Here is a 72,089-nt window from a genome sequence, read left to right as displayed (position 1 = left end):
TAATACGAGCACTTCGTTCTTGATCGTCCACTCTTATTATTCCCTCTTGGTGATTGTACATATTGTATATGACCCGTCTCTCCCTATAGCTTACCCCAACTTTTTTTTGAATTTCGAACAGCTTGCACCATTTTATACTGTCGAACGCTTTTTCCAGGTCGACAAATCCTATGAACGTGTCTTGATTTTTCTTTAGCCTTGCTTCCATTATTAGCCGTAACGTCAGAATTGCCTCTCTCATCCCTTTACTTTTTCTAAAGCCAAACTGATCGTCACCTAGCGCATTCTCAATTTTCTTTTCCATTCTTCTGTATATTATTCTTGTAAGCAGCTTCGATGCATGAGCTGTTAAGCTGATTGTGCGATAATTCTGGCACATGTCAGCTCTTGCCGTCTTCGGAACAGTGTGGATGATGCTTTTCCGAAAGTCAGATGGTAAGTCGCCAGACTCATATATTCTACACACCAACGTGAATAGTCGTTTTGTTGCCACTTCCCCCAATGATTTTAGAAATTCTGATGGAATGTTATCTATCCCTTCTGCCTTATTTGACCGTAAGTCCTCCAAAACTCTTAAATTCCGATTCTAATACTGGATCCCCTATCTCTTCTAAATCGACTCCTGTTTCTTCTTCTATCACATCAGACAAATATTCACCCTCATAGAGGCTTTCAATGTATTCTTTCCGCCTATCTGCTCTCTCCTCTGCATTTAACAGTGGAATTCCCGTTGCGCTCTTAATGTTACCACCGTTGCTTTTAATGTCACCAAAGGTTGTTTTGACTTTCCTGTATGCTGAGTCTGTCCTTCCGACAATCATATCTTTTTCGAAGTCTTCACATTTTTCCTGCAGCCATTTCGTCTTAGCTTCCCTGCACTTCCTATTTATGTCATTCCTCAGCGACTTGTGTTTCTGTATTCCTGATTTTCCCGGAACATGTTTGTACTTCCTCCTTTCATCAATCAACTGAAGTATTTCTTCTGTTACCCATGGTTTCTTCGCAGCTACCTTCTTTCTACCTATGTTTTCCTTCCCAACTTCTGTGATGGCCCTTTTTAAAGATGTCCATTCCTCTTCAACTGTACTGCCTACTGCGCTATTCCTTATTGCTGTATCTATAGCGTTAGAGAACTTCAAACGTATCTCGTCATTCCTTAGTACTTCCGTATCCCACTTCTTTGCGTATTGATTTTTCCTGGCTAATGTCTTGAACTTCAGCCTACTCTTCATCACTACGATATTGTGATCTGAGTCTATATCTGATCCTGGGTACACCTTACAATCCAGTATCTGATTTCGGAATCTCTGTCTGACAATGATGTAATCTAATTGAAATCTTCCCGTACCTCCCGGCCTTTTCCAAGTATACCTCCTCCTCTTGTGATTCTTGAACAGGGTATTCGCTATTACTAGCTGAAACTTGTTACAGAACTCAATTAGTTTTTCTCCTCTTTCATTCCTTGTCCCAAGCCCATATTCTTTTGTAACCTTTTCTTCTACTCCTTCCCTACAACTGCATACCAGTCGCCCATGTCTATTATATTTTCGTCCCCCTTTACATACTGCATTACCCTTTCAATATCCTCATACACTTTCTCTATCTGTTCATCTTCAGTTTGCGACGTCGGCTTGTATACCTGAACTATCTTTGTCGGTGTTGGTCTGCTGTCGATTCTGATTAGAACAACCCGGTCACTGAACTGTTCACAGAAACACACCCTCTGCCCTACCTTCCTATTAATAACGAATCCTACACCTGTTATACCATTTTCTGCTGCTGTTGATATTACCCGATACTCATCTGATCAGAAATCCTTGTCTTCCTTCCACTTCACTTCACTGACCCCTAATATATCTAAATTGATCCTTTGCATTTCCCTTTTCAGATTTTCTAGTTTCCCTACCACCTTCGAGCTTCTGACATTCCACGCCCCGACTCGTAGAACATTATCCTTTCGTTGATTATTCTATCTTTTTCTCATGGTAACCTCCCCCTTGGCAGTCCCCTCTCGGAGATCCGAATGGGGGACTATTACGGAATCTTTTGCCAATGGAGAGATCATCATGACACTTCTTCAATTACAGGCCACATGTCCTGTGGATACACGTTACGTGTCTTTAATGCAGTGGTTTCCACTGCCTTCTGCATCCTCATGTCGTTGATCATTGCTGATTCTCCCGCCTGTAGGGGAAATATTAGAGTCCTTAAAATGTTTTGTTCTGTCTTCTGAAAACAGTCTCCTTATCTCTCGGTCTTAAGATAAAACGAACTGTGGAACACATCTAAGTAAGCAATACTTTGCAAGCATTTCACGCTTATATTTTGGACTTCTCCACTTCTATCCATTACCAGATCCCACCCTCCTTCCTGTTACCCGTCCCTTCTTGACATCTGCATCTACATCTAAATGAATACTCTGAAATTCATAATTATGTGCTTGGCAGGGGGTTCTGTGGTCTGGTGGATTAATCATGTATTGATGTGCAAAATGTGTTGGTTCACATCTCACGTCAGGCGTAGATTTTTAACACACACAAGTAACTCTCCTTCACCCCTAGTAACGTCAAGTACGGAACGCCAGTAAGCTCCGTAGTTCAATATCCACAGTAAAGATAACATCCCGTCGCTGCGACTGGGGCGGAGCGGCATTCGTTTGAGCTGTGACAGATGGAGAAACCCCGGAAGGCAGAGACTCTGTCTCCAGCAAGCCGTCGTAAACTAGATAACGTATTTTGTTTAATGGGCCAATGGCCATGTAAGTTTTAAAATGGTTCAAATGGCTCTGAGCACTATGCGACTTAACTTCTGAGGTCATCAGTCGCCTAGAACTTAGAACTAATTAAACCTAACTAACCTAAGGACATCACACACATCCATTCCCGAGGCAGGATTTGATCCTGCAACCGTAGCGGTCGCTCGGGTCCAGACTCTAGCGCCTAGAACCGCGCGGCCACTCCGGCCGGCGCCATGTAAGTTCACAATGGTCTTACTTTATTTGAAACTGAGATGTTGAATATTATGGTGCTGGACAGGGATTCGAATTCGATTTCACTGAGTTCCCCAAGATTGCAAATTCTTCTAGGCCTCCTCGAAAGGCACCTATGTGGTTTCGAATCCTGATCAGATAAAAATATTCATTATTTCATTTCAAGCCCTAGCATGTGCACTCCGAACTACTGGTGAAAAATAGTTGCATTTTCAACGTCTCTTCGTGCGTTGTCAGCTGTAACGTGTTCGTTTCAACTCACAGCCACACGATGATCTTTTTATCACAACATTACAAGATCAAACGTTTCTTTACATATTTTCAAGATCAAACATTCCTCTCTATCGTACTGGCGAATACGGATTTGGGTTGGCGTTGTGTTCGTTGTGATCACCAACGGCGATATGTTGTGGATTCAACTTCTAGCCAGCAGAGTATTTTCCATCACATCATTGAAAGTACAAACATGCCACTCCTAGCTATTATTAGAAAAGAATTTGATAGTTAAAGTGTCTTCATGACCACGTGTGCTGGTTTTGAATTCCATTCAGCACAGAACTTTTCGTCGCCTGATGTCTAGCTAAATATGCGCACATCTCGCTACTGGTGAACCAACAATAGCTATTTATCGTCTGTTCCTGGCTAGAAAACGACGGCGCTAGGTGCTGGGTTCGAATACCAGTCAGGCAAAAACAATTCTATCGTCATTTAAGGTTCCAACATCTCGCTAGTGGTGAAAACATGTGATATTTAACTTCGGATTTTACATAATTCGATAACAATCCGATTAGGTGCTGGGTTCGCATCCCTGTCACAAGCTTTACATAATGGCATTTCAATTTTAAACGTGAGTGTACCTTGTTCCTTGTGAATGACACCATATTAAACGTCGTTGGGGGTAGTTCCCAGGAAGGTAACTGTTATGACAGGATTCCCAGTTCAGTACAAACATTTTCGTCATTTATTTTCAGGATCTGAATTGATGACTGACACTGGTGCAAACGTCTATACTTCACGTCTCTTTATGTCTAGTGATCGGGTCTCAATAAGGCACAAACAAAGCTTAGCTTAGTTATCAGTGGGTTTGAATCCAGGTCCAGAACGACGACGTTGGTCATGTCATTTAAAGTTCAAATTTGTGTACACGTAGCTGTTGATGTGTTACGAGAACAATGAAATTACTGGTGATTCGCTGTTAATACTGAGATTTCTGTGGAGTGCTTGTTGCCGTTAATGGCGTTTTTTTTACTGGCTCGTCCACTATCCAGTTTCCAGTGCCACTCGCCGTTGAGCAACGTTCAGCACGTGGATGGAAAACCTATTCGAGAGCGAAAAACTTTTTTTCCAATTGCCGTACAGCTTTGTACCTCCGTATATTGTCTCAGGAATTTAATTCTGACTTAGGATTACTGTACGATGTATGTAAAATAATTCGTTTTCTCAGTTCTTTTGGAATTTCACTTGTTGTAATTTAGGTTAGTTTATGAGTGTTATGGGGTGTCTCATCGCTAAGAACGTGTTTTCTGATATGTTTTGTTTGACGTTATTAGTTGACGCTTAGACTGACTGCCATGAAGATCTTTGGTCTCTATTAGTCTCCTGCAGAACCCATTGTGTGTAGTCAAACTACTGTACCCCACGGGGTTTTGGTGTTTAGAGGACCTGCAACATAGCTACGTTATGTTGGTTGTATTCAGCAGTGACCCACTTTTTTTCCTATCAAGTGTACATTTTTTGAGGGTTGCGTTGGGCCTGACTTCCTTTTTATGGATGACAACGGGCGACCTCACTGGACAGTCCAAGAGGAGCAGCTCGCGGAACAAGATGGTATTCGGCGGATGGGCAGGGCTGCCCGTTTCCCACAATTAAATCCTACGGAACACGTGTGGGATGCGTTATGGACACATATTCCACAATGTCCACATGCACCAGCGACCATCCGGCGGCTGTCAATGGCACAGGTGGAAGAGTAGAACTGTTTATCGAAAGAACTCCTTACCAACCAGATGACCAGGATGGGAGCACCAAACATTGCGGTCCGTGGTCATCATACACCCTATTACAAACCATTCTCAGCCTTTTGTAATGACCAGGGAGTCATCATAAATCGCAGTGATTTCAGTGTAATTACTGTCCTTGAATAAAAGTGCTATTTCTGTTCGTCTCATTGCGTATTTTTTTGAGATAGCCTCCGTACTGTATTGCAGCAATTCTTTCTATCTACGGTCAAGGTTTGATAGAGCTACAGGTTATGTTACTTGCCAGTGATACGCCATACGAACGATACTTTCATACGAAACATAGTTTCTCTAAGTTTTATGCTCCAACGTAGTTGTCAACCAACATGATAAGGGCAAAATCTGTGAATCAATTATCGTTTTGTTCATGGAATCTTGCTGACGTATGGATACGACCTACCTTGGGCAGCTCAAGAAATAGTTTTCCTAGTGTTATATAGTGTTGAATGAATTCTGAATTTTATGCTACAATCAAGTGCTTAGTTTCTGCTATAAAGGTAGAGAGCCAAGAAATTAACGTAATCAACAAAAGAGAATGTGTTCTGTAGAGCCTCACTAGAATGTACCATCAGGTTTTTAGATCAACGTTGAATTGTTTATTTGCACTCATATAGACTTTGGTTTTTTGACGACAGTGTTTTGTGAATGAAGTGTTGATTATGGCGAGAGAGTATGACGTGGTGGAACAGGTAAAATGCGATAACGGCAAGTAGTCAGTTCCTCTCGAATAATTACAAGCAGATGGCGAGTTTCATAATCCGAGGACGATCGTTTCGCAACAAAAACTTCAAGAGGCTATCTTTAGGCTGAGTGCCCTCTTATCATTGCTAAACAGAGATGTTGATCACAAAATCAGGCACATCGGATTGGTAGACTCAAGGCTGAAGCAAAGCAATCAAAAGTTACTAAACGTCGTTATTAGTGCTGCTGTGACAAGAGATAATATCTATTAGAGGGAACTGTAACTTCAAAACTTGCCCTACCGTGTTTTCAGACTGCAAAATGGTTCAAATGGCGCTGAGCACTATGTGAATTAACTTCTGAGATCATCGGTCCCCTAGAACATAAAACTACTTAAACCTAACTAACCTAAGGACATCACACACATCCATGCCCGAGGCAGGATTCTAACCTGCGACCGTAGTGGTCGCTCGGTTCCAGACTGTATCGCCTAGAACCGCTCGGCCACCCAGGCTGGCAGACTGCATAATGACAATGTACCAATAGCTCTTACTGTTTCGGTATTGCGATTAATGTAACATAAGGCAATAAAATAATACTTCCGTAATGTGGTTGTATGGGGAGATTCCACTAGTCTTTCAACAGCCTGCGTGTAAGGATACAGTTTACACTCAAAACAGAAAAGCTCGCATGTTGCCATTTCTCACCATAGAAGTGTATTGATCGTTAGATGCTGCTAGCATCGATAGATATCCTCAAGGTACGTTCCACCACCACCAAGAATAACAACAAAAGGATTCGACTTTATACAGGGTGGTCCATTGATCGTGACCAGGCCAAATATCTCACGAAATAAGCGTCAAACAAAAAACTACAGAGAACGAACCTTGTCTAGCTTGTGCCCAGTGGCAGAACTGTACACGACGTTCAAAGTCGTCGCCATGCAATTCCTGGTGCATTGAAATATGGTACGGGTGCAATCGATGTTGATGTAGCATTCTCAACACCGACGTTTTTGAGATCCCCGATTCTCGCGTAATTTATCTACTACTGATGCGCGGATTAGCCGCGACAGCAGCTAAAACACATACTTGGGCATCATCATTGTTGCAGGTCGTGGTTGAAGTTTCACATGTTTCCTTAAATAACGTAACTGTCCGACGAACGGTCCGGACACTTGGATGATGTCCAGGATACCGAGCAGCACACATAGCATACGCCCGTTGGGCATTTTGATCACAATAGCCATACGTCAACACGATATCGACATTTTACGCAGTTGGTAAACGGTCCATTTTAACACGGGTAATGTATCACGAAGCAAATACCGTCCGCACTGGAGGAATGTTACGTGATACCGCGTACTTAAACGTTTGTGACTATTACAGCGCCATCTATCACAAAGCGAAAAAAGTGGTCCAACTACAACATTCATATTTCATGAATATGTAATAAAAATGGGGATTCATATTTCTAAAAAAACGCAGTTGATATCCGTTTGACCTATGGCAGCGCCATCTAGCGGGCCAACCATAGCGCCATCTGGTTTGCCCCTTCAAGCTAGACGAGTTTCGTTCTTTGTAGTTTTTTCGTTTGATGCTTATTTCGTGAGATATTTGGCCCGGTCACTATCAATGGACCGCCCTGTATACACTGACCAAGAGGGCCCACCGAATTTATGATGCAGACAACATAATTTCCTGTCAGATAGGCGACAGTAACTGACGGGAAGTGATCTAGTGAAACAGAAGTGAAATCTGGAGTCCACCAAGGATGTGTTACGAGACCTTTTGCTGTACTTAATCTACACACCCTTTATAAATTTGTCATGCGAAAGGAAACTTTAATTTGGAAAATCATAAACAACTTACAGAAAAGTTTAATACGACACTGAATACAGTACACGTTTAAATTTTATTTCCGCCTAACATTATTAGTTCCCGTCGATAGCGCTTGGTGGCTGTTCGAAGAAAATTCAAGACTAAATATCGCAAGCCACTTCCTCAAAACCAAGCTGTTATGAATTATGTAAGTTGTTGTGACTTGGCCAGACAGCCAAGTCACAATGAGAGGAAGCCGAAAGGCACGCGTTTAAGCTCACGCAGGCTGGCGTGAGGTCTGGAACATTACAAGGAAATGAGAACTTAGAAAAACGGACGCAGTTGCTGTAATACTTAACTTTAATCCATAATTGTAGAACATCGCTCTTGGTTGTACATGCTTCATAAAATAATATCAAACGCTATGGCGCCTTGCTAGGTCGTAGCAAATGACGTAGCTGAAGGCTATGCTAACTATCGTATCGGCAAATGAGAGCGTATTTGTCAGAGTAGCATCGCTAGCAAGTCGACTGTACAACTGGGGCGAGTGCTAGTAAGTCTCTCTAGACCTGCCGTGTGGTGGCGCTCGGTCTGCAATCACTGACAGTGGCGACACGCGGGTCAGACGTATACTAACGGACCGCGGACGATTTAAAGGCTACCACCTAGCAAGTGTGGTGTCTGGCGGTGACACCACATAAGTATCCTGTTTCTATGTTGGCAGCGCTACAGACTGTGTTAATATCGCTGACAGCGCTCTGCGCCATCAGCAAGAGATTCTGTGGTTGGACGGACTAGTAGTTAGCGAGTGGATAGAGAAGTGTATGGACATGATATTCTTAAGTGAGACTCTGTGTTGGTGGGACATACATTGTAATGTGAGATGAAATTGTATGTTTATAAGGAAATACTCAAGGAAATGTATGATGACGCATGTTTGATTGGTAGTGTTTGGGCAGTGGAAATACTGGCAAATGGTTTAAACGTATGTTGCGGCCACATGTAGTAAGCGTTGCTTCACGCAGTGGAGAATGGCAAAACAGAGGCACGCCGGTGACTGAGGAGTTGCGAATTAGGCAGGCACAGATAGCCTTGCTAACAGAAGCAGTCTACCAACAGACTGACGCAAGGACGCACACAGACCGAGCGCCGAGCGAAGCCTGGAGAGTGGTGAGTAAGGAGAAGTGAGGCCAGCACGATAAGCTACGCTGCAATATACTGAGGGGTTAATAATAACAAAAAGCTACCACCGAGGGTAAAAAACGTCCTCCCGCCGGATATAAATAGTGGAGTGCAGGCAGCAATAGACAGAAGCCATTAGGAAGCAGTTCGGATCTGAGGACGGACGTGGTCCGTATCCGAATGTTCAATCTTCGTAGGTGACGATTCTGGAAGTCTGTTCCAGCTCGCAGGAGTCATTCGTTCGTCACCAGATGTCAGCGTCAGCTCTGGAGAGCGAGAGCTTCCAGCAGGACCGGCCGCAGCGCGGTCTTGGTCACAGGCGCCGCCTGGGACTGACGCCCGGACCTCACGGCAACCCGGCCCCACGGTGCGTGGTCCGTCCATGACGGCACCTCGCGGACATCGCGACTGACGGCTTCCCAGCCGCCGGTGCAGCAGGCGTCGGCAGCTGACCTCACGGCGACGAGATCATCTCAGCCACAGGGCATCCTGGCTTCAGCGGAGCACTGGTGGCCTGAGGCTCCCGAGTACGATCAGCGGTGCGCGTTGTCGGAGAATCTACACAGCAGCAGCCTGGCGGAGGGATCCGCATGGCTGGGCAGCGACGACGAGGTAGAAATTGTAAAGAAAGTTCAATAAATAATTGTAAAACTCCACGCCGTCTCAGTCTTTGGCGCAGCCACTGTGTCTGCTGCTAACAAGTGGTACAGAAGCCGTAACACCTAACTAGCCTAAGGACACCACACACATTCATGCCCGAGGCAGGATTAGAACCTGTGACTTTAGCGGTCGTGCGGTTCCAGACTGAATGTCCTAGAAGCTCTCGGCCACTGCGGCCGGCTAATTATTGACAACTACATAATTTTTGGAACTGGATGTCGCATGAATAAGGTTAACTTTTCTAAATACACTGTTTGCTCTTCAACAAAATCTTTCTTTTTGCTAACTATATGCATCCTAGTAGTTAGTCTATAGTAGTTAGAATCTTTTTATTTCCAGAATAAGATTATTTAACTGGCAGTTGTTGCTATTTGCTGTAATTGCTGTAGTTCGTGTTACGAAGATTTTGTGTGAGGTAAGTGACTTATGAAAAAAGAATGGAGTTTCCACCATCGGAATCCGTGACTAAAATGAGTTTAGGCAGTTATCAGAGTTGGAGGTAGTTTCATACTTCTTTAATTTCAAATTTTTTGGATTTGTATTATTGTTAGGATTTCTTGAATTTCAGGGCCATTTTTTGTGTTAATTATTGCAAGTCATGTTGTCAATGAATAGCAGTCAGATTGCGTTGGGCTTGTATATTACAGGTAATAAATGAATAGGTTAAGTTTGAGTTGTCTTTGTCACGGAAAATTCTGTAGGTCACTGTTTAATTTAAAAAAATAATGAAAGAGGTAGTTTTAGTTGTTACAATCATTTCACCGAAACTGACTTCGCATCACTTAGGACGCTGGTTCAGGGTCGACCAGCATTCTCTAACATGGCAACTGAACAAGTTCGGCAGTCTACATTTGTAGTCTGGGTAAATAAATGAGACGTGCCAGCTTGGAATTGAATACACTTCGTGTCGCGGTGTGGGAGGTATTACGGAAACACCTGTCACAGTAATCCTTCAAACTGCAACTGCTACAAGCTTCATGAGAAAGTCACAAACAAAAACGAACTGAATTTTATGCATAAATGTTTGTCAAACTGCAGGCTTAAGATGATTTTGTTGTAAAATTGCGTACAGTGATGAAGCCACCTTTCACATCTACGGCAATGTCAATTGTCATTTTGTTCGCATATGGGGCGAGAAAATATCTCGTCACGCAATCTAACGTCTACAGGATTCGCCTAAGGTGAATGTTTATTGCACTGTTAGCTGTAACAAGATTTACGGTTCTTTCATTTTTGCCTAGTTAACTGTAACCGGCCAATCGTAGCTGGACGTGTTTGAAAATTACCTAATGCCTCAATTACAACAGGATATGGGCACAAAATTTATTTCCCAGCAAGACTGCGCGCCACCACATCATAATTGTGAAATTTTCGCATATCCCCTTTGGAATGTACCGACTTGGAATGGACGTAGAAGAATAATACCCTGGCCAGCACAATCACCACACTTAACCCCAGTGGACTTTTGTGTGCGGGGTTCCATTAAAGACAGAGTTTTCTGGGAAACGTCGACGAGCTGCGACGAAGGATAACAGGAGCAGCTGCCACCGTACATCAAGACGTCCTTCATAGGATTCGGCAGGAAACTGTTTACATTCGGGACATCTGTCTTGGCACAAAAGGTAGGCTCACTGTGCATTTGGAAATGAAATTTAAATGTAAACTGCATTCAGTTCCGTATCAAACGGATCTGTAAGTTATTTACCTTCTTCCCAATTAGAAGGTACATTCGGATAACTATTTTGCAAACATCCTGTATAGAAATGATTTAGGAGGCATTTGGAACATCCCTGATAGATCGTCTCTTACTGTCAAGTAAAGTTATAAGAAGATCAATACGAATTACAAAGGACTTGGACAAGGTATCTGTATGGTGCGAAAGTGCCAATTGACACTAAATAATAATAAGTGTGAGCCCCTCCCCCCCGCCCCCCCCCCCCACACACACAGACAAACATAAGTATTAAAACAATCCGTGAAATTTCGGTTACACCATAAATCACACGTTTTAAAGCTGGTCGATTCAATAAAACACCTAGGGATTACAATTACGATTAACTTAAATTGGTACTATGGCATAGGAAATGTAGTGGGGAAGGCGAACCAAATACTGTAATTTGTAGGCAGAGAGCGTAAAAGTCGCAAGATCTACTAATAATACCATCCCCGATCCTCTGATCTACGATATTTCAGAACCGGGCCTAAAATTTTATAGTGACACCGTCCCCTCCCACTCGAGAGTTTGAGATAGGACGTAAAAAATTAAAAAACGATTTTTCAAAAATATGTTCGTTTTGATTGCACATATTTCTGAGAAGAGTTTCATGTATAAAACATGCATGTCCCACGTATGTAAGACATGTTATTTGGGTTTAAGCGTGCCAAAGTGTAGTGCCACGTCTCTTCTCAGAGCATTCTTCTATCGCACGTCAATGTATTTCGCTTTGTGGATTTCAAACGTGTATATTTTGTAATGGAAGCCATAAAACCTATATTCAGAACAGTGGAAATTGAAATGTCCTGTGGTGCCTCTCCTGCTCCCAGTCGGCCAGTTTGACATTCTACCCTCTTTAAAAAAAAAAAAAAAACCTCACAATTAAAACTGGGTGGGACTATTTGTGACCAAGAGAATAAGAACTCTTCAGCAAATTTGCACTCTTTATTGTCTATTAACTTATAACTTTCTCTCTAGCGTGACATGAAATTAAATAAAGGAAACATCAAACCAGTAAGACAACAGAAAAGCAAGACAGTACACATTTCTTCAGTCTTAGGTCGCAGCATTTTTCTTCTCTCTAATCTTGCCACAGCTTTACACGGCTTGCTTTCATTTCTGCGAAAGAATCTATTACCTCATCAAAGTACGTCAAACGTTTTTCTACATTGCCTAATACTAAAAAAACTGTTAATACGAATGGTACCCAAGACTGGTGTGGTTTCTCAATTTGGTTACGTCTATTTCGTCACTTTCTGCTAGATAAAGCGAAATAGGCCTTCCTAATATAGCAGCAATTGTAACACACGCCAAGTAAGCGAGATTATTTTGGCACAAATGATCATTTTGTGTACCCCACTTACATAAATAACACGACAGAATATAATCCACTAAGTACCAAGATCAATTGCCTATTAGGCCTACTACAAGCAAAAAGTTGTATGTTAGGAAAATAGTTTCACATTTGATTCATATACTCAAGTTTCTCAAGCATGAGATCGAAAAGTAGTAGTATTATGAAATTTTTAAGTGAATTTGGAATCGTCATATTCTTCCATATAATTTGTGTGATGTCCCCGTTTCTTCTCCTTCCTCGTTCTCTGGTTAACATCGATAACCCTGCCAGAATCACCAGGTCAGTTATACGGCGTTTATTCTCCGGTTAGGCATTGTTAAGTTCTCGTACGAGCATTTCCGCGCTATTTCGAGAACAGAACTTACGCGGCTGCTAACCGGCTACTATACAAACGGCCCTTAGTAGTGCATCGATCTGACAAAAATTTTAGGTCAAAATATCATTTTCTTGGATACAACGAGGAGAAAGTATGTAATCTTTCTTTCTTGTTATTCCTATTATTTCCACTCTGCTAGTCTGAATCTATGGATTTCGCTAGTAATAACAATAACGCTTATCATTTGCACACCCAATGAACCACGTAAACAAACAGCGGTTGGCATTCACCCTTTCTGGTTCATTCGACTCAGCCCATAATAGGCCGATCCCCTTCTGTCTACGGAAAAGTCTTTTATTTATAGATGCGAAGGGGATTCACCCGGCAGAGACACTACAAAGGCATTGAAAAATCAACTTATGATTCGGTCAGAAATCAACATTGGATGTGTTCAAAAATTTCGAAAACCAACAGGGATGCGTTTCAAACTCATATGAATAATCGATCGACCAACATGCGCTTGATGCTTGGCGCTTTGTGAAACCACGTTTTTTTCTTCAAGAGTATGAATATGGTGCTTCCCGAAATAGCTGCCCGGTTTGCCCCCCCTAGATCCGGGCCTAATGACACAGTAATCAACAATAATAAACAATCCAGATATTAATCAGAAGGAAAGTGATGAAGAGGAAGGTGGAAAATGGAGGAGGAGAATAAAAGAAAGGGAAGATTAGTTTATTCAATACCACTAATGGACAAAATATACAAATAACAACTCATGCCAGCAATGACTATGGAAAGAAGAGATCATGTTTGTTCAGTGTTAAGAAATGTGAGGCGCTGTGGATGTACCTCAGGCTGAATGTGCCGCATTTCCAAAAGAAACTAGTACAAGAAGTTTCGAAATTTGCAAAAAAATCAACTTGTGTCATGTTAGTAGGCAAAAACGAAAGAAAATTTATTTTTCCCATTCTGTCAATTAGTGTCGCCACCAGTCTGATGTATCATATATAATACACGGCTTGCAACAATGTGTAAGGAGACAAAAAAGTTGTGAGCTTATTACCTGTCACTGTAGACATATCTTTCTGATAGTATTTGTTATGTTAAAATTGTTATTAATTAGGTTACTGGGATGTAAAAATGGTACTGTAAGTGTGTGAAATCCTTGTCTGACGTAACATAGGGCCTGATGGCTCTTATCATACCTGGTTAAATAAAGAAATAATTAAAAATGAAATAAATAAATTAAAAATCATAAAATTATGGCCTAATATAGAAAATAAAATTTCATAGAGTCTGAAATTAGTTCTAAATGTAAACTTCACTATCATCTACCGACCTCAGCAAATCTCGAATCACGGTTCAGCGATCGGGGTCCCTCCAGGTTTCTTTGTGGTATATTCTATTTTATTAAAGATACCCAGTGGTTTTGTAGGGTTCAATGGAACTTTAGCCAAGTGTGCTCACTTATTTAGTTTCCTGATAATTAGTATAAGTGTACAGTATGATGTACAAGAACCTTCTATCTACAAACTCAGTCAACCCACAGAAACAATAAATAGGACTGTAATTTCAGTTACAAACAACAGTACAAAAATAGGGGTTTGTTGCAATTTTTATACAAGGGTATTCAATATAGTTACGTGACAATAATTTTATGTAACGCCAAGGAACCAACCTTAGAACAACATGAAAGTGTAGGTGTGGTAACATGTGATGTGTTTGACGCTTTATTCATTTTCAGCCTTTGTACTCTGAATCCCTTTGTAATATTTGTTTGGCAACGTCATTTATAGTGGCTCAGGAATCAGGTTTTCCGAATGCTAAGTGGAAGTCTATATCTACATCATCGTTGCCTCTAATAACACTATTCGGAGGATATTATAATACAACCTGAACTGTCCACATCCACGTTATTTGCATTTGGCGATTGCACATACAGAGGCTGTAACGCATGTCCCGTTACAAAATGGATCGTGCTCTTTGTGGTAAGATCTTAAGGGACCAAACTGCTTAGGTTATCTCTCAGTTTACACATTACTTAATGTAACTTAAAGTAACCTACGCTATGGACAACACACACATCCATGCCTGAGGGAGGATTCGAACCTCCAACCGCGGGAGCCGCGAGGACCGGGACGAGACACCTCAAACCGTTAGGCTACCCCGCGGATCATGCCTCTACTTGGCTTAAAATTTTGCAGTTCCAGTTCTGTCATGGATGACTAGCATCAGTTAGTAAACACTACCGGAAGTGTCCTTATTGTCCGAGTTCTCTTTTCAACGTACCAACTATGTGGGACTTCTAATGGACTTCATTTTTTGGATTGGATTAGATTTACTTTCATTCCAATTGATCCGTAGTGAGGAGGTCCTCCAGGATGTGGAACATGTCAGAAAAACAACAATACATGACAAATATTTAAAACTAAAACAAATAAGCTAATGTACCATTCCACAGGTCCCAAGTGGAGTGATCGTCATTTTTTAATGAACACTGAGTCATTTTACAAATACTAATGCACTGAATTTAAAATAAAAAAGTTTTTTATTTATTTATAAGGTAATAAACATGTAATACAACTACTGTAATACTTCTTTACAATGAACACATTACTGCACTGAAATGGTGCAGAAGTTAGATTATACTTACACACACACACACACACACACACACACACACACACACACAAACACACACACACAGACACACATACACACAAATTTTCAATGAACGCATTACTGCACTGAAATTGTGCAGAAGTTATGTTGTACTTATATACAAATCAGTTGGTTTTACTAAGAAATTCATCAATGGAGTAGAAGGAGTTGGCCACCAATAAATCCTTTAGGTTTCTCTCAAACTGAATTTCATTGGTTGTTAAACTTTTTATGGCTGCTGGCAAGTTATTGAAAATGTGTGTTCCTGAATAATGCACACCTTTTTGTACAAGACTAAGTGACTTTAAATCCTTGTGAAGACTATTCTTATTTCTAGTATTGATTCCATGAATTGAGCTGTTGGTTTGAAAAAGTGATATATTTTTAATGACAAACTTCATTAAGGAATAAATATATTTGGAAGCAGTAGTTAGTATCCCTAGTTCCCTAAACAGGCTTCTGCAGGATGTTCTTGAGTTCACACCACATATAACTCTTACTGCACGTTTTTGTGCCTGGAAAACTTTAGCTTGGCTTGATGAATTACCCCAAAAAATAATCCCATATGACATTATGGAATGGAAGTAAGCATAGTATGCCAGCTTTTTCATTTTTATATCCCCTATGTCTGACAAAATTCGCATTGCAAACAGAGATTTGTTGAGACGCTTCAGCAGTTCTGTGATGTGTTCCTCCCAGTTGAATTTATTATCAAGCTGTAATCCCAAGAATTTAACACTGTCCACTTTTTCTATCTTCTTGTCATCGTATGTTAGACATATACTCTTGGGACACCCCTTACAAGTTCTGAACTGCATGTAGTGTGTTTTTTCACAGTTTAGTGACAAAGAATTGGCTATGAACCAGTGATTAATGTCCACAAATATTTTATTGGCTGATCTTTCTAAGACTACACTTGATTTGCTATTTATTGCAATGTTTGTATCATTGGCAAACAAAACAAATCTGGCATCTGGTAATGTTACTGATGAAAGGTCATTGATATACACAAGAAAAAGTAAGGGCCCCAAAATGGAACCTTGTGGGACCCCACATGTATTTAGTTCCCACTTGGATGATGCCTGATAGCTTGATACATGTCTCTTTCCTAATAACACCCTTTGTTTCCTGCCAGAGATATAAGATTTGAGCCATTTTGCAGCATTTCCTGTTACACTATAATATTCTAGTTTACTTAAAAGGATATTGTGATTTACACAGTCAAATGCCTTTGACAGATCGCAAAATATACCAGTTGCCTGCAATTTTTTGTCTAATGAATTAAGCACATTTTCACTGTAAGTGTAGATAGCCTTCTCAATATCAGAACCTTTTAGAAATCCAAACTGTGACTTTGACAGCATATTATTTGAGATAAGATAGTTATAAAGACGACTGTACATTACTTTTTCGAAAATTTTTGAGAATGCTGGCAACAGTGAAATTGGACGGAAATTTGATGCTATTTCTTTATCTCCCTTCTTAAACAGTGGCTTAACTTCAGCATATTTCAGCCATTCAGGAAATATTCCACTGATAAACGAATGGTTACACAGATAGCTTAATATGTTACTTAGCTCAGAATCACATTCTTTAATTAACTTTGTTGATATTTCATCATACACACTAGATGTTTTTGATTTTAAAGATTTTATGATGGGCATTATTTCTGTTTGGGTAGTGAGGGTGAAATTCATATTATGGAAGTTACTTGAAATGTCTGGTCTAAGGTAATCCATAGCAGCATCTACCGAACCTGACAACCCCATCTTTTCAGTAACAGTTATAAAATGTTTGTTAAAAAGTTCTGCAACACTATACATATCTGTCACCAATATATCATTTACTCTTAATGCTATTTGTTCCTCTTCATGTCTGGTTCTACCGGTCTCCTCCTTCACTATATCCCATATTGTCTTTATTTTGTTATCTGATATGACTATCTTTTCCTTGTAATATATTTGCTCTGACATCCGTATTACAGTCTTTAATATTTTGCAGTATTTCTTATAATGTGCTATAGCATCAACATTGGAAATGTTTTGGATTGACAGATACAGTTTTCTTTTTGTTTTACAAGATACCCCTATTCCTCGAGTAATCCATGGCTTCTCTGTAGACTGTGCTCTAACCTTGGTAAGTTTTGGGGGACAGCAGTGTTCGAATAAGGTAAGCACTTTATTAGCAAAAATGTTATATTTTTCATTCATGCCATGAGCACTGTAAACATCAGCCCAGTGAATGTCTCTGAGGAGTGTCCTAAAATAATCAGTTTTTGGCTTACTGATTACCCTCTTGAGCTCAGATTTAACAGATTTTATATCCTGTTCAGTATTAACATTTAACGGAAGGAACTGCATGTCATGGTCTGAGAGGCCATTGACTATTGGTTTTGTAATATAATTTTGTTCATTTGACTTTTCTATAAAGATATTATCAATGGCTGTTTGTGAGCAAGTGGCTAGCCTAGTGGGGAACTTTACAGTGGGAATTAAGTTGAATGATTGTGTTACTAACTCAAATAAGTTCTTATTGGGAGAGTCTTTAAGGAAATCTACATTGAAATCGCCAGCAACCACTATTTCTTTGTTTTTGGTTGTTAAATGGGCCAGTACAGCTTCAAGGAGGTTTACAAACAGATTAAAGTTACCTGCAGGCGCTCGATATACACTAAATATTACGAAGGATTTTTTGTGAAATTCTAATTCTGTTGCACATGCTTCCATATGCTGTTCTAGGCAAAATTTATGAATGTCTACGTTCTTAAATTTATGACAGTTCCTGATGAATGTGGCAACTCCTCCTTTCTCCATAATTCATAATTTGTTCCGCAGCAGTCGGCTTCATTTCGAAGTCGCCTTCCCCCAACCACTGGCGTACATCTCTTTAGCTGACAGTTTTTTCGACAGGACGTATTCTCAGAACCAGGAACACAGTTTTTACAGATGAGTTCCAAATGCTCCTGTTAATTTCAGGACGCCTCGTCTAATTCGTTTAGCTGTGCCTTAGCTCTTTCATGGTGCAGCTGCTGAACTCCCACATTGATAGTAAGAATCCTAAATGGTAGTAAAGATGGTAATAAGGTACAAGTTCACTGCTGCTAATGGTGTAAGGGACAGTCTGAACTTGACGTAGCTTGTGCAATACCTTGTACACGTTCTGCGGAAGATGAGGTGAAAAATTTATATTTTCTTCCCAACACAAACCCAAAAAATTACCCGACCGGTTTCTGCGATAGAAATTTCTCCTAATGTGAGAGTAAGATGTGTCTCTAGAGACAATGTAATTTCCAGCAGTTGAAGCAGGTGGAGCTACTGCTGTTTTTGTACCATTTTGTCATTGATCTTTCCTCGAGTTCTCTAAGCCGATTACGGGAGTGTTGTCCGCTTATGCAAAGATTCCACCTACATCAGCCTCGCTTCCTTGATACCTATCAGTGGTGTGGCTATAATATCCAAAAAGATTAGATCACAGATGTAATATTGGCTTTCGTAATGCATAAGATTATGCTTAAGTACCCAGTTCGTCCGCTACATCAGTCCGACAAGCTATTGTACACGTATTTTGGTGTTTGGAGATCTCCTAATTTTGATTACATTGTAGGCCACCAGTGACTGTAAATACGTCTGTGATACACACCGTTAAAGTCAATATGAACCTTGCAAACCCTCGTATTCTGTCCACCACACTTGATTGATATTATCGCCAATAGATTTTTAATTGTGAATCCAAACAGACTACGGTGAAGACCTTGTAGACTCTTGCGTGCATCCAGGTGACCATACACAGGTCTACCCTAGATGTGGTCAGTCTTGGATGCTTTTGGCTCTATAGATATTTGAAACTGAAGCATTTTGGTCTCAGCTATTTTTAGTGAATAATGCTGTTAATGTTTTCCAGATTTCGAGACTGATCCATAGTATGAGTAATTCGCTAAGAGACATCATCTTCAGATCTATGTTTCGGCAGACCTCTGAATAAATGTTGACAGGACTTGTGTGTTTCTTCAATTTAGAGATGAATTCGGCAAACTGTTCCACCAGAAAAGAAATATAATCGCACTTTTATCCTATTCAGTATGCGTCAATTCTGGAAGGCAAGTTTAACTGTCAATATTTGGAAACTGTTCGGAGAAAGGATTCCTCTGGCGCCCCACAACCTCTAGTCGTTCCCTAGTTGTCTGGTCATAAAGCTGATATAACTGAAAGTGTTTCTCTTTCCTCACACGCCCTTTAGTATAGCTGCTTCTTGATATTGAACGATAAAGCACTACGCTGGTAGAACTCGTTTGAGGTTAATAATTGTTTGTTTGATATCCGACTTCAACCTATAGTTATTCTCTAAGCCTAGCTGACATTATTATCGTCTCAATAATGGTTAGCTAACTTCCGCATGCTACATACGGTTCCTCTAAAATTGAACACTTTTTCATTCCATAATCGTTACGATATGTTTGATGAATACATGATAGGTATGTTATGCGGGTATTATACAATTTCTGTTGTAGAGACTGTCATCATCACATTGCAATGGAAATGGCTACATTACTTGATCTACAAGGTACCGTCCTGCACCTTACAAGTCTACAGCGGCTGCAGCAGAAGTCCGTTCAGTCCGGTCACACTTTCTAAGTATAGTTGTTTACGTTGATCAACCAATATTCTGTGAATTTGCGGTATTCTAATCAGCAAAGTTTAATCTTGAGATTCGTTAAGCGATGACATCCTGAGCACGATAAAGCAGCAACATTGCATCACTGAGACGATCTTGATACCAGCGTGGACGTTGCGCGCACTAAATAAAAGTCCCAGAATACACCACGCACACATCCGCGGCCAGAAGATGCTACGACACACGCTGCTAGTTCTCGCCCTTGTCGGTTGCGTGCTGGGTGAGTTTGTTTCGTATACTGTTCCATGTTTGCCGTAGTTGCTCCTATGGAACTTAAGGACTGATGGAACACACATATGTACATCCATTATACAGGGTGATTCAACAAGAATACCACAACTTTAGGAATTTAAAACTCTGCAACAACAAAAGGCAGAGATAAGCACTATCTGTCGGCAAATTAAGGGAGCTATAAAGTTTCATTTAGTTGTACATTTGTTCGCCATTTCAGCCAATAAAGTTTTTGGTCCCTTTTTCTTCGAAGGTGCTACTGTAACTGGACTACAGTATCTGGAGATGTTAGAGAATTGGCTGTTCCCTCAGCTCGAACAAGAAGCACAACAATTCATATTTCAACAGGATGGAGCGCCACCACATTGGCACTTATCTGTCCGTAACTACCTGAACGTCAACTACCCGAGGCGATGGATCGGCCGCCAGGCAGCCCGTGACAGAGCACTTCATCACTGGCCTCCAAGAAGCCCTGATCTTACCCCCTGCGATTTTTTCTTATGGGGGTATGTCAAGGATATGGTGTTTCGACCACCTCTCCCAGCCACCATTGATGATTTGAAACGAGAAATAACAGCAGCTATCCAAACTGTTACGCCTGATATGCTACAGAGAGTGTGGAACGAGTTGGAGTATCGGGTTGATATTGCTCGTGTGTCTGGAGGGGGCCATATTGAACATCTCTGAACTTGTTTTTGAGTGAAAAAAAAACCTTTTTAAATACTCTTTGTAATGATGTATAACAGAAGGTTATATTATGTTTCTTTCATTAAATACACATTTTTAAAGTTGTGGTATTCTTTTTGAATCACCCTGTACCTTACATGCTGTATCGGCACAAAAAAATGAGCGTTAATAAGGAACTGCGTGTCGTGACGTGTTAGTGAACGATAATTTTTGGAATGTGCCCCTAGGATACGACAAATTTAATCAAAGTTCATCAAGATAGGTGACCAATTTATTTCAGACATTATCTCGCGCACCTCCGGGTGTCAAAAACGGCGTTTCTCCTAGAAAACTAAAAGAAAAAAGTCCGAAAAACATTATCAGGTATTAATAGAAGTACTCCATAAAGGATGTCAGTTAGTCAAAAAGTCATGCTTTAAAAATAGAATGACTTCATTTCTCGTAATGCAACGTAGCCATCTTCAGCTAAGTCCAAAATGCGTCACATTACGAGAAATATAGTCATCTACTTTTGAAGCATGACTTTTTGCCTAGCGACTAGCAACAGATCTACCCATTACGCAATACTACTGTTAATTATCAACATGGTCACCTGCCTCATACCCGACTTTATGTTGCAACTGTTTATAAACAGGAATATTGGGAGAGCGTTCGAACACGTGTCAACTCAAATGGGCTCTACCTTCAAGTTTACACACAACAATTCATGGTAGGTATACAAGGTTGCTCCGAGAGTCCTCTTTTGTCTTCGTCGCCTTACATGCACGACGTTTTCCGGTCGGTACAAAAACACGTCTGCAGTAAACAGCATGTAAAATACCGCGGAGTTGGTCGATTTTAATTGAAATTTTGTAGGTTAAGAACTTACATCAAGGCTGAAGTCCACATGTTCACCAGTAAATAACGATAAATAGATGCACAGTAACGCAAACAAATTTGCTTTCTTCGTACCGTGGTAACGTTTCCAAACTAAATTAATTTCTCAAAAATTTCATTATTAAAGTACTTTTGGAGAAATGTTTATCAATCATTTCACTTGCTTACATTGGTACCCATTTTACACACACACACACACACACACATACACACACACACACACACACACACACACACACACACACACACATATATATATATATATATATATATATATATATATATATATATATATATATACATATGGCTTATTTCATAGTGGTACGAGTCCATTTTTGTTCATATTGAGATAAGAGTCCTAAAGTTAAGTAAGCGCTGAAAAATCTGCAGTTGAGATACCACAAATACTCAACCATATGGCTTCTTGCTAGAGATGAATCTTTCTTTCTATTTGTTTGGCTCATTAATTCCGGAAGCATTATAGGCAGAAAAGTGGAGGTAAGTGATAATTAGAGCCGACCGTGGTGGCCGTGCGGTTCTAGGCGCTTCAGTCCGGAACCGCGAGACATCTTCGGTCGCAGGTTCGAATCCTGCCTCGGGCATGGATGTGTGTGATGTCCTTAGGTTAGTTAGGTTTAGGTTGTTCTAAGTTCTAGGGGACTAATGACAGATGTTAAGTCCCATAGAGCTCAGAGCCATTTGAACCATTTTTTTTGAAAATTAGAACTTTACTACTACTCCTCATACACGCGCTGAAGTTTCCCCTTGGGACTACTTAAATAGACTCTACACTGAGGTTAGGAAAATCATGGGATACCTCCTTATATTGTGACGGGCCTCCGTCCGCCCACTGTAGTGGAGCAATTTGCCTTGGCGTGGACCATGGACTCAAAAAAGCAGTCGGAAGGCCCCCGCAGAAATATTGAGCCATGCAATGCTGCTCTATAGCCATGCTCTGAATACTGTTGAATTCTTCCCAAATGCTTGCCAGCCAAGCTTGATGCGTCGATAGATTTCTGGCCTTATGTCTCCCTTCATATGTATAATCTGGCCAAGGTAGATATATTCACTGACCTCTTCTAGTAGACTGTCTTTGACTTCACGTCTCCAGCTGGGACCCATTTGTTGCACATTACTTTTGTTTTGGAAAGGTTCATGTTCAAGCCAACCAGCTGACATTCCGCTGCAAGATCCGTAACTAAGTTTTGGATCTCTGCGAATTCTTTGCCCAGTAAGGCAACATCATCAGCAAATCTCAAGTTAGTAAGCCTTCTTCCATTAATTCTAATTCCCTTACCTTCCCAGCTCAACTTTGACATAGCCATTTCCAATACAGCGGAGAACAGTTTTGGGGAGATGGGATCGCCTTGCTTGACACCCCTCATGATGCGGAATTCTTTAGTTGATTCGCCGATGTTAACATAAGCTGCAGAATTCTCATAGATTTTCCTGAACACTTCAATGTATGCTGCTCCCACTCCTTGCTCACTCAACGCTTGGAGGACAGCTACATGGCTAACGGAGTCAAATGCCTTTTCAAAGTCAACAAAGGCAATGCAGAGAGACAGTTGGTATTCATACTGAAATTTCCAGTAAGAAGATGTGAGTTTTTTTGGTGTGGTTGCTATTTAGATTTATATAAACCGCTGTATAGTTCCGTAGTTGTAATCAGCTGATGTTCCACCACTTGACAGGAGCGAGACTGCCCGTGCGTCGCCTGGTGAACAGCGGACGTGGGAGGAGGCTGGGCGCAGCAGCAGGCCGCATTGTGGGGGGCCAGGAAGCCATCAGCGGTGAGTACTGGAGCAGATGGTGATGATCATCATCGCCAGGGATTAAACCACCACAAGGTAGTGTCAGCCGCAAGTGTGGTTCATCCATTTTTTTCTGTGGCACACCAATTTTCCTTCTTTTGGCTTCTAGCTCAATACTGGCTTTGGTGTTCTAGTTTATTTCTTTCTTTTTAATTGCCATATCTCATGCGTCCCTGTAATTCACTACATAAAAATTCAAATTAAATATTTTTACTTCTTTGATGACATCCGCATTTGTCATCCCACCAGGTAATGTGTCGCTAGATAACGCTCACAGGAAACTCAACTCAAACATTTTATCTATCACTTAGTTAAGTGTCGTAACATTCTCGCTCAACTGTTTTCTTTCTTGTGTCCTAAGAATCACAGCTGGATCACAGTTATTATGAAATTTCTGTATCTGTACTAATCAGTATGAACTGAAGGTGGCGATTGTGCGCAAGACTATTAAAGGTTGCTACTTGAATGGTGAGTCCAACTTTATCATCGAAAAGCAGTTTTATTACACAACAAACTTTAGTAACATTAATATTTTTGCCAAAAACAACATAAATGAGAGTTCAAAATGTTCAAATGTGTGTGAAATCTTATGTGACTTAACTGCTAAGGTCATCAGTCCCTAAACTTACACACTACTTAACCTAAATTATCCTAAGGACAAACACACACACCCACGCCCGAGGGAGGACTCGAAACTCTGCCAGGGCCCCGAGCGGTCTAAGACGCTGCAGTCATGGACTCTGTGGCTGATCCCGGCGGAGGTTCGAGTCCTCCCTTGGGTGTGTGTGTTTGTCCTTAGGACAATTTAGGTTAAGTAGTGTGTAAGCTTAGGGACTGATGACCTTAGCAGTTAAGTCCCATAAGATTTCACACACATTTGAACATTTGAATTTTTTTCTGCCAGGACCAGCCACACAGTCCATGACTGCCGCGCCTGAGACCGCTCGGCTAATCCCACGCGGCTAAATGAGAGTAATATTTGTCATATTAAAATTGAATATTTTCTCAGACTAATATACTGAATGAAATCATATTTTAGTTTGTTTAACGAAATGCTTTCCTAATTGTGAGAGTGATCCTAAGCTGAAGACTATCTTTCACCTCGAGCTGTGCTAGCGCCCATCCCGCGCAAGCAACGTGGTTAGTATGAAGATAGGTCGTATTGTTACCATTGGTTACTGGTTTCCTTGGTTCGCTGATTTTGTGGGAACATTCTCGCTGCGCAACAGTGACAAACGTGCATTAATAATTAAATGAAGAAAGTTAGAATTACTGTAGCTTTGTACTCACATTAACATTTTATATATAATACCAGACCCAAGATAAAGAAACCTAGGCAACTTTTGGTTGGTAATGTCTGTTTTCGTCCTCACTATTTCACACTCTCTAAATTCGACAGTTTTGATTTAGACATGGAGATATTTAAGTTACACTAATTTGTAGCTTGTACAGGCAAGTACAGCGCACGTGGTAGAACACCTTCTGTTACACGTAAAATCACATGGACGTTGTGACCAGAGCAGCGTTATGTATTTTGAAGTATTTTTCTAATTATTTTGCAATTCATTTCTGACATCGTCAACGTATTAATTAACGAAGCTAGGGGACAGCACGTTTGTATAAGTCTTTGTATTGTAATCTTACACAGTTCTGTTTAAAATATTATACACGCTCATGGAAAAAAATTACGACAGCAAGAAGGAGTTGCGCGACATACACGAAAGCGGTAAGAGTGTCTCCACATCTCAAACATAGTATCTATTCAGATTTTCCGCCAGTCGCATGAGGCTAAGGCTAGTTGTGCCACTATGGGGATGCACATCAAGCTTGCTTTAAATACAAGCTGTAACGATCGTGACCGTTAGTTACCTTTGAGATTGGACATGGTGAGTTGATCTTCGCCAAGAACGCTTTTAAGGAAACGAAGAGGCTGTTGTCAACACCTCACTGAACTAGATCGAGTAAAAGGACCTCGAGATGGTGGCAGTTCCTTCTGCGATACTGCAAAAAGACTTGGCAGGAACATAGCCACTGTACATGACTGCTGCCAGTGGTGGTCAAGAGAATGTTCGGGCCCGGGAAGAGCGGGCTGCTGACGGCCACGTGACACTACGGCGTATGGCCCTTGCGCATCGTACTGCATCTGCAGCAGCAATTTGAACAGCAGTTTGCCCACAGTGACACAACGTATTCTTACAAATCTGTTAATTCGAGGAAATCTCCGATCCAGAGGCCCTTTAGCGTGCATTTCACTGTTCTCAAACCACCGCCATCTCCTTCTTCAGTGGTATCAAGCGAGGGCTTATTACGCTCATTAAAGGGGCAAACACAAATCAACCACGGCCACGCAACACGAGGGACGTTGTAGTACTCCGCCGCCGGTGAAGACTGGTGCGGTACAACCTGTCACGTCGTAGCGTCGTCCCCGATATCTGAATCGATGTCGGATAGAGAAAGGGACTTTTACTTTACTCCTTTTAGTCACAATAACGACCTAAAATAGCATATAAATAATGCATATCCAACCGTAAGAGTCTTTTCTGGCTGGTGTGACGGTGTTACCAAGGTTTTAGTCATGGAGGATCCTTGTAATATCTCTCGCGATGTCGCAGCATCAGTCTACCAGCACTTCTTTTTAGAAGGTCTTTCGTAAGCTTTCCAATTTGACATATGTCCAGTATCCGTGCGGTTCCTAGAGGCGGCAGTTGTGGATGATATCAACAAGAAATGGTAAAACTTGCATTAATTACCTGAAATACTTTTAATGTTCATCTTTGGTGAATGACCAGTAACCATTCCAACAAAGTTTCATTATAGACTCGAACTCCAATATATAAAACAGTTTCAAACATGTTAAATTTCTTACAATAAGGGTGTACCACTTTTGTGGCTGAAGGCACAAAACTGTAGTATGCTGGAATTGTTAGTTTCGCATTGGTAACCGAAGAAAAGTGATCACCCCTCTGCATGTTATGTAAGCTTGTTAGGAGTCGCTAAGTGTCAATACAGTCTGGGCAATTTGTGTGTGGTGAGTAGCACTGCCTAGACGTACCTAAAAAGTTTCTAACATTAATAGTTGACTTATTGTATTAAAGCTTTAACTTAAGATTATACACATTAATGAGTTCATTATGACATCATTTTAAATTTTTGTCGAATATTTGTTGATCCAGGTAGGCTTTAGGTAGGCCCCAGACAATTATGATCAGAAGTATCTGGACACCCCTACGTAACAGGTAATTATCAAGCAAGTCACATCCACCTGTTTAAAAGGGGGCGGGGAATATTGCGTTGTCAATAGACGAACAGCAACAGTAGAATGACTCGGTCAGAAGGGACCAGTGATTTAGAACGTGGACTATTCATTAGATTTCATTTTGTTAACTGATCCACAATTCAATCAGAGACATTTCAACGCCTATAAAGGCGCGGAGGAACAACCAAAGCTAACCCAAGTCCAGGTACAGCTCATGTACTGCTGGACAGAGAGTGTCGAGCGCTGTTGACGATGATTGTAAGAAATAACACGAAATCAGCGGAAAGAATCACTCAAGTGCACCCAAGAGCTACCAGCAGTCTGCCTAGGGCAATGACTGAGTTAAAAAGAATGTGGTACAACGATCGAGCAGCTCCTTATACGTCAACGAGTCATTTGGAGTGATGAATCGTGCTATACTTTGTGGAAATACAGTCGTAGAGTTTAGGTTTGGCGAATGCCAGGAGAAAATTACCTGCCTTCATGTGGCAACATTGAAGCCTCTAAAATTTTGAGTAGTGAATCACGCTATAACCTGTGGCAATCCGATGGAAGGGTCTGGGTTTGGGCAATTCCTGGAGAAACATACCCGCCATAATGTGTAGCGCCAAAAGTCAAGTACAGAGGAAATATTGTTCATATGTGGGTCCAGAGCCTTTAAACATTAGAGTATGACTCACGCTTCACCCTCTGGCGATCTGATGCAAGGCTTTGGGTTTGGGGGATGCCTGGAGAAAGTTACTTGCCATAATGCGAAGCGCCAACCGTGAAGTACAGAGGAAATTTTGTTCATACGTGGGTCCATGGCCTCTAAAATTTCGAACAATGACTCACGCTACACCCTGTGGCAATGTGATGGAAGGCTTTGGGTTTGGGCAATCCCTGGAGAAAAATACCTGCCATAATGTGCAGTGCCACCAGTGAAGTGCGGAATAAATTTTGTTCATATGTGGGTCCACGGCCTCTTAAAACATTGTGAAAGGAAGCACTGTACGTAGTAGGCTACGTAAGTATAACCCTTATTCTTTATAAAAAGTAAAGTGTAGAACTGTGTAGCCTACACAGTTTCTTCCACAAGAAAAAAGCGCAGAGTATGTGGTGTTTAGGTATGGAAGTATTTTTCGTGGTTACATTACGGTCCCCTTATTTTGCTTAGTAGAACGCTAAATACGGAAGGATTTGACCACATTTTACAGCATTGTGTAGTGCGTGCAGTAGAAGAACAGTCTGGAGACTATGACCGCTTCTGTCACCATGACAATGCACCCTGCCACAAAGAAGCACCTGCCAGGCAGTGGTTTATGGAGAGTAACATTCCTGAAATGAGTACAGAAAATATTATTCACTAGCTGTTGAAAATGTTCGATTTATTTACCACAACATGTTTCAGAACTCTTGTATTCCATTATCAAGCTCTTCAACTTACAAAGTGAAAAGTAGAAAGTTCCGATCGCAACACAAAGGAACGCCCATAGAACGTCGACTTCGCTCCGTACCACAGAGTGCACCGTAACTGCCTTGTCTGGTATCGGATCTTCATCAAGAACGAACTGCCGTTCCTCCACAGAGATTCAGACGCCTCACTGAATGCGCCACCAGCAGAGGTCAAGCCGTCACAAAGGTGATGGGTGCGGACGCCCCATATTAACAGCCACTAGTAAATATCTGGAATATTTTTATCAGAGAGCGCAAATTAACGAATAATGGTAGGGAATGGAGTTCCTTCCCCAGAACGGATGGAGCTGCTGTCGTCGTACAGTATCTGTCGTAGTATATACATTTCAGCGACGTCGGGAAACTTTAGATTAAGGAAGTTTCAGTATTCTTTTGAACAGGATCCACAACTCAATATGCATAGAAGGATTTCATTATATGACACCTTATCATTTATCCAGTAGGATGCTAAGAGTCAATTACTTGTGTGTATAGTCAGTGATAAGTAACTTGATACTGGACTTGCAGGGCAGTTCCCGTACCAAGTGTCACTGCAGTATACTGAACTGTTCACCCGATCACATATGTGTGGAGGCTCCATCATATCCACCACGAGGGTGCTCACCGCTGCTCACTGTATCATGGACACCGGCACCTACTATGTAAGTACAGGAAAAATAGCCTCATATTAAGTATTTTACTCTAAAAGAACCTCCGTATTCTCGACTGCGAAAGATGAACAATTTCCTACACGACATGAGCATTCAATTCTCTGTTGCTCTCGATGAAAAAGAACAAAACTATATTTTTTATATATGACGGTAGTATCTGTTCCCGAAAGAACACTTACCGTGGATGACCATGCAGCTTTGCTAGAAATGAAATGATAATTAAATGGACACCCTAGCTGCAAACAGGCGTTGATGTACTTCATTGGGGACATGTGGATCTCACGGGGAGCGTGCAAGGGATAAGTCCCTGCAGACGCACTATCCTCTGTGCCCGTGGTGGCTCAGATGGATAGCCGACACGGTAGCTCAGCGTGTTCGGTCAGAGGGGTAGCTGCCCTCTGTAATAAAAAAACTGAGTTAATCGATCAACAACGAACTTAAACGGGGTCTTACGACGTCCGCCCCGAGCAGACACAACGAACAAAAGGGAACAAAATGAGATTAAAAAAAAAAAAAGATGGATAGAGCGTCTGCCATGTAAGCAGGAGATCCCGGGTTCGAGTCCCGGTCGGGGCACACATTTTCAACATGTCCCCAATGAAGTACATCAACGCCTGTTTGCAGCTAGGGTGTCCATTTAATTATCATTTCAACTATATTTTTTTCCTTGTAGTGAAAATATGAAAATTCATGACGCATGAAAATCAGCGAACTTCCAGTACGTGAATAGAATGTATGAGGAATCGACAGTTGTAAAACCAAAAACCACGTTAACTGCCACTCCAGAAAATAATAATGGTTCTTCAGAATAAAATTCAGTCGCCTGTTGCAAATGTATTTTTATTATGCTTTACCGGTTTCGACAAATTAATTTCTCATCTTCAGAAGTTTAGTACTGGTTTAGCAGATGTCAACGTCTTCCTCATAGAAGAGTAATGCCTTGGAGTGTCCAGAAATGTAAATCTTGTAAGTGATTATTGTAAGTACAGGTTGACAGCTAAAACAATTAAAATTGTCAATCTGTGTTTACACTGACCACATACAATATGTACATATCCGGACACATCGTGGCGTTTTGCTTCTATGAAGAAGATATTGTCATCTGCTAGACCAATATTAAGCTTCTGAAGATACACACTAATTTGTCGAAACCGGTAAAACACAATAAAAATATATTTGCAATTGACAACTGAATTTTATTCTGAAAAATATAGCCTACATTTGGTGAAGATTACAACTATGAATAAAATAACAAATAATTATGAGTATTCATGCAATGAAGTAGTTGATGGTATAGGTATTCTAAAGTAAAGCAAAATACTACATCGTCGCATGTGACTTACATATGTACGTACTCTCATAAATTACAGTAAGCAACGACCTTATGTCTAAGGTATTATGTGGGTTATCACTAGGTAAAATATGATAATAACAATTGTTTTACAATTATATCTTTTACAGACATTAATAAGCATTTACATTCAAGGCATTCAAAAATAAAATCCATTAACCGTCTTTAATAAAGAATAATTAAAATTAACTTTTATGCGGTTCAGTGACATTCTCTGTAGAAGTCACTCTGTTAAATCAGTCATTATAAGGGGTGTTTGGAGGAATAGAAACTATTTTATGTCTTAGTTGGGAAGATTAACTCGAATAACACGGGGAGGGTACATTAAGTAGTTCAACACTTTCTTTCTGACCATATTATTCTCCACCGTTATGGTTGCAAAATCCTATTTTTCAACATAATCTCCGTTGAATGCGACTACCTTACGCCAACTTACTGCCTCTTTGCCCCCATGGTAGCACGCAACTGGCCGACGTCGAAGCCAACGTCTTGCTTCATCAGTAACCTCCACATCATCTACATACTGCTTCCACAGAGCGCGTCCTTCATTGAACCAAACGTATGGAACGCGCAGATCCAGATTGTGTGGTCTATAATCAAGGACAGTCAAATGAAGTTTTGTCAGATCCTGTTGTGTGAGGCTTAGCGTTCTCTTGGAGAAGGTGAAAGTGGTTGGCACTTTTGTGGCAATGAACACGGCAAAGTCGTTCATTCAGTTTGCTGGGGGTACCCACAATACACTTCAAAGATTATCGCCGCCCCATGATGGAGGACGTCAAATCGACTAACTCCTTCAGAGTCACAGAAGATGGTTCAAATGGCTCTAAGCACTATTGGACTTAACATCTGAGGTCATCAGTCCCCTAGACTAACCTAAGGACATCCATGCCCGAGGCAGGATTCGAACCTGCGACCATCGCAGCAGCGCGGTTCCGGACTGGAGGGCCTAGAACCACTCGGCCACAGCGGCCGGCGCCACAGAAGACCGTCGCTATGACTTTGCCGGCTGATCGTCCGGCTTTGAACCTTTTTCTTTGAGGGAGAGGTGGTGTGCGTCATGGACTGCGGCATGGATTACCGATTTATTTTCGGTTTGATGTGATGAACCCATGTTTCATCGTATGTGACGATGTTCAGCAAAAATTGTCGCTATCAGCCTCGTAACGCGCAAACAATTCCGCGTAGAAGATCCTTCGTTACTCTTTATGGTCTCCTGTTAGGCGGCGAGGAACATAGGGGGAAAACCCGCAACTGGTGGACGACTGTGTCAGCACTACCAAAAGAGAGGTCCAGTTGAACAGCAAAGTGTGTGAGTGATCCTTCGATCACTAAAACGAGTGTTCACATTTCCCAACATTGCAGGAGTCACAGCTGTGTGCGGACGGCCGGCACACGGGACATGGGACAGCTTTGCTTGACCTTGATACGATGATGACACGCGCCACGCCCAACGACTCACCGTGGTTGTTTTCACTCTCAGGTCTTTACAGACTCTCTGCAAGCGCCTATGAATAGCTGCTATGCTTTTGGTTTACCGTCAAAATAAATTCAATGATAGCTCTCTGCTTGGAACGCAGGTCCGTAATAGACACTACTTTGAAGACTACGTGTATCGGAACTTGACGAAACTGTAGAGGGTGAAGCGCGAATATTTCACAATATCCCACAACAAATTCCGAATTTTTTCAATGGAAATTGGCCGAGGAAAAGACTGTGTTGCATTACATATTGAACGCTCCCCCCACCCCCCCACCCCCCCAGTATTTTTTATTGGTTAGAGATACAGGTAGCTCCAGAGATAAGGTACACTTCGCGTGTTGGTACTCCAGTTGCCATGAGTTTATTTATCCACTGTCATTTCTGTTTTGAAGTTCTGTAGTTGAGCTTGAGGTCCAAAACAGAATTTCTCGATCGTCACTGCGATTTGTTGACAACTGTATTTTATCACTTATGAATGCCGCACGCCTTTAGAAGTGCACTGCACGCCGGTATGGTATCTTGTGTATGGAGTTCATAATGGAAACGCAGGTGCCCCTCGTAGTGAATGTCGTAGACGTATTTTAACCGCAGAATATCCGATTCAGGGGTGTTTCCTCTTTTTGTCACCAAATTGGATGACAGTGGTGCAGTACCCAGCAGTCAAACTCCAAATAGAGTGTGAATTCATGAGAAGACTTCATTCAGTTGCCAGAAAGAAGTCATTCAACAATCGTACACTTCGGCTAAAATATGGAAACACCACTAGAAATGCATGGTTCAGATAAATGCATATGCTAGTCAAGCGTTCAGATCGCACTGTTTTATTTGAGCAAGAACGGACCTGTGCAATATTCTCAATACGTTTCAGTTCGAGTGGTGGTCACAATAGGGTTCTGTGTAGTTCTGTGTACATTATGCATATGAGAATGAAGTGAACTTGAAGTTGGGCCGATTGTAGGTCCTCATATTGTTGGTGCTTCCGTAACCAATGGAACCGAGGTGTTTGGTGTTTTGAGAGCGCCATATCGAAGATTTACACCGCAGGCGGGGTAAGCGGGAAAACATCATCCGCTAAGCGTATGTACAATGACCGTGACGGGGGGGGGGGGGGTGATTCAAAATGGTTCAAATGGCTCTGAGCACTATGGGACTTAACATCTGTGGTCATCAGTCCCCTAGAACTTTGGCGTGTTCATTTCCACAAAAGTGCCAACCACTACCTTAGGTTAGTTGATCACACAACACCCAGACATCACGAGGCAGAGAAAATCACTGACCCCGCCGGGAATTGAACCCGGGAACCCGGGGGGGAGGGGGGTGTTTGAAGAAGATTGTGACGAGATATAAGAGGATGGCAGCTGCAAAAGTCACTGCAGAGTTGAACGTCGCACTTGCCAATCCGGTTATCACCAAAACATCGCGAAGGGGAGCTCCATAAGCAGAGAATGCGCGGAATAGCGAAACCATCAACCAGCGATGCAAAAGTCAGTACCAAGAAAAAGTGGTGCAAAAGCCGTAAAACTGTACTACGGAGCAATTGGAAAGAGGTTATTTGGAGGAGTATACAAGAGTGAACCATGGCGTGGGTTCAGTGACGATCTGAGCAGCCTTTATGTGGCTTTCCATGGGCCCCACGGCTACTCTGCAAGGTCGTGTTACAGCCAAGGATTATGTAACAATTTTGGCTGATCAGGTACAATGTTCGTTCGCCAATGGCTATGGTGTGTTCCAAGGCGACAGGGGGCTGTTCACACAGCCCTCATCGTCCAGAACGAGTTTTGTGAACACGAGGATGAGTTGTCACATCTGCCCTCGTTATCACCAGAACTCAGTATTACTGGGCTTTTGTGGCTTACTTTGCAGAGAACGTTACGTGAGCGCTATCCAACTCCATCATCGTTAGCTAAACTTGTTACTATTTTTTTAGGAAGGATGGTACAAGATTCTATTGGAAACCACATAGCCGGCCGCTGTGGCCGGGCGGTTGTAGACGCCTCAATCCGGAACCGCGCTGCTGCTACGGTCGCAGGTTCGAATCCTGCCTCGGGTATGGATGTGTGTGATGTCCTTAGGGTAGTTAGGTTTAAAGTAGTTCTAAGTTCTATGGGACTGATGACCTCAGATGTTAAGTCCCATAGTGCTTAGAGCCATTTGAACCAAAACCACATAGGACCTGCTTTTGTCCATTCCGAGACGACTGGAATCTGTTCAGAATGGCAGCGGGTTTCCTACGCTGATTAGGCATGGTAATATGTGTTCAGAATATCCATATTTCCTTTTCAAACCTCTGTACAACGATGTGACGGATTTTACAAATGCAAACACCCTGTCCTTACCATTTGCTGCGGGAGGACAAGAAGGTAAGCTTTTGGAAATTTGTCATTGGCTATTCGAACATCACCGCGGAATCTCATTAATATTGCTCATTGATGAAACCACTTGCATCTGAGACGAAATCAATATCACTCTAACTGTCGTTGGCGGTACGACGGAAATACCACGTCCCTTAGTGGAGATACGTTTCAAAAACATTTCTCTGTCAATGTGTGGTGTCGTATGATAGACAGTTAGTCATCTGGGCCTATTGTGTCACTACATCGTCTTACTGGGCTCCGTTATCCAGACTTCACTGAAAACGAGCTCCAGAATTTTTAGTAGAGGCTCGTTTGGCTACATGAATAGGTTATGTTCTTCGAAAGAAGCATTCTAGTCGTCTTGTGATACATCATCTAAATCTAAAAGTGTCCGGAAGACGGATTGGGAGAAATGATGACCTTTCTTGGCCATCAAGCTTTCCAGATTTTAGCTGTGAACTTGGCTGAAGGTTGCACCCTACAAAGAGAAAGTAAAAACGAGAGGCATTCGGATTACTAATAGCGCTGCGAGCATAGAACAACTCCAAGATGATGTCAGAAGAGCTACACGTATTGTTGCTAAGAGAATTAGAAAGTGCGTTAAATTCGTCGGTCAAATTTACGAAAGTTGACTTTTAACCTGTGTTTGCTTAGTACCTTCTGTGAGTACGCGTGTGGGTTACATTCTAGCCTCTGTATCTCTGTAGCCAAAACAAGCTGGCACAATTTTTATGGGATGTTTTACTCGCATTTGTTTGTCATATACTCTCCTGAAGCATTTACTATTTTTTGTAAAACATCCGGTGTTAGATAGATTTATATTCGACAATATTCTTTCTAATGTTGGGCTCCACTGCCACATTGAACTTTTTGAAAGACATTACTTACTTGCAGAAGGATGTTTTATGTGTGAAATGTTCATTTCATTAGCGATTAGCATCAGTGATGAGCTAATTCTATCACTTGAGCACTACCAAGCCTCAACTGGTGTATCAATTTTATTATTTTATGTTTATTTGGAATGACTGTACAACATATCGTTGTTACAACAATCAGGCTACTGCTAAACGTCAAGAAGGGTAAATCTTATTGACGGTTAAATGATGGATTTGTCTTAAATAAAAATGTAGGACACTTCTATACATTTGTGGCTTTTTGAGCTTGAACGTTTCAAATGTGTAAGAATAGAGGAATAATTTATTTGTGTTCAGTTTAACTAAGGCGGGAAGATGCGAAATTTGCGCATACCAGAGTCTTTTAAGGATTTACTTCTAAAGCCCAATTCATATTGCCATTATCACTGCAGCGTTTTGACGCTGCTGAACCATAAGATAGCAGTATTGTTATTGGAACCAATTGTTCTAATAATCCCAGTTCTAGTCAAATTATTTTAGGTCACAATACGTCTCCTTCAAGAACTTGTTTTGAAAATATCTAACATGAATGCCAGAAAGCATTTCATTAGAGAAGGATGAGAAAAGTTAATCACTTATAATTGTTCATTTTTGTCACTCTTCACTTGCAATCAAATGTCTGCCAAGAAACAGCACGTAGCAGTGTTTTAAAAACTAGTATCATAGTGTAGATAGCATATTACGTTGTTCCCAAAATCACAGTCAATGATGTTACACTATTTGCGTACAAAATAATTCATTATCATACTCGCTTCGTGTAAAACTCCAAACGTAAGAATAAAACTGTACGTCTTGCCTGGCATTAGCAATAGTTACACTTTTAATAATCGTAGTGAATGACTGACCAAATGAATATATGAATAGTAGTAAATATAAAATTTACTTCTTCGTAAATATGTTTGCTAACATAACGCTGTTGAAGGTTTCGCAGAGATCCGTGAGCACTGAGGTTTGTAGAACAGGTTTCCGTTGTTTAGTGGAGCTCAGGTAGCCTTGTAAGTTGATAGCTTTATCATTTACAACAGCTATTTATACTTTTATTTGAAAGACGGAGAATAACAAGTACCTCTCACATTGTTTGCTAAACGAACTGTCGTACTGACTACTTTCAGTCCACGAACCGGTGACATATGATTGCACATCGAAAGAGAAAATAATACTGCACTTAAAAAACTTACCCCTAAAATACCTACAAATGAGTAACATGATTAACCATATTTTTGTTAAGTACTGAATACATGTAGAGAACCAAACACTGTATAACAATATTACTCGTGTTGTATAAAATGAAATAAGTTTCAGTTTAAAATCTGATGACTTAAAAGCAAGATTATCGGAAATACGTAATATTGTCCGCAAAATTTGATCGTATTGAACAGGAAATTCTGTTACAGTAAGGATGTCGCAGGGATATCACTTGTTGGTCTGAGGCAATAATGTCAATGCTGAAATGTCGTCTACGAGTACTGGAGTTAGAAAAAATACTCTTTTGTCGTCAGGCGGTGGCTGGAGAAGTGGACTTCTCCTCTGAAGACGGCACCGAGCAGGAGCCGCAGGTACTTCAGCAGATCCCGCACCCCGACTTCCCAGGGTGAGTAGGACCAGTCAGTAAGATCTTCTTTGTAGACCGCACCAAGGGCTACATTTTCGTCTTAAGCTGTCGATTCGTCGTTGTTCGGATATTTGAGTCTGGTATAGAAGACTTCGTTACAGCTAACGTAATATTTAAGTCTAGATCCCTATCTTCCGAGACGCGATTTGTATCTCATGCAGTAGGTAGTGCAGAAACGTTTTATAGGTGTTTGCCAACGCCCTTCTAGCTGAAAATTCGTTCATTCATTCTGAGATCGTGTTCCATAAACACATTTACGGAAAGTTCTCAAAACGTGATAAAAACCAAATTGTGCATCAATTGCCACAATCTGCAAGTGAAAATTATTTCTGTAAATTATACAATTATACTAACCACCAGTTGCCACTAGTTACCCATCTAATTACATTGATAAGTATGCAGTTTACTTTTAGTTTACTTCGTTATTTACTAGGTGAACTCTAAATCCAGTAACAACTTCTTGGTGGTTGAGACCTTTCTCAAACATGTGTGGACTAGGCTGATACACTGCCCAGTTCGCCACCATGGCACAGTGGGTTTGCACAACTGCACGGACTATCCTAGCACGCTTCCCTCCTCGATCAAAATTCTTATTCATGCCTCAGCCCACTTGGTATTCCCCCTGAATTCGAACAGCTTTGCAAAGGCTCTCCAACTATATTTGAATAGCACCGAATGAAACGTGGGATCCTGAGTGAAACACAGGCTGAGGTGCTTTAATCAGATGAAACTATGTGGTTTCAGGGACCCTTTCAAGTCTCAAGCGTCTCTTATGTATATGCGCATACTGAAGCGATGAATGAAAATTTGTGCCATGGCTAGGATTCGAGCGTGGGTCTCCTGCTCGCTTGGCAGATGCGCTTACCACTACATCACCCTGGCACAGGGTATACAAACCGGCTTGAGTCATGAATGGGAATTTGGACTGAGGAGTGAGGCATGCTAGGGTAGTCTGTGCAGTTGTACAAACCCGGTGTGCCAGGGTGGCGTAGTGGTTTGCGTATCTACCTAGTGAGCGGGAGACCAGAGTTCAAATACCAGCCATTTCATTAGGTGCTTCGGTCTGCATGTATACATCATATTTCTGAGGCTGTTCAATAGTGTATTCTGAGTATTTAGATATGTGGCATCCATGATGTCCGATGGTTCGTTGCAAAATAATAAAGTAATTATTATCATGCTGGTCAGGTGTGGTTCGTAACCATAGATTCGCAATTATTTCACAGACGACTCGTTTCAGATCCACATTTACTGTAATATTCCAGCATCTGTTACTATACACTTTCGTTCACGTATTTTAGGACGACTGGTAGGCGTGTGTATAGCCAAGTGAAAGTCGGGCTGCGACAGCGCCTGGATGACCCAGCCAAGGGAATGTTGCAATTCATTACTGGAAATGGTCCATACTCAGTCCACCTACACAAAACAGGGGTAAGGCAAGAGCTCACAGCACGTTAAAAATATGACACCAGAACATGTGGTACTTCATTGTAATTTTTGGTCAGTTTGGTCAAGTTATCGAAGGATGGGAGTTATTTAACACTGATGTCAATAGAAATTCACGACCACTGTAGTATGATTTTCACAACAGAGAACATACTACTCGAATACTGGATTGTATATCTGGTAACCAAGTGGGTCAGGATCAAATAGGTTTGGAGCGTATGTGTACAAAGAGAACAGTAGCACAACTACCTCGAGAAGGAGTAACGATAAGCAGGGAAGCTCACCAAATAGAGATGGAGATGAGTCGAAACGGGACATTTATGAGTAGGCCTATTATTGATGTAATGTGTTCATCAAGAATACATAAAAAAGTTCCGTCCGAACAGGCCAGGAAGGCCTAATAGTACCGACCGGCCGCCGTATCATCCTCAGCCACAGGCGTCACGGGATGCGGATACGAAGGGGCATGTGGTCAGTACACCGCTCTCCCGGCGGTTTGTCTGTTTACGAGACCGGAGTAGCTATTTCTCAACCAAATAGCACAAGGGCTGAGCGAAGCCTACTTGCCAACAGCGCTCGTCAGAGCCGATGGTCACCCATCCATGCGCTAGCCCAGCCCGGCAGCGCTTGACTGGTGTTACTACTGCGGCAAGACGGACTCACAATACATAGTTGCTTCAGTTTCACGCCATACAAGAACGGACACAGAAACACAAATGCTAATGCGAAGGCCCAGTTATTGTTGGGCCACGCAGGATTAGCTGCCGGTAGTTTAGTGCAGGTGAAAAAATAGCTATAAAGGACTACGTAGTCAGCGGTCTTCAGTAGATTCAAGACAGGTACAGAGAGTACCGTGACAGTAGGCTTTTCTTTCACTTCTGCTTCATTCTTCTAGCTTTCTGTCACTTCTAAATTTTTCTGTTAACGAAGCTGTAACATTAGGTTCTAGAGACTTCAAGTTATATCACCATCAGTTTTCTGCTATTTTAGCATGCACTTTGCTATCCATCGCTTCCTTCTTAATACTGCTGTATGTGCTGCCGTTCGTCACACCGTCCGGTATATGAATTCTATTCCTCCCTCGTCTCCTCTTTCTTTCCTCATACGCTTCTGTTTTCATAAACTCCTCAGTCTTTCCTAATCTAATTCCAATACATTCTCGTTTTCTTCCTTTTATTACTGCCACTTATTCTCAGTACCTCTTCATTTTTCACTTTATTCAATCAACTCTCCATTCTCTGCCATGCCCCCATTTCAAACGCCTCGAGCCTTGCTCTACTTTTCTTCCTCAGTGTCCACGTTTCACCACTGCATGGTTGGTTGGTTTCTTGATTCGGGGGAGGTTACCAAACAGGGAGGTCATCGATCCCACCGGATTAGGGAAGGATGGGGAAGGAAGTCGGCCGTGCCCTTCCAAAGGAACCATCCCGACGGTTGCCGGAAGCGATTTAAGGAAATCACGGAAAATCTAAATCAGGATGGCCGGACGCGAGTCCAGTGTTCTAACCACTGCGCGACCCCGCTCTGTACCACGAAGGAGGGCGCTCCACGCAAAATATTTTATTAGCCTTTTCCTCAAACCTTTGACCATATTACTGCAGAAAATTCTGTTTCCCTTATAAAATGCCTCTTCCGCCACCTCTATTCTGATTTAAATTCCTGTGATGCTGTTCCAGTCATTTACTACCCTGCTTCCGAAGTATTTAAAGCCTTACTCCTATATTCAAAATTATCTTTACCTTTTTATTTCCTTTATCATTACTTTTGCTTTCTATATGTTGATTTTCTTCCACAAATATTTCCTCTAGCTTTGGTGATATCCACTATGTACTATAATTCTCTTTCAACTGTTGCTAGAAGGACCACGTCGAATGCAAACCTCAAACACCATATTATTCTCCCTCCAATTCTTACCCACTTGTCACCCAGTGGGCAACGGTCAATCGTATTTTCTAAGTATAGATTGAAAAGAGGAGGAGACAGACAGCAGCTGTGTCTTACTCCTTTTTCCAAGATCTATCCAGTCGGTACATGTTCCATAAGATTTCAGGCAACTGCCGGATGCCTGTAACCTGCTGCCACCATATTTCGGCGCAGAGTCTTCTGGTCATCTTCAGGTGAATACTGACAGGAAAGACAAAGCGCTCACTTATTTAAGACCCCGCCGGCACATGTTTGGGGTGCCCAGTTGGCGTTGTGCCTGCGCTGTTTGTCTGTGCGCTGTCTCGCGAGCCCTCCTTGGTGAAAGCTGGTGCGATGGGTATCAGATCCATTGTCTTCGAAAGGCAAGCGACACCGGCTACGCTGAACACGAAGTTTTGATATGATGGGATTCCATGCAGAATTTAACTGGACACTCCCGTCTCGATTAATAAGGGACTAAGGCACTCGTATTTCCGCTGATTCAGTGGTTATGGAGCTCCGAAAGCTTAATATATGAGCCGAAATTTTCGTTTGATAGGGTACTTTCTCCTGCCACTTTCACACTGACGCTTTTTTAATTTAAATTTAATGAATTTGCAAGTCGTCTGGCTTTTCACTCGCTTTATTTTGCCTCATTATAGCTCAACGGCGGTGTCAATGATAATAACAATAAATGAATAAACACACCATGTTACCCCTCTCATGTGTGTGCGTGTGTGTGTGTGTGTGTGTGTGTGTGTGTGTGTGTGTGTGTGTGTGTGTTTGTGTGTGGGTGTGCGAGAGAGAGAGAGAGAGAGAGAGAGAGAGAGAGAGAGAGAGAAATACTCTTACTCTTCAGAGGTCTTCAGATACACCCAAACGACATCGCTATCTTCACGCTGAGCTCCACTTTCTCCCTCAACTCTTACGTGCAGACTATTCCTCTGGCCAGCGCTGGATCCATTCCGACAGGTGAGTAACGAACATGTCAACTCTCACGCATGCTCCTGGCAGTCCAGAACTATAAGACAGTTTGGTCTCCTAAGTTATGCGATTACAGAAACTTGCGAAGAGTACCTAATATACATCTGTCACGGAGCAGAGGATGTTCCTTAATTTACATTTCAGGTACGCTATACTAACAGAACTAAATTAAGTGGAAGTAATTTTGACGTAACGTCAACACTTCCAGAATGAATCTTGATATACAGATAGCTCCGGAATACAGCAAAGTAAGTTCGGTTAGGAATAAATGAGAAGTGCAGGTAATCCAAGGTGACAAGGCACAAAAAAAAAGTTAGGAAATCGAATAAGAAATCAAGTCACTTTGAAATTAATGACACTGAGCTGGTAGTGGACATATATTTACAACTATGGGGAAAGTAAAAAAAATTTATGCTGTACCAGCATTTGAAACTGGATCTCCTGCGTGCTAGACAGGTGTTCTGATCACTAATGGCTGCTGGTTGAAAATGGTGTTTGTTCTACAGACACCACATATACGAAAAAGAAATGTTAGATGAAAAGACTTATTCGGTAAGGTAGTGGGAAGTCAAAACGAACTGCAGTGATATTGAAAGCAAGGGCTGCAACATAGTGAGTGCAATGTGAATTACACAGCTCAACGCAGAGGAGAGAGAAGATTGTAGGAAGGAGTACATTAAAGGCATCTTCTTGAGAGAAGAATTGTCTGATGTCATGACAGAACTAGAAATGGAGGTCGGTATAGAAGACATAAGTTTAGTTTAAGTGAGCTCTGGTAAACGATGAAATAAGACAGAATGAATAGATAACATTCCTTCTGAATTTCTTCAGTTATTGGGCAGAAGCAGGAACGGAGCCACTGTCCAGCTTAGTGTCTAGAAACTATGAGACTGGAGACTTACTACAGACTTTCGGAAAAAACTCATCTGCAGAATCCCCCAGAGAGCAAGGGGAGATACGTAAGAGAACAACTGCACAATCAGCTTAATAGCTCGTGCATCGTAGTTACTGACTAGTAGAATGTACGGAATAAAATGGCTCAAATGGCTGTGAGCACTATGGGACTTAACTTCTAAGGTCATCAGTCCCTTAGAACTTGGAACTACTTAAACCTAACTAACCTAAGGACATCACACACATTCATGCCCGAGGCAGGATTCGAACCTGCGACAGTAGCGGTCACGCGGTTCCAGACTGTAGCGCCCACAGCCGCTCGGCCACCCCGGCCGGGAGTACGGAATAATTAAAAAAATAATTGCGATCTGTTTCATTAGAATCAGTTTGACTTTAGTTAACATAAATGGACCAGAGAGGCAGCTCTGATGTTACGATTGGTAATGGAAGCATGACTTAGAAACAATCAAGACGCCTTCATAGTATCGGTCGCCAAAGAAAAAGCGTTCGACATTGTAAAATGATGTTCGAAATTATATAATTTTGAGAAACAAGAAGTAATGTCTAGAAAAAGACTGGTAATACACAATACGTAGAAGGGACAATTAAAGAGGGAGACCAAGAACGAAGTGCTCAGGTTAAAAAGGGTTGAGGCAAGGCTGCAGTTTTTCGTTCCTAGCGTTCAGTCTTTACATCGAAGAAACAATGACGGAAATGAAAGAAAGGTTCAAGAGTGGGATTAAAATTCAAGCTGAAGGGATATCAATCATAAGATTCGCTGATTGCTATGCTCAGGGACACTGAAGAACTATTACAGGACCTGTTGAATAGAATGAACGGTCTCATGAGTACAGAGTATGTATTTAGAGTAAACCGAAGATAGACGGAAGTAATGAGGAGCAGCAGAAATGAGAACAATGAGAAACTTAACATCACAACTGATGAACGCGGAGTAAACTGTCAAAGAACTCTGCTGCCTTGGAAGGAATACAACGCTTGACAGAACAAACAGAGTATCATACGCAAAGAGGGCGTTGTTGGTCAAAACAATTCTGGATGGTATCAAACAATTTGGGGAGGGAATATCTAGAGTGTACGCTTGGAACATAGTATTGTATGGTAGTGAAACACCGGCTGTGGAAAATCTGGAACAGGACCAAACTGGCGCGTTTGACGTTTGGTCCGTAGAATACTGCTGGGTATTAGGTGAACTGATAAATAAAGACATGGGGAAATTCTGTGCAGAATTGGAGAAGAAAGGATGATACGGAAAACACTGACAAGTAGAAAGCAAAGGATGATAGTACAAGTGCTAAGACATCAGGTAAAAACTCCCTTGGTTCTAGAGGGAGCTGTAGGTGGTAAACACTGTACGGGAAGACAGAAATTGGGATTTACCCTAAAATCAGTTCCGGATGTTGATTTTAAATCCTACTCTGAGATGAAGAGGATGGCATCAGAGAGTTATTCGTGGCAGGCCGCATCGAACCAGTCAGACGACTGATGACTTAAAGAAAGAAAGAAAACGCGTGGTTTTATCTTAGCAGATACATGAATGCTGAAGACACAAATATTTTCTCACCCGAAATATGCACAGCTTTCATGAAACAACTAGCACTGAAATTGTGCTGTGCTGTATCGAGTTGAAGAATAATGAGATCTGTTTTCTTTGAAACTACAGTGAACAGTGGTGTGTACCAAGACATCATTCCACAGTTTATTAGTTGCTTGGGGCTGGTGTGCGCGACTTTTCCATCATTCTGCAATCAATTGTTTTTGTACTCGTTTTATATATAACCTTGATCACAATAACGCTATTGTCGGGTTAAAATGACTTAGGTAAACGTCACCATAGAAGCCCTTGGAGAAGTATCGCTACAAACTATTTATTCGTAGGTCGTTGTTCTTTGTTATTGTAAACAATTACGTTAACAGTCCTCCATGGAATAAGCAATAATTTAAACTAAACCTAAGTGAAAAGTAGCGAACCCTTTCTATGAACGCGTCAACGACCTGAACGTTATTGTATTGATCACATTCCATTTAATTTCTCCTTGAAAAGCTATCGAAATTTAGTCCTACTCTCTGATATGTCGTTACACGACGTGATGCTGTCGTGCACTGCATTTTCGACGGAACAATGTAGCAGTTCTCACGTTGTTCTAGCTGGTTCGACTGGGATTGCTTCCGGTTGGGGCGCCGCCGATTACACTGTGGCACCTGATATCCTGCAGTGAGTGGAGGTGACTATCGTTGACTTCCCGACTTGCCGCCAGCTGATCGACGACTTGGGCATAGAGGACAACCCCGTGGTGGACGCCACGGTGTGCACCGGCCCCGTCACCGGTGGCATCGGCCTCTGCGGCGTGAGTTGCTCTCCTCCTAAAACTCAATTTCTTTATGAGTAAATATCGTTGAGTGTAATGACTAACCGCGACGCGCCTATTTTGATCATCAATGTTCTACTTTAAGGCGACCAGCCACAATTTCCTCTCTTGTGTAACTCCAGACATAATACTACACAAACTTAACGCCCTCAATTTTTTGATATACAGTCTAATCTCTATGTTCCGCTGCAGTTTTTTCCTATCTACTTCCTTTCATAGCATACACGTTGCTTTTTGATATCCAAAATATTCCTACCGTCCGGTTCAATCTTCTGTTTGGTATTTTCCGCTTATTACTTCCCATCCCAATTCTAGAGATAACCTCACTTCTTATGAGTCCAATTATGTGTTCTTCTGGAACACCACATGTCGAACGCTTTGGTTCTCTTCTTTTCCAACTTTCCCACAGCCCATGTCCATGTTTCACTATCATAACATGTCGTACTCCAGAACGAGATTTTCACTTTGCAGCGGAATGTGCGCTGATATGAAACTTCCTGACAAATTAAAACTGTGTGCCGGACCGAGACTCGAGCTCGGGACCTTCGCCTTTCGCAGGCAAATGCTCTACCATGTCAGCTACCCAAGCAGACTCACGCCCCCTCTCGCAGCTTTACGTCTGCTAGTACGTCGTCTTCTACCTTCCAAACTTTACAGAAGCTCTCCTGCGAACCTTGCAGAACTAGCACTCCTGAAAGAAAGGATATTGCGGAGACATGGCTTAGCCACAACCTGGGGGATGTTTCCAGACAGATTTTCACTCTGCAGCGGTCCGGCACACAGTTTTAATTTGCCAGGAAGTTTCATGTCGTACTCCAGACGTACATCATCAGAAACATCTCTAGATCCGGCCTGTGTTTAATGCTTAGTTACCTCTTTTTTTTTTTGTTTTTACCCAAGGATTTCCCTCCTTGCCTGTGTAAGTCTGCTTCTTTTATTCACCTGCTTCGTCCGTCTTGCGTCATCTCACTTCAAAAGTAAAAGTAGTAGCATGCCTTCACTTTGTCTAGTATACGGTACCCAATTTTTATACTGAGTTTCTTGCATATTTCATTTCTGCAACTAATCTCTCCGTTCGTCTGTCTTCCTTATTCGTTTTCACTTCAGGTTCTGTGCTCAGTGGGCGCATTCTCTAGTTGCCGTAAGTTTTCTTCACTAACACAGAGTAGAGTAATCTTATGGGCGATTCTAATCATTTATATTCTTTATGACTGAATTTAATTCCACTTCTTAATTTATCATTTTTTTTCCAAACTACTTCTGCATTCCATCGTACATGTTTTATGTTGTGAATTGGCAGGAGCCAATTCACGGGGTTTGGAGGAAGCCGAAAGGCACGCGTTTAAGCTCACGCAGGCTGGCGTGACGTCTGGAAAATGACAAGGAAATTAGAACTTAGAAAAACGGACGCAGATGGTGAAATACTTAACTTTAATCCATAATTGGTGAACATCGGTCTGACTGTACATGCATCCCAAGATAAATAACAAATGATAATGGCGCCTTGCTAGGTCGTAGCAAATGACGTAGCTGAAGGCTATGCTAACTATTGTCTCGGCAAATGAGAGCGTAATTTGTCAGTGTAGCATTGCTAGCAAAGTCGGCTGTACAACTGGGGCGAGTGCTAGGAAGTCTCTCTAGACCTGTCGTGTGGCGGCGCTCGGTCTGCAACCACTGACAGTGACGACACGCGGGTCCGACGTATACTAACGGACCGCGGCCGATTTAAAGGCTACCACCTAGCAAGTGTGGTGTCTGGCGGTGACAACACATTGTACATCACAGAAAATATTCCTGCGTTGTGCCCTTTTTAATCCGATTACTTTCTTCTTGATCTCTCTCCCCTCTTGGTTCTTGTACTCAATATTAGTTATCTGTATTTTCTAACGGGTTATATCCACTTCACTAAGAATATCGAACATACTGAACCATTGGTTTCCAACCTTTTAGAGTTCGTGGCTCACTTGACCAACTATGTCTTTGGTCCCCCTGTAAAATACCTTCTACAAAATGAAATACTTAATGAAAACGTTACGAATAAAAATACTACTCACCTCAGTGCGGCACCGGAGCTTGCTTTTTGTTACACAAGTCGTCAGAATTTGGCGCTAAATAAGATACAGCCACATTAATTTCTATCTCCTCACAAAGTCTTGATTTGTATTCGGTTTTAATGTCATCCACTGCTGAAAACCACTCTCCCAAAGATTGGACGTTGCTAAGGAAATCAATACCTTCAGAACTTTATTTCATAACCTTGGGAACCTTTTCCTTATTGAATACCAAAATGACGGCAATGTCATTGAAGAAAATAAAATCTTTAGTGTAGAATCTGACGAATGTGCTATCAACCCTTTCTCTTCCACAGTTTTGAACTCAGAAGGACAATCAATACTGAAGGGATTCTGAACCCACTGAAACCTGCCACATTCTCAGGAAAATATCTTTTTAAATGAACGCGAAATTCAGTTAAATGTCTTTCACTTATAGAAAAATATCTGCAGTTACACTTATTTCATTGCCACTTATAAAATGATTCAAACATGGAAAGTAGTCCATTTCTCCTCCGTCGCTCATTTTTCTGTTCCAAAGCAGCAGCTTGTTTTGGAAGGCTGAAACTATGTCAGTATGCCAAATGAAATTATTTTCACTTCCTTGCGCAGAATTATTCATTAACTTCACAAATATGTGACATAAATATGCGATCTTATGTAGAAAGTCATTGTCTAAAAAACACTTATTCCTGATAAGATTTTCTTCTTCCGGGTGAGAATAGCTTCATAGCTTAAGTTAAAAAATGCGTGATAATACATTTCCCCTGGAAAGCTGGTGAATGCTTGTATAAAATAAGAGAGATGTATGTTCTGCCCCCGTATCGTGATAAATTTGACTCAAAAAATCTAGCTTTTTGAAGACGAGTTTTAATAAAGATCACCACATTCATTACAGTGTGCATTGTTCGATTCACATCAATACTTATATGTTGCGAAGCAAGTGGATCTCCATAGATAATGCAATTACTACGTATAAAATGAGGAGCTCTGCTGCGGGTAGATGCTTGTATACCACCGTAAAGCCCGGACACGGATCGTGTGAACTGAGTTAATTTGATTTTCTGTCATGAAAAAATTAAATGAGCATCTCTGTTGCTATCAATGGCCTCATCAAGCTGCAAACCAGATTCCCTTCATCTAATTTTTTTAATAACTTGTTCGTGAAGATCCTCTCCTAAATCTTGAATTCGATGACTAACTGTAGTGTCAGACAAGGAATGGGCAAAAGCTGTTCTGCCATCTGCTGGGCATTATGTGAACAGCACACGGTAGAACTAATTTATCTGCAATAGTTCGGGCTTTCTTACATTCTGCTGCTCAGTAAGCTATGTACATTGTAGGGCGCTAGAAGTGTTTTACTCGACATTTTCGCCCGCTTAGGGAATGATGACTTTTGTTCTTTCCCTTGACTCAGTTTTCTAGAAAAATATTCTCTTGGTTTCACCACGTCATTCTTATGAACACTTTAGAAACGACTGCTTTATTTGCTAGGCAGCAGATATTCAATATAAAGTACTTTCAAACGCAAATCACACTCTGGACGCTCTTTATTGTTCACAACAGGTCACCTGAAATCAATATCTAAGTAACCATTTTCTACACTGGCGTTTACTATCTTCTTTACCACTTTCCTTGTTGCCCTCAGCAGGCTATTGCGTTTAACATTCGCTTGGCAAATTAAACAATTTTTCCTTAGTTTATCGTCCATATCAGGCTTGATCACAAAATTTCAATATGACAAAAACTGGTTGAAAACTCAAACGTCACAAGTGCAACATGCGATACTTCAACATCGAGATTATGACGGTTTACAAAGGCTGGCCAACATCTCCAGGGGACTTCTTCCGACGCCACACAAACTGGCGCTACAAACGTAATTCCCGCAACTGTCTTCTTTACCACTGCAAACCAAATGGACGGCTTCCCAGGCGGACATTCATGGCACACCTGTGTGTGGCGGCGCGGCGCCAAGATTGATAACAATGTCTACAAGAATTTCAATGCACTTAATAAAATTGGTTTCACAAATGAAAAGCCTTTCACATAAATAAAAGACCAAAAACTGGATAACGTCGCCCACTTAAATAATCAAAATTGGCTTGGACGTTTCTGTGACGTAAATCTGTCTGGTAGTTGAGGGTAATTTCTCGGGCTCTTCTCAATGCTCGAAAAATCTCCAATTCTTCTAAAACACTTAGAACTTTGCCCATTTTCTCCCGGTGATTCCCGCCCAGGCCTCGCTACAGAAATCGCTCAGTTGGCGCCGGCAGCACCAAAGCTTCCTCCCCAGGCTGTCTGCAGTGGATGTACACTGTGACACTATTCACAACAGTTGCTATTTTAATGTTACAAACGCTGCGTTTTTCTAGGTATTTTAATAACTTTTATTATAATAATTCTAACAGAGACTACATTCTTAATTTGACGTTTATACTACGTTCTTTTTTAGGTTGTAGATGGCCTTAGCCCTCATTACCTTTTATCACAGACGCTCGCACATTCGTGTGACAGAAGTTTTAAATACCTCGTAAATGTTTTGGATGGCTTTATCCGGTTTAAATAGAACCTTCAGTATTTTGACTATAGGTAGACAGACCTTATCGCTTATGTCTCGTATTAGGGGCGTTCAAAAAGAAACGAGCCGAATTCTGGAATTTGCTAATCGGTTACAGGAGGGTAATGGCTCAAATGGCTCTGAGCTCTATGAGACTTAACTTCTGAGGTCATCAGTCCCCTAGAACTTAGAACTACTTAAACCTAACTAAACTAAGGACATCACACACATCCATGCCCGAGGCAGGATTCGAACCTGCGACCGTAGCGGTCGCGCGGTTCCAGACTGTAGCGCCTAGAACCGCTCGGCCAATCCGGCCGGCACAGGAGGATAATATCGTGGTGTGTGTACCGAGTTGTGGTTCCGACCAGAGCGTGGAAGTTCACAGCCCATCGCTAGAGGGTGCGTGTGCACGTGACGTGACTTTACAGAGCTAGCAGCAGCATGTATCAATCGTCCAAAGCTGCCAGTGACATTGCAAACAGTGACATGGAGGCGTCAACAGAAGAGCAAAGAGGTATTGTTTGTTTTCTAACAGCGGAAGGAGTAGGAGGGACGGACATTCATCGCCGAATGTCACAAGTGTACGGCGATCACTGCATGTCCCTTGCAAGGGTCAACGCATGGCACTAGCACTTCACCGAAGAACGGGTGTCGTTAGCCGATGATGCACAGTCTGGAGCACCACACTGCATCATCCATGACGTCGCCCAGCTGGTGGATGCACTCATTACCAACGACCGCCGAGTGACAGTGAAAGCCAGAGCCGCAATGGTCAGATTGAGCGTCGAAAGTGGTCACACCATGATGAGCAAAGTGTGTGCCAATAGGTGCCCCACATCCACACCAGGAAGCATTTCGAATGGCCCACTGTCTTGCGCAACTGCAGTGCTATGCTCAGGAAGGGAAGGCGTTCCTGGCACGAGTGGTGGCTGGAGGCGAGTCGTGGAGTCATCACTTCGAACCAGAATCGAAACGAAAAAGTCTCCATTGGAAGCATCCAGGGTCACGACAACCAAAAAAAGACAAGGCCACCCACACGAGTGCAGGAAAGGTTATGCTGACGCTCTTCTTTGGCCAAGATGTCCCCCTTCTGATTCACTTCCTGCAACACGGGACAACAGTGAATGCCCAGCGCTACTTGCAAACCTTGACCACCCTTGTCCAAGCGATCAAATCAAAACGACGAGGCAATCTCAACCGTGGGGTTCTTCTGTTCCACGACAATGCAAAGCCTCCTACGGTCAAAACATTCGCGGACACTCCTGCAGAAATTCCAACGAAGGGTTCTCGGCCGCCCTCCATAGAGTCCGAAACTCTCTCCCTGTGATTACGCCATATATGGTCCCCTTAAAAAGGCTCTAATAGGCAAACGATTCACCTCGGACGACGACGTCCAGCTGTACGTGCAGAACTGGTTAACATCGCAGCCCCGGGAATTTGATGAGACAGCCGTTCACCGCCTTGTGTCACAGTCAGACAAGTGTCTCAAAAGCTATCGTCAATACTTTTAACATACAGGTGAAAATTAAATGAAATGTCGTGTGACTAGGACCCCCCGTCGGGTAGACCGTTCGCCTGGTGCAGGTCTTTCGAGTTGACGCCACTTCGGCGATCTGCGCGTCGATGGGGATGAAATGATGATGATTAAGACAACACAACACCCACTCCCTGAGCGGAGAAAATCTCCGACCCAGCCGGGAATCGAACCCGGGCCTTTAGGGTTGACATTCCGTCACGCTGACCACTCAGCTACCGGGGGCGGACAACATACAGGTAGCCGGCCGAAGTGGCCGTGCGGTTAAAGGCGCTGCAGTCTGGAACCGTAAGACCGCTACGGTCGCAGGTTCGAATCCTGCGTCGGGCATCGATGTTTGTGATGTCCTTAGGTTAAGTTAGGTTTAGCTAGTTCTAAGTTCTAGGGGACTAACGACCTCAGCGGTTGAGTCCCATAGTGCTCAGAGCCATTTGAACCAACATACAGGTAATCGTTTCTGTAATTCTGTCTCCAGCCCGTTTCTTTTTGAACGCCCCTTGCACTTGGCCGTCCCATGGCATGGCTAAATTTCTGATAAGTTCTTTTATTCCTTTATGTCCAGTGAAGCACCTGAAGTCGGAAATTTACTTTCCACAACCACTCGTGTTCTCCGATAAAGAATTCCAATAGCCGCAGCGGTCTTCTTCATTCAAATAATGGAATATTTCGGCTGTCGTTACCCTACATACAAAGTAGTGTCCAGAGTTTTATCAAATGCTGCGCCAAACTTCAAAAAGACACAGATACATGCCATTATTTTTCAACTTAATCAACAAGTCTCTCTAAACACCGGAAGGAACGTTCTGCCAATCGTTCAATTCCTCGGCGACGGAACGCTGCCCCTCGATCACGAAATATTCGAGAACTGCTGTGTGAACGTTCTCATCGTCTGAAAATACCAGACGTTGAAAATACTGCTGCAGTTGTAAGATTATCTTATTACCACACGGCCGGTTTCGGGCTCTTATGCGCCCATCTTCAGGTGTCGTAGCTTGGTGCTGTCACCGCCGAGCGCCGCGGTGGACGTGTACAAGTCGCGGTGCCCTACCAACTTGTTACGTACATGTTAAACGCTCAGAACTACCCCTTCTGTCTTGTATGAACGCAATACTTCCGTAGCTCTGTCAAACGTAGACTCTAATACTGGATGTTTTCCCAAACGATACACACAGCATCTTTTATGTCAGCAGAAAGTTCTTCCTCCTCCTCATAGAGGCCACCTCTCCCCTCTCTCCTTTGCGTTTTCGAAGAACTCCTGTTTCTGATTTCTCCGACAGTCTTGACTTTTTCGTAGGCTAAATCAGGTCTTGCTGCGGCGACTTCTTCGATTTCTTCATATTTACTGCCAAGTTATTTCTCTGTAACTTCACTGCACTTCCTATTGATTTAATTAACACATCTAAAAAAGTTTTGCACTTGCATCACCCCGGTTCCCAAAACTCCTGGAGGTAGACGTTGACTGTGGATATTGTATCACAGACACACCCTTTGACTGTTCAGAGATGGCACTAAACCCGCCCAAAGATATAAACAACCATGTATGAGCAGCGCCTAATAGACGGAGGGGGTCCAACAGCCGAACAGTTCCAGTCATTCCACCAGGAAGGAGGTACACGGCTCGTGTTGTCTGTAGTTCAACCATGCCTAGACGGTCAATACCGTGGTTCGATCGCGTCCGCATTGTTACTTTGTGCCAGGAATAGCTCTCGACAAGGGAAGTATCCACGCATCTTGGAATGAACCAAAGCGATGTTGTCCGAACATGGAGGAGATACAGAGAGACAGGAACTATCGATAACATGCCACTCTCAGGAGCCCAAGGGCAGTGGAAGACCACTACCTACGGATTATGGCCAGGAGGAACCCTGACAGCAACGCCACCATGTTGAAAAATGCTTTTCGTGCAGCCACAGGACGTCGTGTTACGATTAAAACTGTGCGCAACTTCACTCCCGACGTCCATGGCGAAGTCCATCTTTGCAACCACGACACTATGCAGCGCATTACAGATGGGCCCAACAATATGCCGAGTGAACCGCTCAGGATCGGCACCACGTTCTCTTCACCGATGAGTGTCGCACATGCCTTCAGCCAGATGTGTTTGGAGGCAACCCGGTCAGGCTGAGCGCCTTAGACACACTGTCCAGCGAGTGTAGGCAGGTGGAGGTTGCCTGCTATTTTGGGGTGGCATTATTTGGGGCTGACGTACGCCGCTGGTGGGCATGGAAGTCGCCGTAAGGGCTGTACGATGCGTGAATGCCGTCCTCCGACCGATAGTGCAATCAAATCGGCAGCATATTGGCGAGGCATTCGTCTCCATGGACGACAATTTGCACCCCCATCGTGCAAATCTTGTGAATGGCTGCTTTCGGGATAATGACATAACTCGACTAGACTGACCAGGATGTTCTCCAGACATGAACCCTATTGAACATGCCTGGGATAAATTGAAAAGGGCTGTTTATAGACAACGTGATCCACCAACCACTTCGAGGGATCTACGCCGAATCGCCGTTGAGTTGAGGAGAGGGACAATCTGGACCAACAGCGAATTGATGAACTTGTGGATAGTATGCCGCGACGAGTACAGGCATGCATCAATGCAAGATGACGTGCTACTGGATATTAGGGGTACCGGTGTTTACAGCAGTTTGGACCACCACCTCTGAAGGTCTCGCTGTATAGTGGTACACCATGCAATGTGTGGCTTTCATAATCAAAAAAAGAAGGAGAAATGATGTTTGTGTTGATATCTATTCCAATTTTTTGTACAGGTTCTGGAACTCTCGGAATCGAAGTGATATAAAACTTTTTTTGATGTGTGTATACTTGTGACCTCTAGGTATCTCAGAGCGTGTCATATCAACCGAGCCATTCGTTTAGTCAATATGCTCCACAAATTTCTTGCGTCACCAATTCTACTCAGTACCTCCTCATTTGTCACGTGATCTACCCATCTAATCATCTGCATTCTTTCATAGCACCATATTTCAAAAGCATCCTTTCTCTTCTTGTCTAAACTGTTGGTCATCCTTGATTCAGTTCCCTGCATGTCTACACTCGAAAGGAATACCGTCAAAAAAATTTCTGAATACTTTAATTTTTATTCAATATTAGCAAATTTCTTTTCTTTACAAACTCCTTTCTTGCCATTGCCAGTCCACATTTTATATCCTCTCTACCGTGGCCATGACCAGTTATTGTGATGCCCAAATAGCGAAAGTCATACACCACATCTAGAGTCTCGTTTCCCAATCTAATTTATTCAGCATCACCTGGTTTCATTCGACTACATTCCATTGTACTTTTTTTTGCGTTTGTTGATATTCATCTTACATCCTCCTTTCAGAGCACTTTCCATTCTGTTTAGTTGCTCTTGCTAGTCCTTTCCTGTCTGTGAGAGAATTACATTGTCGCCGGCAAACCTCAAAATTTTTATATCTTCTCCCTGAGTTTTACTCCCTACTCCAAATATTTCTTTGGTTTCGTTTAGTAGTTGCTTAATGTAGAGACTGAATAACATAGGGATAAGCTGAAAACCTGTCTGAATCCCTTCTCAACCGCTTGTTCCAGTCCATGCCCCTTCCATCTTATAACAGACTTGTGGTTATGTCCATGTAGTAGAAAGTGTATCCCACTCAAGATTGTCAAAAGCTTTCTCTATGTCTACAAACGCTGTAAAAGTGGGTTTGTCTTAAGTTAAATTAATTGTAGTGTCAGCATTGCCTCGCCTGTTCCTGCATCTTCCCCGAGATCGGCTTCTTCCAGTTTTTCCAAATGGTTCAAATGGCTCTGAGCACTATGGGACTTAACTGCTGAGGTCATCAGTCCCCTAGAACTTAGAACTACTTAAACCCAACTAACCTAAGAACATCACACACAACCATGCCCGAGGCAGGATTCGAACCTGCGACCGTAGCGGGCGCGCGGTTCAAGACTGTAGTGCCTAGAACCGCACGGCCACTCCGGCCGGCCCAGTTTTTCCATTCTTCTGTAAATAATTAATATTAGTATAGTCCAAGCATAACTTATTAAGCTATAGTTCGGTAATATTGACACCTGTCAGCACCTGCTCTCTTCGGAATTGTAATTATTACGTTCTTGTTGTCATGGCTGGCTCTCCCAAGGCTATCAGTAGATCTCACGGAATGTCGTCTACTCCCAGGGCCTTGTTCAACTTTCAGTGCTGCTATATGCGAATTAATTGTGTCACCTACAGTTGAAGATCAGATTTAACGACGACTGGTAAAAAGTAATTTAGATTGTTACCAGTACTTATGTAATCGTTTATCGTCGATTTTCGTTGCCAGTCCGTCATTAATACTGAAAATTGTTTTCAGTATCATCACCGATTATTGCGAACACGATTTGCCGAGTTGTAATTCTCTTTACAGATTTTATCAGTAGATCACAAATGTAGTTGCACTGCCAAATAAAAAATCATGACTATTTTACGAATTCCGACATTTGTGAAGTACGTTCTGTAATTGAAGACAGCACAGGACGCATTATGTTCAATTTTCAACGCGTGTAAAGTGGATATTTTGTAAGCCTCAAACCAGACAGTGTCGTTATTTGAGTATTTTTCTCAAATATCTCACGTTAATTTATCTCATTTTTTTGTGTTTGATCCTGTGTCATGTACACAAGCTACTAAGGAGTGGAATGTGATTAGCTGAGTGTCATGAATTCACAATCAGTCTACCACAAATAAGGCATATGTTAGCCTAACTTCACGATTTGCGTGTACTCGTATGCACCGTCTGTCTTGAATTTGTCGTGTAGACAAATTATAGACACTAAGTAAATTTTGTAACAAAATACTTTAGTAAAGAATTCAATCCTTTAAGAAAATGAGAATCCTCTATTTTTATCCCACAAAGAAGAAGGATACATGTGGAAAACACCGTAATATCGTAAAAATCAGTATATGATAATAAGTACTGACTCATGTGCACCTACTTTCATTTGCTGTTCAGTAGATAATCGACATACATTTATACCAACTTTTGGTATAAATAAAAATCTTTATATATGTATCATACAGCTCGTAAAAGACAGTGATATTTGGAACAGTAGTTATACGTTACATGATGTTCTCATATTTTAATTGTGTGACGAAAAGAAGAATAGTTGTAATTTGATTAAACCGATGTAATGGAATATCTCTTAAAGTATGTTTAACAAAAAAACTATTAAACAGACCTGCTATAGATGTAAGTAATTTCACGGTTTTCTGCGACTCTGTGATTAGTTTCTCCCGGCAGGAAGTTAATCACTGAAGCCAGATATTTTACTAGTTGTAGCGTACATGAGATTTACGGGCAGCGCAACTTTTAGCGCGTCTGTATTTTGTTATTGAATGAGGTACCATGCGATGTTGACTTGCAGGGTGACTCTGGTGGACCTTTGGTGCAAGACGGGGTGTTGATAGGCGTGGCCCAGTGGGCTTACTCCATATGCGGCTACGAGGGCGCTCCATCCGGTTGCACCAGGGTCTCCGCCTTCATCGATTTCATCAACGACAACCTTTAATCTCGCTTTTCATTTTGGCAATAAAGTAATGTGAAAGTGATGACGGTTTCCGAATATATGACAATCACGCAAAAGATTGCCTATATATTTTCACAACACTCAAATATTTTCAACTGCAACTGTGCTTATCTTCACAGTCGATGCAACAGTAAACCGGATACGAAAGGTTTTTGACATTTTACGCCAAATGCGATGGCCTACTGCAATTTTTCAGCGTCAGTAAAGGACATTAGTCCAAGCTCCCATTTTCCCCCCTCCAATCACAAGAAAAGTTCACTTTAGTCAAAATATCATACTGATAGTGCAGTTAAAATGGTAAATTACGTGTGTGTGTGTGTGTGTGTGTGTGTGTGTGTGTGTGTGTGGGTGTACACCCCTTGGTTCCGATGGTAGATGTACATTTGATGCTCGTCGTCGAAATGCACTTGTAAACGTACAGAAATTTTTTTAAATTATTTAAGTGAGAAATATTTCTATTTTTTAATCTTTACAAAAGTTTCACAAATATGATATCAAAGTCTGTGTGTTGTCTTTAAAGACCTTATAAGGATTTACTCTTGTAACAAAAATGACGAACATCAATGTACTATATTAAATTGTACGACTTGGACATGGGAAAGATGTTTCGAATATTCGAACATGAAAATTATTTGGTATTTTGAGGAGTATGATGGCTGCGTTTGAGCAGTGATGGAGTAAAAAGGATGGAGGGAAGATGATGATTATGTAGAGGCAAGAAAAGGTAAACATGGAAAAGGAGGAGGGAAACTGATATAAGGAAGAATAAAGTGTGTGAGTGGGTTACATCTTGCAGGAATGTCAGATGTCAGCATGCATTTCATTTTTTTTTGGGGGGGGGGGGGGGGACAGAGCGCGTGAGTGGGTTATATCAAGCAGGCATGTCAGACGTCAGCATGTATTTCATTATTTTTTGGGGGGTGGGGGTCTGGGGCTGTAGAAGTTTCGTTGGGAGAACAGATCAACTGTCTGGGAGAGAAAATTTATTGTCTGTGGAATGCGCTGATATTTGTAATATAAGGAGAAATAACGGCGAGGTTGGAGGTAATTTCTCTGGCATGTATAGAATTTAAGGACATGTCAAAATAGGACGAGGAGGTAGGGGAATTTGCTGAGTACGGAAAGCATTCAGATGGGAGAAGGTAAGTGGTTGTATTTAAAGATATGCAGAAACTGACTGACAGCAAGCTTGATTAAGTGCATATCGAGGGAACACGGGTAGTTGTGGATGAGTTAGATCAAAGCATAGTACATATGGACTGTAGTGGGCTCCATATTTTGTGAAAATCAAGGCCTACTCATACAATGCAGTAATTGTTTGTATACGTTTGAAATTTTGCAGTTTATCACTGTTAGTGCAAAACATTTTCTAAAGAATCTGCAATTATTTTGAACACTTTTGGACCTATTCTTTATAAAAAAAAAACAATTAGAAATGATCTAAGACACTTCTTCAAATGCCGGTACCACTTAATCCAATGATACACCTGTGAAAGAGACTAAATTTTTACCAGATATTTATGCCATGTCAGGTGATATACTTCACACAATTAATTGAGTATATTAACCTGTAAAATATTATACTTTTATTTTTAGTTTTAGAATATTTTTGCTAAATAAAAATTTTGTCTAGAACTTAATCTAACCTGCAATAAAATTTAGGTCAACTTGATAGGCGTGGACAATTGCAAGCTGGATAAAATGCCAGAGCAATCTCTGCAGTGGCCCGGCTGACTGACTCACTCACTGACTCATTACTGTGCAGCTTAAATCGCGAAGGACAGAAACTTTAAATTTGGAAAGATTGTTGTACTGTAGGTGTAGGTATCATTTTCCGAAATTCTATCCCCCTGGGGGTGAAACAGGGAAGGAAAGGTTTCCTGAGTAGAAGTCATTAAGGCAATTTTGAAGCTAGTCCTACGAAAATTGCTATTTGGTTTCTCGCTCAAAATCTGAGAAATATGTGTTTCAGAATTTCTGAAAATTTAGCCTGTATGGGATGAAATAGTGTCTGAAAGTTTTGTCATGAAAAATCTGCTAAAGTAGATTTTCAGCTACAGCTACGAAAATTGCTATTTGACTTCTCGGTTGAAAATTAAAATAATACGTTTTACAGAGTTTTTGGAAATTCATCCCCTAAGGGGACGAAATGTTTTGAAAATATTTCATTATGAAAGAATTTTTGAAGCTACATCTACGAAAATATGTCTTTCACTTCTTGATTGGAAATAAAAACTAGGTGTTTCAGTGTGTTTAGAAGTTCGACCTCTAACAGGGTGAAATAGGGGACGAAAGATTTCTTGTAAATATTTCATTATGCAATCATTTTTGAAGATAAATACAAGAAAATTTATATTTGGGTTTTGCTGTTAGAAATAAAAAATACACATTTCACTGTTTTTAGAAATTCAATTTCTTAGGGAGCGAAATAGCGGGCGAAACGTTTTACGAAAGTATTTCGTTGTGAAAACATTTTGAAGTATAAATCTATGAAAATTTGTTAATGAAAAATATGTATCACTACATTAAAGAACCATTTAAAGCTGTATATATGAAAATTGGTATATGTGTAAGGGGGAGGAAAGTTTGTACGGAAATATTAACAGAAGAACATAAAAGCCATGATTAACAAGGAACTTGACTACAGGTATCAGAATTGCTTTTGATCAGAACTGCATTCGGAAAAGACTATGCTTCTACGATCCTAACTAGAGTGAAAGGTTAAAAAGGTGTTGCAATTTCTGAATGACAGAGAAATACTATTACTGGAAAACACGAACAAAAACAAGCTGTGCAGACCATACAGTCTACACGACCAAAGCAGTTGGCTCTAAGCTCATGCTTTGCAATATTAAGGAGATAGGTGTACCTAATTTCTAAAAAGTACAACTTGCACGAAATTGAGAATTATGATTTGAGCCACATTAAAATGTGTCTTCAAACATTACTGAACCATGGGCATCAACTTGTTGCATTTCTTTACCTTCAAGCTTCCTCTTAGGAGCCTCTCTGTTGTTTATTACTTTATTGTTGACTGTACATTAATTACATTTGTGTTCACGAAATTAAACAAAAATAACTACTAAATTCCTTTTGCTGTATAATGTTACCAGGGAGATAAAGACATTTGACATAAATTAATATGTAATTGCTTAAAAGAACATGTATTTGAGTAGCAATATAGTGCAACACTTATTTGGGTAAGGTTCTGTGGGGTATTGATATAATTTCTTAATTAGTTGTTGGTTATCGAATCAAGTTATTTGATGGGGAAAGTGTAAAGATGAAAATGTGATGGTGTAATCGAACAATGTTCTGTTAGGAAGGATAGAGGATCCTCTACAAACAGCATCACTGCCCTGTCATATCAAAGATTTGAATCATCGCTGAAGAACTGATCCACAGGTTTTCTCAATAGTATGGAATACTTAGTTTGTGAACTAGTTACCCCTGAATTTTCTTTTATTGAATTTCTGGACATGTACAGTTGTTAGTATTTATTGCACACTAATGAACATCTAGAACCACACGTGAGTACCCCATGGGAAAAATGGCGTAACTCCATTTAAGAAGAAAAATTATTTATGTCAAATTTTATTGGCCAGCCGTCAGTACTACAAGGCAGTTAAAATGCCTTTCAAATAACATGGAAAGGTTCCTTGATACAAATGGTTTTACTTTTAATGGTAACACAAAGAATGTTCTATGCCTGTCTTCTCACGGAAAGAATGTGTCAAGTCCAAGGTGCGATTCAACTGTTTGCAATACACCTTCAAGGTCAGTCTGGTTGCCGCTGCAAACATGATCGGTTGAGTTTTTTACTCTGTGTTGTTTCCTTGTAGTGATAGTGATTTGTTTGGAGTGTGATAATAGTGTGATCCTCTTAGGATCTTTAAATTGTGTGAATTATCACAAGATGAAGGTGACAAGTAATCCATCAATTAATCAGCAGAAAAAATACAAGTTATAACATTATGAGTAGTGTTTTTAGAGCCTTAGGGCAATGCGTCATGTTTTAGACAGTTACTGCAAACGCCCATCGTTTGATTGTTTAAAAAAAATCAAACTCTACGAAAGAGAACAACGTATCAAGAACTTTAATTTGTTAGGTGAGTGCACTGACATATCTTCCTTTTTAATCAACTTAATTTCTGTGACACTAACTACTCATTGAAAGCCTAGAGATGATGATTCCAATGCCAGAGATTCCTCTTTACGATACATGTTAACAATCAAACGAAATGATAACGTGATTGAAAGTTGTTTTTGCCAGAAGGTCTTCATTGCTTTTCATGGAATTATCGTTTTACTGTTTCAACATTCATCAAATGTCTAACAGTGACGCAATATGTTACACTTACACTGAAGGTTTTGGGAATAAAGAAGCAATTAAGTTATTAGTTTTCTGTACAATTATGTGAGTGAAATCCTTTAACCAAAAGTAAGGGTTCTTTTAATACTCCCTGATTCGTGCTCAGGATAGAATAAGAACTACGCAGTGTTCATATACCGTCACTATCTTGTTGATACCATTAAGAGATGAGGTAGTGTCGTAATATTATTTCCAATAAGAGGTTCAGAAAGTTATCAGAGAGTTTCCAGAAGACTGGGAGTAATGATTTTAAAACTGCAAAAGCCAATCGAAAGTCATAGAAAGTCTTTGCGGTTCAAGAAGAAAGTATACGAGGTTGAACGACCTTTGTAAAAGCATGTGACGAAACTAAATGCTCTTTCAAGAGAACCTCTGGCTGTGGAAGAAGAAAGCTGTTTAAATACAGGATTACTCACAGTGCAGCTTGAACGCCGGTATTTTTGGAACATTCCGTTGGTCTACAAGTAACGTCGAGCTTGAGTATCAACTGTAGGGACGTGACAGATTCTTATGGTCTCAACGAAGACATAATGGTGTTTTATAATATGAAACACTTTGAAAGGTAAATCGCCATCGTTTTGCAAATAACAAATTATGTGGGTATATTTCCAGAGCTCCTGCCCGTACCATACGAAAAATACGCAAACGTTCAAGAACTTAAACAGTTTTATGGTCAAGGCGCAAGAAATATTTATTCCAGACTACGAGTTAACAAACCAAAATCCAAGACTAACAAAAAGTAACTTCCAGTGCTAAACAACACAATAAAGCGACGAAAGCTTACCATAAAGTAGTGGACTTACAAGTTCTTTTCTTGGTAAAGATGTACTTACTTTGGATTTACTGTCTTTTTATCATATAATTTTATTAGTTACACTTGAGCAAAGCGTTTTATGTATTTTTTCCTAATGTTGAAGGTTCAAATCTCCTCTCCTGAGAAATGTACACAGTTTTCTCCATGGGCTCTTCAAATATCTGTAGCATTTAGACAACAAACTTTCATTAGGACCTAAACAAAGCATTACAACAAAGGAACTATACACAGGAGTAAAAATGACAATTTACAGAAAGACCAGAAAGACCAGAAATGTCACCAACATACACAATACGAGTATAAATCAATCAGGAATGCCGGAAACAAAAATTTTCCAGTTTTTCGAGAAATACTAATGATTTTCTGTAATGTAAATAATGGAGGCGTGGCGTCGAACTCGTCAGTGAGTTGAAAATATCGTTTATGGCGGTCATTTTTCATTCTAAATCAAGTCAAGTATGTACCAAACTACAAATAAAATAATAAAAAATGTCGGTTTTTTCCATGATTCAGATGTACCGTGTATCCTTATGCAACGAGGTTCTTACTCAGAAATCGCATTTAAATATTGTTTATTAGTTAGAGGATCGTGTTATGTGTCTCGTGTGAGAAGTGGAAACGACTATCAGTACATGTCGGAATAGCTAGCGACGCCATCGTGGCCTACAGAGAGTGTGATTTATTACTCCGTAACAGTTCTTCTCGTATTGGTCAAAATCCCTAGACCACCTTCCTATTTTGGAATCTATGGGCTCAAGACTGCCACACTCGGAGTGTGAAGGACGTCAATAACCACACAAGACTTGCGCCAGAGAAGGCAGACATGTTCACTCGGGGTTGCTGAATCGTGCAGCCACGACATGAAGAAGAGAGCGGGGCGCGTTTACGCATGGGGTACCTTCATGCAGATCTCTTTCCTAGGGAACCATTATTCCTAGAGGTCTAAATACAATGGAAGGTTTTTAGTGCCATCTACTGAGGGCTCTCAAAAACTTCAGGGCTCCAGCAGAATCAACGTCTTAGTGCGAAAACATATTTGTGTTTTTGTGCATGGTGAGGAAGTATTGTTAAACAAATATCTGTGTTCCTTGGAAGCATATCTTTAGAACTGAAAATAGATAAACATAAGTGCTGTTTACAGAAGATAATTCTACTTTATAAGACACATCTGCATAATGTGAAAGCCTGAACGTGACTACCGTAGTTTTGAAAGTATTGCAAATATGGCAATGAGACACTGTTACGCTGTTATTTAGCGAAATGTTGATTCAATAGTTTGCATTGCGATCCTAACTCTAAACCAGTCAAGGAAACTTTAAAATTACGCAATATATAAATGATGGCACAATAGAATACACGATAGAAATGGGTGAAAAAGACATTTGAACGTAATGAATATCAAGCAGAAAAGGTTAACTCTATGAGAGCATGGACTGATAATGGCAAGAAATTGCTAAAGGGGAAAAGAAGGAGAAATGTGGATAGTCCTACTTCTGACATCATTAACGTTCTGCCTAAAGTCATGTTTTCTCATGGGATTCTCCATGGTCTCCTGTCCTCTGTCATCCTCTTCACGTCCATGTGATTTCCGCTTCACTTCGTGTCGTCCATCATTTCTCTTCCTTTCTCTAAACGTAATCTCACAAACTAGTGCCGAGAAGAAAGCAAACGCATATGTGGATAGAAATGGTTCCCAAGGATGGATAAATACTTGTGTTGATTCATTCTGACAGCCAGAATGTCGATATCACCCATGGAACACCACTAAAATATTTACCATAACAAATGGTCTCTTCTGGTTGCAGGTTCTTTGCTTTCAGACTTTTCGCGCCATACACGCCAACGGTCATCAATGCAGTGCTCCATAAAACGTGATTCATTTGCAAAGGTCACCTGTTGCCGCTCACTGGACCTCCAATTGTGGTACTGTCATGCTAAATCCAGTCTTCGTCACCGATGCACAATAGTCAGTATGTGTGCATGAACGAGGCACCTGCTACAGAGGCCCGAGCTCAGCAATGTTTACTGAAAGGTCGTTGAGGAGACACTGTTGGCAGTCCAGTGGTTCATCTGGGCAGTCAGTTGGAACAGCTGAAAGTGTAATCGCCCATACATTTCTCCTCAGCCATCGTTCACCCGTCATCTGCGGCCTATGGTGAACCAGAGTTGCCCTGGGGCCATTCTCAATATTTAAATATAGCAGCACGCTATGAGCTTACTAACTTAGTCGATTCAGAAAAGCTTGAATTCTTGACTTGAAAGCCAATGATGATGCCTTTTTGGACGTCAGATAAACAGCTTTTTTCCAAATTATGATAACGACTGCACTGCATTCCGTATACCCCTCTCGACACGCTTTATATACCCTCCACTGCTAGTGCTGCCACCTGACGTCTGTGAGTGGTTATTGGACGTCTATGAGGAACATAAACGGTAGCCAAATTAACGTGACCGGCCCATGAATCCTCAAATGGGCAGTGTCAAGATCGTTACAGTTGCTGAAGAAACGAACAGTAAAGGATGTGGAACACATACGACTATCATACCTAGCATGGAAAGCGTTTCCACAAACGAATACAAGGTGAATGTGGTGAAACTATTTGCCAAAACGACATAAGCGTCATGAAGAATGAATATGTCAGTTTGCTTGACTACGATGCACTGTCGCTTAAAAACGTCAGCAAAAACTTTAGTAGGAAGAAATGCATTAAAAGGAGGTCCGTGTAACAACAGCCCTTTGATGAAAGTCGATACTGAATCGCTGAACGTCGAAAGAACCCTAGAGAACCAGGACACTGCATTGCTGGTCATTGTAACACCAAGAAGGATATAAATTAACGAAAATTTACTTACCGTGTGCATACAGTGTATTAAGAGGCAAAAACGATCAAATTTAAAGCTAATTATTTCAAAGAGCTTCCTCCTCTGGCAGCAATAACAGTTAATATCTGGCAGCAGGTCAGACTAGTCGGATGACTGATGTATGGGCAAATCCGTCTATGCAGTTACCACCAAAGCCACGTGACAACAGGTCCGCGCACACCTTGGTGACGTCACATACTGATCGACGAATGTGTGTCGTGAACTGCTATGTGACACGCACTCCAGCAATAAGGATTTTCATTTTTAGGATTTTAGAGCTGACACTGTCTCGGCTTTTCCCTCCTACATAGTCTTGCAGTTATGCTAAGAAAATTTATAACGTTATATAAAGAAACTGATAAACTGCCATATTTTTATGGGTTTGTAAAAAGATTTTGATAATTTACTGTAAACACACACCTTCACGCTTCAAGACAAACTGTAATTAGAAAATAGTTCTTTCTCTTTCGCAGCAGGGATTTATTTTTTATTCGTGTTAAGAACCTCTTCTATGCAACAAGATACAAGAATTTCTCGTTTGAAATCAACTAACAGGGATCTTACAGAAGCTTAGATTCTTTCAATAACTTTTCATCTACCCTTTGCCTTCAGAATGTGCTGAGTGCACACGAAAATTTATGTACAAACCATATTGTTCACAGAATGGAGAACCTCTTTGGGCAACGATCATTAAATTAAAAATATGATATTTCATTTATATGATTTTCCAGGCTGATAGGAGCCATAAGCATGAAAAATCTATGTATCGTTTGTGTCTTTGATAGGAACACTTAGCATGAAAAATCTATGGACCCTTTGTATCCTTGATTACAAACACTTACAGAGAGTGTATTAATTTAACCGTCAGGCACTTCCCTTCAAACCGTTCTGCTTACTATATCGCTTAATCTGCGAGAACCTGAATTAATTGGAGTTAGATTCTAATGTAACTTATTTAAATTCAGATTTATTTCATAAATACTTTCATTTGTGTACGTGATAACAGTGACTCTGTAGATATTTGTATAACTGACCAAATGATTCTGTAACTCTTTCAGATAACATCTCTGGTAGCAGTAATAGGCATTTCTAGCCACACAGTGAATGAAAGTGTGTTCTTCAGAACAGAGAAGTTGTATGAAACAATACACCATTATAATCAATGGAGTTTAACATGTTCAGAAGCTTGCCTCAATGTAGGAACCAAGCTGTTGAAAACTAGAACCACAGATGTGGTTGAAAGTCTCTCAAAATACATTCAACATCATGTAAAAAGATTAATTAAATTCCAATATCCATTCACTCAAGAAGCAATTACATACATTATTGTAACCCTCATAAAGACACACTGATGTTAAGACAGATTACTTGATTTAGCTACAACATACGAAAAGCCGTGGTGCCAGATTCAGCTATGAATACAGCCTGTATTTAGAGACGGGTATGCTATTCAGCACACTTCATTATTAGGCACATTTCTTGTAGGAGGCAAGTGTGCACTGAAATAAAACTCTGTTCACTTTAACTTTGTGTAACCCTCCACTGAAATACATTTGAACTTTTTCTTCAAACCATGACAAGCATTGCTACTAAGAAATGTAAGGTTTTCACATTAGCATAGGAAACTGAAAAATTGAAAGATGTTTCCTCAGATGCATTATGAGTTACAAAACATCACTTGCAAGTCATAGAAATAGAGCAGATGCAGTTAAATGGATAGCAGTATCACTCTGTTGTAGTCATAATATAAGGAAAGCAAGAGTGTCTATATACAGAAAAACTGCCATAAATTTCTAAGCCATAGTCTCAAACGAGCACTGGAATGAACAAATATTTTACTTCTGACAGTCTTTATCCCTACAATAAATATGTTTAAAAACGTTTACCAGGCTATCATAACATTAATGATACTTAGTAGAAATAACTAGGATGTTTTGTGTGTGGATGCTTGAATACTGCTGTCATCTTGGATAATACTGATTGCACTGAAAGCACTGATAGAAGTCACTGCTGTCCAACTTTGTTTTATTCCGTACAGAAAATGATTACGTGGCGCAATACATATATTTGTAAATCCAATCGCACTTCGAGAAACGGATGTGAACTCCATAGTATGTGTTGTGTCTGAGTATGACGGTCTTATGGCAACAATAAAGCAGCCTCATCTGTGTTCAGTTAAGTAAGAGACAACCTAGTTTTAATTTAAAACAGTCCAGAGATAATTATAGTGGAAATAGAGAAAAGAAACGTCGTTATTGTACTTTCTCTGAAATGTCTAAAACGTTTCTGGGATACATCAGGTGGAAAACCAGAAATCTCAAGATATTTAAAACAAACTAAAATAGTAGCTCACTAGCTGCTTCTTTAATTTATTAGAATATTTGGACTCAGGTATGTAGCTTCTAACTAACGCTAGTGTTCGTCCTAAACATTTTTTAACTATTCCAGTGTATGGACGGACGATAATGTTCTCTGTATTGAATAAGTTTGCACTAATGCTTAGAATGAAGTAGTAGATAAAAACAATAGCTGGATACTATATATGAAAGTGAGATGGCTTTACGCAGAGTAGTGACTTTTCTCCTGTCATGACATTTTATTTGTATACTTTATAGTAATAGCCCACAGTGGCTTGTCATGGCTGTTAATATATATCTTGAATTGTTCAGCAGAATATGGTTTGTAGAATATAGTGTATGAATGAATAAAGATGAAAAAACTAACAGTAAAGTACTTAAGACACAGGAATACAACATAAACCAATTACGAAAACCCACCTGTCCTCCTCCACTTTGTTGTCACAAGAAGGTGTGCAATAACAAGTGACAGATTCTGATATGCAGATAGAAGAAAGTGAGAGTGTGGAGTGACGTAACAGCGTTAGTGGAGGAGCAGATTAAAAAGTATTTTTAATTATGTTTCCAGTTTCTCTTCTTGCTATTTTTTGATTGGTTGCCTGATGTGTTTCTTTTCATTACAGTATTTCTTAAATAATGAATTTGTTTCTACTCAGATAATAATTTTAATAACATTTTCCGGCGTATGATTGCCTCACGAAACAAACCAAATTCTTGACAAATTATTTAGTACCAATTTATAGCCTTTCTACTTTGGTTTCGCCCCTGTAGGAACAATTTTTTTACATTAGTTCTAAAAGGCTTAGAAACAGTGGTATAGCTATGTGTAACAGCATTTACGACCAGTGGACGTCAATAGAGTAAATGTCCGCAATGTTAGTTTCTTATAAGCTAGAAGGACTCCTTATAATGTATGACTTCGCGAAAAATCGAACCATCTTTGTGTACATCTCATTTTAATCATCTTGTGACAGTACACGCAGAATAACAACGAAAGTTTATTATAAACTGAAACTTCTGACACCTCTGTCAGATTCTGATATGCACAAAGAAAAAAAATTATGAGAATATGGAATATTTTCTACATTATACTCCTTCGACGATAATTCACTTTGATTAGTTCATCTGTTCCACCTAATCGTCAAAAATTTGAAAAAATAGTTTTTTCTCCAATCAAAAATTTTACTTTTTGATATATATGTGTCCATGCCATTTCACTGTGCTGTACAAATCGGTTCCCGAAAAGTTCAGTTTGAAATTTTCCAGGCAACATAGTTCAAAGAAAGTTCACTCACATAGTAATTCATAATCCCAAGACTGAAATGTGTAGATAACTTCAATGCACATAATGGTTCACCTGTAAAGATTCCTACGCCTTTTGCCAACTCTTCCCATTTAGCTAACCAAGCTAAAAGTTGTTCGTTTGTGTTTGAAGAAGTTAGAGGTTGCTACATTTGATTCCTCTTCAACAAGCGTTTGTAAACTGTCTTTACATCCAAAACTTTCCATTAGTAAAAAGTAATTCTGATGAATTCTACTGTACCGTCATATACTTTCAACTTATTAAATTTTTCATTATGTGTTTAGTGATTCGATAAGGTGAGCACAGAAAATCTGGACTGCTAATCACGTCCTTGGTTTTCTAGAGAAGAAGAATAGAGAGTTTTCGGTGACAATACATTAGAATATCAGATTCTAAATTCTACAGTTTTCGTACTTTCGAAAACGAAGCTACAAACGAGAATGTGAGCTCCCATCGAAGTGAGGAAATCTGAAAGTATATTTTTCAGTTGTGTGCTGAAGCTAATTGTTTTTAATGCACTTCAATAAGTGCATAGGACAAATTAAAAAAAATAGGAGTCCTCTACTGCTTGCAGGATGGGTATACACAATATTCAGTTTAAGATTGTGTAGGAAACATGCCATGTCACTTACTACTATTTGCACTTGGAACTCTGCGTATCCCAAGCCAAAAAGTACCCACTTCCAAATAGTGTTGAACAATTAAGTAGTTAAACTTTGAACGTGTAAATTGTTTACAATGTGTGTGAATGGATATATTATAAATTAGTTTGCACTAGTAGCTAACGTTCGAGAATCAAAAGCATTTTATCAATATTTCCTACTTTTTAATTAAGATTCTACTAAATATAGATCTCGTAAACCATTAAAGTTACAGTCATATCCTGTGACAGCAAGAGAAGAAGTTCAGTCACAAGGTTTTTCACCATTGCTATGAAGATATCTATTCTAATGGGTTACTTTGTTTGTGTCATACCTTGTTTTTTTGTTGTCACATCCAGTGTAACAAAATTTTCTCATCTCAATCTTGACAGTGAGAATGTTAAAGAAGACAGACAATAGTTCTAAATGAAAGAAGGGGAAGAACTAACAGCATGAAAAGAAAATGAAGTATGCTGTCAGTTAACTCGGGCACCTGGTAATCCTCAATTACCTAGCAATACGAAGTACGTTATTGCCCCCTTAGGTTAGTATTCGTAACATTTTTTTATGTCCATGATGTTGTAGACGCCTTTACTTGTTACTGTTTTAACAGCAAACTGCGAAATCGGCGCGACAATTTGTAGATGAGACAAACTGACTTATCACATCGTTCAGTAAGGAATTTGGTTCTGACCAATCCGGTTTTGAAGAGGAAATTCACTTGAATGGAACCCTGAAAATTAGAGGAACTAAGAGAGTTATATCAAGGTCAACTAACCTCAATGCTTTGACGCATTCGTATACAATTATGCAGACTGTTAATCTGGATGGTAAATTGGTTGAAAAGTTTTTTATTGTGCTGTGAGAAGTTGGAGGTGCTCTGCTCCCTACGATTCTATCTCATGTGCGTGATCTTACAAGGGCACTAGGAAATATTTAAGTCGCAGCAAGCAAGAGTGGGAAAATAGGCGTACGAAAACTACATCTTTGATACGAGCACTGCTTGTGGCCAATAGTTGGTGAAAATAACTTTCTTATCCGTGATTCTTGTCTGCATATGAAAATCATACTCTTTTAAAGGAAACTATCGGTCCTAAATTGTGTGTGACATTGCAATTCATACCAACTGGAACAAATCGACAAATTCAGTCTCTGGATGTTTGTTTTTTCTGTGCCTATAAAACATATTATAGCACTATCTGCGGCTACGTCTTAAAGGATAGTCAGTTTCACCGTAAGCTCCATGACAGACTGTTTCGCATTAGGTTTTACGCCATCACATTCCATCAGTTCCCATCATCCCATTACACTACATTACTCTATATGCATTGCTTAAGAGTGCATATCTAGCGGAAACCACTTCATGTTTGTAATCCCCAAGGAGTTCGCCTGCGATTTTGACAGTGCGAAACTTTGTGATCACTGAAAGCGCCATTTTTCATTCGGTCTTCATGGTACAAGTTAATGTTCTATTTCTAACGTTTATGGAAGGTCGACGATGTTCATTTTGTAATGTGTAGTACATATGTTGTGACTTGGCAAGACAGCCAAGCCACTAGGAGGTAGCCGAAAGGCACGCATTTAAGCTCACGCGGGCTGGCGTGAGGTCTGGAACAGGAAAAGTAATTATACTAGCAAAAAAGGTACGTAGCTTCTGGAATACTTAACTTTAATCCATAATTGGTGAACATCGGTCTGACGGTACATGCATCACAAGATAAATAGCAAATGATAATGGCGCCTGGCTAGGTCGTAGCAAATGACGTAGCTGAAGGCTATGCTAACGATCGTCTCGGCAAATGAGAGCGTAATTTGTCAGTGAACCATCGCTAGCAAAGTCGGTTGTGCAACTGGGGCGAGTGCTAGGACGTCTCTCTAGACCTGCCGTGTGGCGGCGCTCGGTCTGCAATCACTGATAGTGGCGACACGCGGGTCCGACGTATACTAACGGACCCGCGGCCGATTTAAAGGCTACCACCTAGCAAGTGTGGTGTCTGGCGGTGACACCACAACATACATACCATAGAAGGTTTATCCCTGCACCTTCTGTACAGTCATTTTTTGTTGTCCTCGTGGTGTACATGGTGAGTCATTACCACCTATAATTTTTCCTGTCATAATTCTTAACACAATATTATCAAATGAACCACACTGAAGACTGAACTAGCACTCAGGGGGTTTCTTGTTAGATTGTACGCCTTTCTCCGGTTGCCACACCCGGAATATGTAGCGAAAAATGTCCGAGTTTGTACAATGTTTCTTTCAACTGCAACCTCAGGGGCCACATCGCTGCTGTCTGTGTTTTGCAGCGTAGTGTTCCCAGTGATAACCATTTGCCTATTCACGTGTTTTCCGAGTCCAGCTAACATATCTGGGAAACGGCTCATAAGCTTGTTGTACTGCAGTCGTCTATTTTGAGACGTTCAGGCGAATTTCAGATTGAAACTGGGGCAGCAGTCTCGTTGGTCATTGCGGTTACGTTCCTTGAGTGGGTACACATTTGTTACAAGCATTTAACAAAACCATGTAACAAAACTGTAGTCTCGTAAGGTTGCCAACGATTTCCGTTGAAGAATCAACTGATTCTAGCGGTAAAATATAAAAATGATGAGGAGCCCATCAGCATTGTTAGTGGTCTATTCTGCTTCGACGTCGAATATTTTTAGATTGGTCCCTTTTACAGCATTTGATTTCCAAGTTTTTGATCACGTTAATTCCTGTTCACGAGCCTTGAGTCACTTTTCCAATCCCATAAACAATTTTTGAGCCAGTCTTGGGTAAAGCAAGGGACTTTCTGGCTCATCTTTAGCTTAAGCCATCTATGAACCGCAAGTTTTGCCGTGCTCGTCCTTTGCCATTTGCTATGAGGGTTGTACTTAAAGCTGAATTAGGCAGACTGCTAGGATTAATTGGTATTTCAAATGTAGCATCGAGTATAATGTTAGCGTGTTTGACTAATAAAAAAAGCTTCCCAGGATCTTGGTTCGAACTCCGCCACTGCTTAAACTTTGAGTAAAATTCATCATTGGTGACTGTTGTAGTCTTGCAGCATAAGAAGTCAACACCCTTCTGCCAAGGGCATTATCAGAGAGGGCGAAGGCGAGGGCGGAGGCAAGGAGAGAGGATGAGAGCATACTCTTGTCCTTGTAGTGGGAAATTGAACCTAAAATACGGAAGAAACAACATTGAAAAAGCGCATGAGGATTCAGAAGGCAATGGAAACCATTGTGTTAAAGACAATTTATATCCACAGGACATGTGCCCTGCAAATGAAAGCATCATGATGATCTCCCCATTGGCAAGAGATTCCATATTGGTTCTCCATTCGGATCTCCAGGAGAGGACTGTCAATGGGTAAGTGATCGTGAGAAAAACAAAAGTATAACGATCTACAACTGGGGGCGTGGAGTTTCAGAAGTTTGAACATGGCAGAGAATCTATAAAATTTGAAAAGGGCAATGCTATTGCTTAACCTAGGTATTCCACGGTCAGTGAAGTGAAATGGTAAGAAGATAAAGGTTTCTGGTCAGACTAACTGCGGGCATTCTCTTGTCCTTGGAGTGGGAAACTGCACCAAAAAGGCGGAAGCGGTACTGTTTCTCGCTCAATTTAACCTTGCTGGCTGATAACATGGGGGATCACTGTGTTGGTCGTCGGTGTTTTGTGTAACAGAAGAAAAGC

The 72,089-nt window shown here is 41.0% G+C and overlaps 1 protein-coding gene across 1 annotated transcript; it reads left to right on the top strand.

Annotated features, from left to right (window-relative positions):
- Positions 1–23,538: 23,538 nt before the first annotated feature.
- On the top strand, positions 23,539–56,041 carry LOC124594617 (mite allergen Eur m 3-like). Its single transcript, XM_047132988.1, has 5 exons — positions 23,539–23,656; positions 28,896–29,029; positions 36,636–36,692; positions 44,251–44,340; positions 55,898–56,041. The coding sequence occupies exons 1-5, from the start codon at positions 23,539–23,541 to the stop codon at positions 56,039–56,041; spliced, it is 543 nt and encodes a 180-aa protein (XP_046988944.1).
- Positions 56,042–72,089: the final 16,048 nt, after the last annotated feature.

The sequence above is a fragment of the Schistocerca americana genome, chromosome 2 (assembly GCF_021461395.2).
Source record: "Schistocerca americana isolate TAMUIC-IGC-003095 chromosome 2, iqSchAmer2.1, whole genome shotgun sequence".
Lineage (NCBI taxonomy): Eukaryota > Metazoa > Arthropoda > Insecta > Orthoptera > Acrididae > Schistocerca > Schistocerca americana.
Note: the sequence above shows the minus strand (reverse complement) of the source record. Positions and strands in the feature narration are given on the sequence as shown.

Coding starts and splice junctions, on each gene's coding strand:
- LOC124594617 (XM_047132988.1), top strand. CDS start 23,539: ATGTTCCACCACTTGACAGGAGCGAGACTGCCCGTGCGTCGCCTGGTG. Junction 23,657..28,895: donor GGGCCAGGAAGCCATCAGCG/GTGAGTACTGGA, acceptor CTGGACTTGCAG/GGCAGTTCCCGTACCAAGTG. Junction 44,341..55,897: donor GTGGCATCGGCCTCTGCGGC/GTGAGTTGCTCT, acceptor GTTGACTTGCAG/GGTGACTCTGGTGGACCTTT.